The following is a 72,089-nucleotide window of genomic DNA, read 5'->3' as shown; positions in this document are numbered from 1 at the left end:
ATCGTAGGTCTATTGATGAAAAATATTTGGCTCCATAGAGACAATCAAGGGCATCGTCAATGCGCGGTAGAGGGTAAACGTCTTTCTTTGTTATCTTGTTTAGGTGTCGGTAATCAACTCAAAACCTCCAGGTGCCATCCTTCTTTTTACGAGTACGACGGGAGATGCCCACGGGCTGTACGAAGGCTCTACGATGTCTTTGTCGAGCACCTTGTCGACTTCCTGCTGTATCACGAGCCGTTCAGCCTGCGACACCCGGTACGGCCGCCTGCGGATTGTATTTGCATCACCAGTGTTTATCCGGTGCTTGACAGCAGAAGCCTGGCCCAACGGGCGGTCACCCAAGTCAAAAATGTCTTTATAGGATTCCAAAAGGCGGTAGAGCCCTTCAGCTTCGGCTGCTGGAAGTCCGGAGGCAACCATGTCCACGAGCGCATCTTCCTGCCTGGGCTCCGCAGGGGTCTCGTTGAAAGGGCTCGATGGTGCGTCCGCCGGTAGAGAGGAAACTTGATCACCGTCCGAAGGGCAAAGGGTTGCAAGCGAAATACCCTGGGGCAGCACTTGCGTTGACAGGCCAAAGTTCACAAAAGGGAGGCTGATCACATTATCAGTAATTGTTCCTACGGTGTGGGGAAGAGTGACGTCGCGCTCGAGTAGCACTGAGGGTATCGGCGAAACGACGCAGTGACCATTAGGCACGGGCGGCCGCGATGACAAGGGCACCAATGTCACGGTTTTTGCCGGTAGACGAACGCTTCTTTTGCAATAAAAGCGTGGCCCTGGTTCGTCGCCTGCTGTTGACAAAAGAGGCAGCTCTAAACGGGGGACACCGGAGGAGCAGTCAATGAGGGCAGGATGTTCTGACAAAAAGTCGAGACCAAGTATAACGTCGTGGGGGCACTTTTCAAGGACAGTGACCTGGACGGGGATTTGGTGGCCGGAAATTTCTACACGAGCAGTGCACAGCCCAGATACGACCGGCATGCGTCCGTCGGCAACACGTATGACACTGGTTGGGGCAGGTGTGAGGAGTTTTCGAAGTTGGCGGCGGAGATTAGAGTTCATTACAGAAATTTGGGCTCCAGTGTCAATAAGGCCACGTACAGGGACGCCATCTACATAAACGTCGAGTAAATTCTTCCCTGCAGGTAACGGCCGTAGAGGATTTTGAGGCCTGGTCGTCAATGCAGCGTCACCTCGAGGCGCTGCATCTCTTAGTTTTCCGGCGAAGTGGCGTAAGGGGTCGGAGAGGACGAGCGGCGAAACGGTGGGGAGCGCAATTCGCGACGCTGTGGGGACGGGGAGCGGTCGATGCGAGAGGGCGAAATTCGGATGGCATCGTGTGGCTGGCGTCGAGGCGAGAACGAACGGGGGGCATCGTTGGCGTACTGGAAATCCGTGTAGGGGCGGCGGATAGGCCGAAGAGAACGGCTTTGGCAGTATCTAGCAACATGGCCAGCCCTATGGCAGTTGAAGCAGATCGGCCTGTCGTCCCGCGTCCTCCATTCGGCTGGATTCCTGTAATTCGACGTGCGATAAGTATTTCGGCTTGCCGTTCGGAAAGGGGTCTCGTGGCGGCCGGGATGGTCCACAGCGCAGACGGAGCGTATGCCCAGGTTTTCGATCTCCTGACATACGACGGCTTGTATAAGCGGGATGGACGGGTGGCTGCTCTGAGATGCGTGCTGAAATAGGGAGGCTGGTGCCATTGCCTCGAGCTCACGTCGTATGACGCGCGTCAGACCCTCAGGAGCATCTCGGCCAACGTCAGACGGGGACTGTCGGCGAGAGGGTACGGTGTCCACGCACAAAGATGTCGGAGCGATGTTCGGCAGTCGGGTGAACGGCGCTGTGATGCGGTGGCTTTTGGCCTGCTCAAACTTCTGGCATTCTTTGATAATAGCGCTGACGGTGGTGCAGTCTTTGCAGAGCAGCAAGTGAAAAGCGTCATCCCCGATTCCTTTGAGCACATGGACTTCTTTGTCGGCCTCTGTCATCTGGGCATCAACCTTCATGCAGAGGGACAGCACGTCCTGGATATAAGACACGTAGGCCTCGGTGGTTATTTGTGCAAGCGTCGCCAGTTCCTTTTTCGCCGCGAGCTGACGTCCTTCTGGTTGCCCAAATAGTTCCTTCAATCGGGACTTGCAATCGTCCCAGCTCTTCAGGTCATGCTCGGTCGTTTCATGCCAGACTTGCGGTGTCCCCCTCAAGTAATATCCTATGTTGGTCAGCATGATTGTCGGATCCCACCTGTTATGGCCACTGACGCGCTCGTACATCTTGAGCCAATCTTCAACATCGACGCCATCGGTGAGGAACCCGGGCTCGCGAGGGTGGGAGATAATGACGAACGGTGGCGCGGATCCAGAGGCTCCAGAAGCCAACATCGTTCCTTCTGGGATGCGGCGGCCGCTCCGAAGCTCCGTTTTGGGTAGCACCTCTACCACAGATGTTGCAACGCAAGCAAAACGCTTATTCACAAGTAGTAAACGAATGTGTCTCTAATGGCAGATAATTAGGAAGGCAAATTCGGACAGGCAGATAGGTCTTTCAGCTCGTGCACACACTAGTCCACCAGAGCGTCTTCTTCTTCCTCGACGGATAGTCAGGCTGCCGCACAACCATGGTACATGCCCGATCGCGCCCTTTGCAAGTCGAGTGTCTCGTCAGCTCATTTCTCTAATAAGGTCCACGCGGCAATATATATATATATATACAGATATATATATATACATATATATATATATATATATATATATATATATATTTATATATATATATATATATATATATATATATATATATATATATATATATATCCATCTCTCTAAAGACGTACGTGGGGGTATCAATCAAGTCAGTGCAGTGAAGCATTTGAAGCAAGCTAGAAGATACTGTGTCATGCGAAGGAATCGTATGACAGAAAATGCCAACACCACAAGAAACGCCCAAAGCAGATGACAACAATGAAGACGCAAGGCACGCGGCGCGAAGGTCATCGACACCGGCTACGGCGCCGAAGGCTCGCGACCACGGCACGAGCTTGCGCCGGCGACCAGCCAATGAGACGCGGCCAGCGACATCAGCTGGCGGTAGAAGCAGCCGAAGAAGAAGACCGAGAATGAAGAGAGACCGGAACGCTGGCGGCCGGGTGCCCTGACCCGGGTCACGTCCAAGAGGTCCTTCACAACGAAGCGCCTGACGACCTCTCCCGCAAGCAAGTTGTCTCGTCGGACATCGGCAGCGACGATCCATGAGAGCTGCGTCGGCTCTTGAGCGACGGGAGCTCGAAGCGCGTTGCCCTACCTCCAGCCACGAGATGTCACACCCTGGCTGTGCTACCGGGAAGTGAGGTGCGGTGGACCATTTTCGGTGACAAACCACGTACTTTCTCTACTTTTGTTTGGACTGTAACGTTTTGCCAATAGTTAGCCACGCTCATCTTTTGTTATTCTCTCATCACTGTATCTGTTTCTGTTGTGTTCATTTTGGGTGGTTTGGAGCAATAGAACTTAGTCTCGTCGAAAGTTTTTCGTTCTCCTATTATTAGTGTCCCGAACCTGACATACTGCCAGCAAATTCACGTCCGCCAGAACTTAGCACAAGATTCAAGTACACTTGCTGCAATCGACATCCCAAGTCTTCTTAGCAACTTTGCCGACCACGTTCACATTCACCTTACTTGAATCCTTTCCCATTTGTTGCCTTCCGGTTCCCGTCGGTTCCTTCTTTGCGCCCGAAATATCTGAACCCTTGCTCATAACTCTATCCAGGCAGAGAAAGTATCTCTCCAAAGACTTCTGGATTGGCTGGCCCCTGCTACGTCGGTACTCTGGTAAAGTGTCTGGCTCCCATGACTGAGGGTGAGGATGCTCGTCATCTATAGTATCTTTCTATCGGGGCCCAAGATTGACGGCTATTTGCGACAGGGTGTGAAGCAAGGCAGTTTATGGCATAATAACGTGCACTTTGACCACTGGGTGCACAGCGCTTATGAAAACAAACTGCATACTTGCAGTCCTGCCCACCTCATTCACGCTCTTTCTTTTCGATCCGCATTCTTTCGTATACTTTATTATACTGAATGGCAGTCTGTGGAATGAAAAAAGAGACAAAGAAAGAGACTGCGAAAACACATAGTGAAACTTCGCTCAGCTGTACTCGTTACACAACAAGCAGTATATCTGAGGACCAAAATGAACTTGACACACGTAGATAAAATTAAGAACATTTGATCTGTCACTGACGCTATCTTATAGATTCTTCAAAATTGTCACCATGTTGATTACAGCAAAATTTCTCTGCACTTGTTGATATTATGAAACTCTATTCGCAAACCCGTCGCCTACACAGGCACTGCTGTACCTTATCGGTTACAAAGTCTGATGACATGCCAGTGTTTCCCCATGGTCCACGGCAAGTAACTCGTGGTCCTCTCGTTACAGAATTCCTTGTTTATCGTGCGAAGAGGAGCCTGCATGCTGTCCTGGCTGAATGTATGGCTACATGAGAATACCAGCATGTCAACCACTGGAAAGTCTACACTGCTTGAACTAAATACTAGGCCAAAGGCCAGGGGTGAGGATAACAATGGTCATCTGAAATCTAAATCTACAAGGAAAAAACTGTAGACTACTTGTTTCATACATTAAATGGCAAAAATTGCTGAGTGAGCTAACATCTCCTGTAAAAAAATTGTTCGCTTGCTATATGTTTCCATCCGATGACTACCATGGCAGCAAGGGAGTTCAGAATAGCTAGCGTATCTAAAATGCTTGTTTAAATGAAGTTTTACTGCCCTCATATTCCTGCGCATATACTGCCCTCATATTCCTGCACAGTGTTAGTCCACTGTGCGGTGTGGGTATTGTAGTTTTGTAGTTTTGTTGTGTAGGCTAGTTCTGCACTCACTTGTCAGGTACAAAATCTTCAAATGAACCCCAACGAGAAATATGTGTAGTGCGCCTAGAGCAAATAAATATATTTATTACAGTGGCTCCCGCTTTTCCCGATAGAAATGCGGCTGTCCCTTTGTAACTATCGTGGTACCGAAATGCTTCAGATGCTATTAACACACCACCTCTAAAACTAGGTGTTCCGACGTGTCTTCTGGTGGATGCAACATTGTTATTACTTTGCTCCCCAGTGTATATTTAAAAAGGCTTTTATCGTGCATATTGATGTTTCAATGCAAAAACGTTATGTGTGGTCCTTTAAAGGGGCCTGTGAAGAAAGCCTACATCTTAGAAGTTTCGGCAGTTCACATCTTCATACAATATTGATTGATTGACTATGAGGTTTAACGTGCCGGCGATACACAGTAATGAGGGTCGCCGTAGTGGAGGGCTCCGGATTTATTTTGACCACCCGGGGGTCTTTAGAGCTCACCGAAATCTCCAACACAGACGGGTTTTCGCTCCTCGCCTCTATCATAAAAGCGGCCGCCGCGGCCGGGAATCGAACTAGCGTCCTTGAGCTCAGCAGCCCAATGCCCTAGACACTGAGCCAAGCCACCACGGCGGGTCACGGTTGCATCTGTGGAAGGAAATAATAAGCATACACAATGTGACAGCCCTAATGGAATCCCTATCAAGAGTGTACATGCTGTGCCATAGGCAGTATTCATGCAGTACTTCATCTCGCAATACGCACCACGGATAGTACATCTTACGGAAGAAAGCTGAGTTGAAACATTACATTTATTCGTTCACCATATATGTACATTCACTCATTCAACAGGCTATTTATGTCCACTGCCAAAAAAAAACTCTCCCGATTCGCATCGCCAAACTCACAGTCGAAGCAGAAACTTTAAATGAAGTTTTACTGCCCTCATATTCCTGCGCATATACTGCCCTCATATTCCTGCACAGTGTTAGTCCACTGTGCGGTGTGGGTATTGTAGTTTTGTAGTTTTGTTGTGTAGGCTAGTTCTGCACTCACTTGTCAGGTACAAAATCTTCAAATGAACCCCAACGAGAAATATGTGTAGTGCCCCTAGAGCAAATAAATATATTTATTACAGTGGCTCCAGCTTTTCCCGATAGAAATGCGGCTGTCCCTTTGTAACTATCGTGGTACCGAAATGCTTCAGATGCTATGAACACACCACCTCTAAAACTAGGTGTTCCGATGTGTCTTCTGGTGGATGCAACATTGTTATTACTTTGCTCCCCAGTGTATATTTAAAAAGGCTTTTATCGTGCATATTGATGTTTCAATGCAAAAACGTTATGTGTGGTCCTTTAAAGGGGCCTGTGAAGAAAGCCTACATCTTAGAAGTTTCGGCAGTTCACATCTTCATACAATCTTGATTGATTGACTATGACGTTTAACGTGCCGGCGATACACAGGTAATGAGGGTCGCCGTAGTGGAGGGCTCCGGATTTATTTGGACCACCCGGGGGTCTTTAAAGTGCATCGAAATCTCCAACACAGACGGCTTTTCGCTCCTCGCCTCTATCATAAAAGCGGCCGCCGCGGCCGGGAATCGAACTAGCGTCCTTGAGCTCAGCAGCCCAATGCCCTAGACACTGAGCCAAGCCACTACGGCGGGTCACGGTTGCATCTGTGGAAGGAAATAATAAGCATACACAATGTGACAGCCCTAATGGAATCCCTATCAAGAGTGTACATGCTGTGCCATAGCAAGTATTCATGCAGTACTTCATCTCGCATTACGCACCACGGATAGTACATCTTACGGAAGAAAGCTGAGTTGAAACATTACATTTATTCGTTCACCATATATGTACATTCACTCATTCAACAGGCTATTTATGTCCACTGCCAAAAAAAAACTCTCCCGATTCGCATCGCCAAACTCACAGTCGAAGCAGAAACTTATGCTCGTAAATTAAGTCAACAAAACCGGCCGGAGTTTTGCAATAAACTTCAGAAACCTTGGGAACCCGTCGCATCTGGCATCTTCTCCACTCCCGCATGAGAACAAAATAATCTGAATTGACTACGGCGCATCAACCACGTAGACTGATACACAACCATCCAGGCACTGAGCAAGACCTCATACAAGTACTAGAGAAACCCCTCGAAGCAACATCGGCAAACCAAAAGCGAGTTATCCCACCATACGCCGGTACCGCCAATCCAGAGTTAGATGAACCTTTCTGAATAGCCGAAACGGAAGCCGCAGTGCGTAAACTCACAAGAAACACCACCCCAGGAAAAGACAAAATTCCGAACAAGCGACTTCGCAACCTCGACCCAATAGCACTTGAAAGCCTACTTCAGTACATCAACAATCAATGGACATCTGGCTCCCTACCACCACAATGGAAACACGCAGAAATAACTCTCATACCTAAACCGGGAAAACCTCTGAATACAAAAAATTTGCGACCCATCTCATTAACCTCATGTATTGGAAAACTCCTAGAACACATGGTCCACAACCGACTTTCACCCCACATAGAGGACAACGGTTACTTCCCGGATACGATGTATAGATTCCGCTCACATCGCTCACCCCAAGATGTTCTACTTCAACTGAAAGAAGATATCATTGACAAACTTACAAATCACCACAAATTCTCGATCCTGGCTCTAAAGGAGAATTTGACATCACTCATCAAGCGATCCTCCGAGGTCTCACCTCCACTGACTGTGGCCAACGTCTCTACTTCTACATTGCCTCATTCCTAACCAATCGCACTGCAACAGTGGTAATCGGGCACCTCCGTTCCGATGCTTTTCAAACTATGCCTAAAGGAACCCCCAAGGCTCAGTGATATCTCCACTACTGTTCAACATCGGCATGAAAGATCTACCTCCTCTGTTGACAACTATCCTCAACCTGCGACACGGCCTATACGCCGATTACCTCACACTCTGGACTTCCACGGGCTCCATAGGTGACCAACTGGACGCCCTCCAAAGTGCCATCTACGTAGCACAACAATACCTGCAAGTCCTGGGGTTCGAATGTGCCCCCGAAAAATCCGCCTTACTTACACTGTGTAAACGAACACCTAAACAGCGCGCCAACGCTATACCGGATCCTGAACTCAGCATCAATAATCAACACGTTCTTAACTTTACCCACCTCCGAATTCTGGGGTTCACTATTCCAAAAGACCGGTCGGGTGCCCAAACAATTCCGCCTCTCCAACGTAAACTCTCACAATTAATGCATCTTATCCATCGAGTTTCTCACCGAAGATTTGGCCTCCAAGAATCAGATACTCTGCGCATAATTCCAGCCATCCTTATCAGCCGGATTGCATACAGTGCTCCATACCTAGCCCTCATACCCTCCCAACAAAACAAACTGAACACCTCCATACGGCACGCCTGCAAAACCGCACTACGATTGCCCCCTAAAACGGCAACAAACAAGTTACTACAACTGGGCGTCCACAATACGTGGGACGAAATCGAAGAACCGCACCGAATTTCTCAATTCACACGCCTCTAACTCACTACCACGGGAAGAGCGACCCTCCGCTGGCTAGGGTATTCGACCCCACAACCGCAAGATCAGAAAACACACATTCCAGGACCCAATCGACAACACATCAGAGTGGCTCCAATCCCACGTAACATGCACCCGACCTATAACAAGGCGCGACGAGCAGCAAGGGCACGAGCAATCCATGTGCAGTATGACCACTTCCTCTTCACTCGTTATGCAGACGCCTCTCCATACCCCCACAAATCTGCCCACGCTGCCAGTGTGACCGACGCCAAAGGAAAAGTGTTAACCGCAGTCACGACCGTTACAAAATCTATAGAAACAGCCGAACAAGTTGCTATCGCCCTATCCGCTACCACAGGCGAAGACCACGCCGTTATACTGACAGACTCCCAAGCTTCATGCCGCAATTTCATGATCGGACGAATATCCCTACCAGCATTGGCTATACTAAAACAAATTAAACGACTTCCTGAACTTCAGATTGTCAGGTCACCTTGCCACGAAACCCTCAAAGGAAATGAGTCGGCACACGCCGCTGCCCGCGCGCATACACGCCGGGACGTTTCCCAAGAGGGTGATAAACTACAAGATGACGACATCCTCAAGCCTACACCCCTGAGAAAATACTCTGACATACTCGCCCACTACCAGCGCGGGCGCCAACAATACCCAGCACCCCACCCACACCTATCCAGAACTGAAGGTACAATACTCCGAACAAACCAACTCTTATCCCCACAATACCCTACTCCATGCAATGTACTACATCACCCTCTACCCCGCATCTTGCAAAATACTGCCCCCACCTTGGCACCCTATACCATCTGGTATGGGGGTGTCAACAAACCCCTTCCCTTACTTCTAATCCCCAACCTACATCCGAGCAGTGGGTGGCACAGATGACCAGCTCCGACCTCTCCTCCCAGCGTAGCCTGGTGGAGAGGGCCCGGGTGGCCAGCGCAGGACAGGCTATCCCGGTCTAGAGGAAACCCCCCACCAGGCGGGTGCCCAGACATCAGCACCTAAGGCTCGCATAAATAAAGTTTATTCCTCCTCCTCCTCCTCCCGACATGGGGAGGTTTCAGCCTGATTTCAACCCAAGGTGGCCATATCCTGTTCTGCAGAGGGTGTGCCATTTCTGTCGCATAAAGAATTCCAGTATGATTTCGCCTATCTAGTTTAACCTTGCTGTTAACCGATGCCGTTGTTTTTGTCAGACCAGGTAGCGCTGAAAGATCTGGGGATATAAATTGCCAAACACTGTTTTCCTTAAAACATCTCAAATAAATTTCAAACACAAGCGATCAGTGTTTCGTCACGGCATAATCCTACACCAGTGCTGTCAAATCCTCTTCTTGTGTACAATCCTAGTCACGGAATTGCTGGAATGCAACTATTTCAACTACCATTATTTTTAAAAAGGGTGGTGGCAAGAGATCAACAGCCTGCAACAAGCTTGTTGTCTCTACTTGTACAGTGCTGCAAAGTCCTTTAAACTTAATTACAAAGACGAAAGATTCTGAATACTTTGGGACTGCTGGAATACATACTCATACGCAATTCAAACCGTGAGCTTTAAGGCACCAAGCACTACCACTACTTTTTATACTGCTTGTGCGCATTGTTTCGCGCAGATGTATCCTTGTTTATTGAAGATCCCTTCATATGTCTAAAGCTGCGCACTACACAAGTGGTTGGCGTGAATACCCCGTTTACAATGTTTTAACGCTTCGCTGGCAACACTGCTTTTTAAATTGAAAATGGCGATGATGTGCTCTCGCAGATTGGTTCAGCAATCCGATTTCACTTAAGTCATGCAGCATCAATCTCTGGGGAATATAGGGAGTGTATCTTTAAAATCAGTCAAAGGAATTCCTCGTAACTCCTGGCTTGATTTAGAAATGCATTAAGTCAAAAGGAAAACTAAATTTTGTTCCAGGTGTGGTGCCTCACTGCAGCTAAGACCTCATGCTGTATTCAAAAGCACTGCATTACCCCCATCAATTTTTCACTCAAAACACTTTCGGTTCACATTTGCTTCTGTACTGCACTTGTTCCTTCAGACAGAAAAAATTAAAGTCGATAGTTTCAAGCAAGTATGAGCAGATACTGATGGGATTACACCAACTGCTTGACACTGGTTGAATTCACGCACAAAACCACAGCAATAAGTACGGATGGAACATATGAAATACCACACTCAAACGTTGAGATGTCTTCTTTGGTCAGTCTGAAATTGCTAAGTTTCTTTCAATACGTTTGTCACTTGGTTCGTCGTTAAATGAATGATCAGTCACAGGATTCCTATTGGTGAAACTCGTACATACTTGCAGCGTTCAGGGCCATATTACTTGCAGTGACAGCACTGCTGATATACAGGAGTGCTAATATACACTGATAGTGCAGGATGTTAATGTAAAGGCCCGAGGGCCTTATATTAAATACCTCCATAAAACTCTCTAAAGTAATTATCAAGGGGGCTTTGTGACATGTATGGACCAATTTTTACCTTTAACCAAGCATACATCTCATTCTACGTTATAAAATTCGAAGGAATTGGTCAGAACACAAGTGTCAGATGACAGGTGTATTCATATACAACATACACAGGCACAGGCACGCAGGCACGCCCCTGCTCAATTTGCTCCGCTCTAATGTGGCTAGTAGAATACACGTCGCTTTTGCCTCTCGAGGACAGGGACATCATTGGTCGAAAGGAACAACGGTGCATCATCCTCCCCTGCAATCTACCTTACCTCTTCTCAGGAGAGAGATTATGCACATATGCCCCTCGTTCGTTCGCCGTGTTACTAGTAAAGAGAAGGATGACCGCCACTGCAGGGATCTCGATACTGCTCAATGCTCCTGCACCTTCTGCTTATGATGACAAATCACGATAATGGCAGTAAAGATGTGTAGGAATGTACAACTCTGCTGAAAATTATTTGCTTTGGGCCAAGCGTACATCACATTGTAACATACAATCCCTCTCCGCAATAACATGTACAGTGGCCGCCCGGCTTGTGTGGCTAGCAAGCTAGTGTGTGGCTCCAGACCATTCTGGTGACATCGGTTGGTGGCTGCTGGGCTGGAGAAAGCTGGCCATTGCGCGTGCACGGATCTTGGACAGTTTCGGCTCGATCGTTGTTTCGCATGGGCCCCTCTAATTAGCAGACGTGAGCCCCCACAAGGGACGCTTCTTCTCCGCAGTGGCAGCCGCAAGCAGAGGTCGGCGAACTCACTCATGAGTCCACTCACTCAGACTCATTTGGACTCAAACTCACGCGTGAGTTTGAGATATCTTATATGTTATATGTTTTATGGAAAAAAGCTGGCGAACACATCCTTCTTTCTTACTGTCATAAAATAGCTCGGTTACACTTCACCTTAGGCTCTTGGTCTGAATTCGTAGTGGCCCAGACACTTTTGGCATAGACAAGAAGCTTCTGACAGACTATACGCGCATGCATCCAGGTTTTTTCGACACAGGGCTCACGTCACATACTGAAATAACAGACATTTGTGATTGGCGCTGAGCTCTCAAAACATACAGTCTCAAAACATACAAATTTTCATTAATAGTTGCTGAGCCTACGTAAAGGTGGAGCAGAGGTCAGCAGTTGCGCCATCTGCATTCTTGGACAACAAGTGAAAATGCAGGTGGCAAGGGAGTACAATGTGCGGATGATCTACCGCATTATGTCCAAGGAAACGCAGAAACGGTGTTTGTTTCTAGTCTCTCAAGGTGAGCGATTTGAGCGCTGCATTAGTAGATGGCCGTGTCCAGCAACTCTTTGACAACTGGGGATGGTGAATCCGGTTACAAGCTAGTGCTAATCATATTGCAAAGTGGTGCCAGGAGGCAACAGGAGTGACTTCTCCGTGATTGATTGATTGATTGATTAATTGATTGATTGACTGATTGATTGATTGATTGATTGATTGATTGATTGATTGATTGATTGATTGATTGATTGATTGATTGATTGATTGATTGATTGATTGTAGGGATTAAAGCGCTGAAGCAACGCAGGCGATGAGGGACGCCGTAGCGCAGGGCTTCGGATTCATTTTGACCACCTGGGCATCTTTAACTTGCACCGAAATCTCGTGCACACGGACGTTTTCTTTCGCGTCCATCCATGACGTCACCGCTCCGTGACGTCACCGCTGCTGGAATGTTAATTTCAGTGTGCACTAAGGTGCAATTTCACGATTATTAGATGCAACGCATCTCATGCTCGCCCCTCTGTCCTTCCTGCGTCTGTCCGGCGTTGTCCGCACAGCTGCGCCTCTCCTCCTCTCCTCTCTCCGATAGCGAACACTCTCTCCCAAACAGCTGCGGGTTGGCGGAGCGTGCTCTCACTCCGTTGCTAGGCGCCGGTGGGCGGCGCTGCGCTCGGCGCTGCGCGCGCTGCGCATGTGCAGTACTCTCTCTCTCCGCGCTCTCTGATTATGATGATAGTTGGGTTTTATTGGCGCAAGGCCGACTATGGGCAAAGAGCGCCAAAAAGAAGTTACTGAATTGTGATGAGACCATAAATACTAGAACATGTGACTAAAAGACAATAATGTGACGCAAAACAAAACAATGGAGATGGCTGGTGTATAGGGCCAGGATGATTACACGTGATATGACAAGAGCTGCAGAACGTTCACCTCAGCTAAAAACTTAAAAACACGCTGACTAGAAAACATCGGTACGTCAGCTAAAAAATATGATGGGTGCAAAGGAATGTGTCGTCTGTATAATTCAGGGAAATGTTTATGTCGTGTTGTGTCAAGTGCTCTGCATGTGATTAGTATGTGGACTACGGATAGGCCCTTTCCACACCTGCTACACGTGGGTCCCGAAGTTCGAGTAAGCAGGTGGGAGTGCGTCGCATGTGTGTGGCCTATCCGCAGCCTAGCCAGGGCGACTTCAGTGTATCTGTTGTGTGAGTCAGTTATGTAGCGTCCCAGTTGTGGTTTTATTACGTGTAGTTTGTTGTCTGTTTGTTGACTCCAGTGTAGTTGCCATGTGTTACGAAGCTGTCGTCTGATGTGTGTCTTTAGGTCGGTGTAAGGTACTGTTGTTATGTCAACTGTGGTCATGAGAGCAGCAGCACTAGCCATTTGATCAGCGGTCTCATTGCCAGGGATCCCACAGTGACCTGGTACCCAGCATATGGTTATTTCTAAATCTGAAGCATATGCAGTCATTATGACCTTTAAAAGAACATAGATTACATAGTTTTTTGACGACCTTCCTGATACCAATGCCTGCAAAACGCTTAGAGAATCTGTGTAGACGATGGACTTTGGAATCTTATGTTCGAGGATGTGATTTGACACGAGTAAAATGCCATACGCTCCTGCCGTGTAAATACTGCTGTGAAAATTCATTGTTTTGATAACTCTAAAATTTGGTCCGTGCGCTGCACAAGAGACCGTAGAATTTGTTTGGACGCATCGCTATAGAATTCTGCGCACCTGTACTTGTCCTGCAGGAACAGGAAGTGCTGCACAATTGCATTCCTGGGTACCCTATTTTTTTCTACACGAGTGTCGCATGTTACTGGGCGAAGATGCCATGGTGCGATGAAATTATGAATGGGTGTCTAGGGCGTGTCTGAAAGGGGGACATTGAGTGCAGAAGCCTCCTCCCTAACTCTGAGAGAGAACGGTAAGGGAATAGATGGCCTGTTTAAAAAGAGTTGTAAATTTGATGTATCGTTCATGACGGGATTAAAAGGATGGTTGGTCAGAGACACGATCTTGGATGCATACAACACGTCAACATACTCCCGCTGATACCCTAGGCACCATCTGTCGCACTCGACATAAAGACTTTAAGCAGGGCTTGTGCGGAATGCGCCACATGAGAGGCGAAGGCCAAGATGCAGCACTGGGTCGAGCATTTTCAGTGCTGTTTTTGTAGCCGACCCATACACGACACTGCCGTAGTCGAGCCGAGACCCCACCAACGCTGTGTACAGGCGCAGCAGGAGTTGTTTGTCGGCCCCATAAGAGTGATGTGAGAGGACCTTAAGAATATTCATTGTTTTTAAGCATTAGCATTTGAGCTGTCTGATATGTGGGATGAATGTAAGTTTTTCGTCGAATAAAATACCTAAAAACTTGTGCTCCCTGTTCACAGGAATTGGCATATTCGCAAGAGTGATGTCTGGGTCTGGGTGGACGTCACGCCTCCTGGAGAACAGAACACAAGAGCTCTTCGTGGGATTAAGATTAAAGCCATTCTTGTCAGCCCAGCCGGCAAATTTCTTGAAGCCGAGCTGGACTTGACGTTCACAGATGGACAGGTTACACGATATAAAGGATATCTGCACGTCATCTACATACATAGAATAAGACATTGTAGGTGGGCAGTGCCTTTCCAAGAGAGTTCATTTTTACTATCAAGAGGGTGCAGCTCAACACTCCACCTTGCGGCACGCCATTTTCTTGCACGTGAACATTTGACAGCGCACAACCAACTCTGACGCGAAAGGTTCTCTCCGACATATAACTACAAAGGATGTTCAACATGTTGCCCGCAACACCGATTGACTTTAGGTCACTGAGGATACTGTACCGCCAAGCGGTGTCATAGGCTTTCTCTATGTCGAAAAACACCGTAAGACAAAATTGTTTATGCACAAAGGCATCCTTTATATATGTTTCAAGAGCTACGAGTTGATCGTTCGTTGATCGCCCCGCCCTGAAGCCTGCCTGGCAGCTCTCGAGAAGACCGTTGTACTCAATGAAGTACACGAGCCTGCGATTTATCATTCTCTAGAGAAGCTTGCACAGGCAGCTGGTCAGGGCAATGGGTCGGTAGCTAGCAGGAGAGGAAGGGTCCTTCCCTTCTTTCAAGAATGCTACTACTATGGCCTCCCTCCAAGACTTTGGAATGTGCCCCGAAATAAATATCTTGTTGTAAAGGTGAAGGGGTGTTACAAGAGTGTCTGTGTGTAAGTGCTGTATCATTGTATATGTAATGTTGTCTGGGCCTGGAGCTGAGGGTTTACACGTGCTTAGAGCAGCCCTTAGCTCATGTAGTGAAAACAGGGAGTTGTAAGAAGTCTGTTATTGGTTGTTGTCACGTAGGAACTTCTTTTCACAAAAGGGTTTATGTTTCAGGAAAGTGTTTGTGTAGTGGGCAGAGCTTGACACGTGTTGAAAGTGTTGTGCAAGTGTGTTAGCCTGATCTTCTAGTGTGTCCCCAGTCGGGCTGACCAAGGGCAGGCTATGTGTATGTTGTCCTTTAAGTTTACGTATTCGTGTTCATACCTTGCGTGTGTCTGTGTATGAATTTACGGATGTTATGAAGGAGCGCCAACTATCCCGTTTTGCCTCACGGCGCACGCGCTTTCCCAAGGCCTTTGCTCTTTTAAAAGAAATTAAGTTAGCCGACGTGGGGTACCGGCGAAGGACACCCCACTCCTTGTTCTGGGCCACTCGCGCTCGCCTGCAGTCTTCGTTCCACCAGGGCCTCCTTGGGTTGCGTGATGCACCGGAGGCCTGGGGAATGGACTTTGCGGCGGCGTCGAGGATGTGCGCCGTGAACAGTTGGGTCGCCTCTTCTACGTGTAGGTGTTTTATGGATGTGTAGTGCAGTTTAGATGTTTCTGTGAATGTACTCCAGTTTGCTCGTCCCTCATTGAACAGGGGGAAGTGTTTGTGCCTATGCCTATGTATGTCGATTTGGTGGGGAAGTGGTCACTACTATGTAGACTTGTGTCCACATGCCACTCAAGAAATGGGAAAAGAACTGCAGAGCCAAGAGCCAAGTCACGATGTGAATAACTGTTTTGTCCTATGTTATAATATGTAGCTTGGTTTTTTTTAAAAAGGCATGCTCCCGATGATGTTAGAACTTTTTCAATTAGGCGACCTCGGGCATCTGTGCGGAAAGAGCCCCAGATTGAATTATGTGCATTGAGGTCGCCTAAGACTAAGTACGGTTCAGGTAGTAGATCTATCAGGGCCTCAAAATCAGTGTTCGATAGTTGGTAATCCGGAGGGATGTAGAGGGAGCATACCGTTATTAACCTATCAAAAATAATTGGTCGAATCGCGACAGCTTCAAGCATGGTGTTTAGGTGGATGGTGTGACACGCTAAGGATTTTTGGGCTACTATGGCCACACCACCTGAAGAATAAGTGCAAGTGTGCCTGTTTTTTCTAAAAACCAAGTAGCTATTCAAGAAGTTGGTATCTTTACTATTAGGTGTGTTTCCTGAAGACACATGAGACTTGGCTGATATGAATGAAGTATCTCGTACACATTCTCTAGATTGTTGATAAGGCCTCTACAGTTCCATTGAATGATGTTGTCTGTTCCCATTATTTACATTTAAGAATGACTGAAGTGTGTGTGTTCATGTGTCGTCTTTCGGGGCTGTTACTCTGGGATTGGGCTTTTTGGGCCTGTCTGTAGGCTTGGAAGTCGGTGGCCGCTCCTTGCGCTGCGTTGCAGGCAGGAACGGCCCGACATCCATCTCGTCGTCGGATGTCCGAGGGGTGCCCGACGGACCGGGCCCCCCAGACTTGGCCCCCCTCGGGCGCCCTTCGTTTGAGCCGCCACCGCCGAGGGCGTCCGGGGCGCCAGAGGTGGCACGGGCGCTGCGGTGGCGGTGGGAGCCGGTGCGGGGCCCGTGGTGTCCATCACCTCGGTACCCTCTAACGCACTGGAGAATGGAGAGACAGAGGCGGGAGCGGCACCGGTCCCGACGGAAGACGTTGCCACCACAACCGCTGCTGCCTCAGCAAGCGGCGTGGTGGCGGGTTGGGCTGCCAGAGGCAACCCAGGGGGGGGGGGGGGGGGAGGGACCAGGTCAGACTCGCTGAACTGGGTCCCTGTGGAATCCAGACGCCGCTCCGCCCCCCGGCGAGCTGCGTAGGCGTACCTCCCCAGAGGGAAAGAGGTGAACCTCTTCCGCGCCTCTGGGAAAGTGATGTTTTCTGTTACCTTGAGATTGATTATTTTCTTTTCTATTTGGAACTTTTCGCATTTCCTTGAGTAGGCCGCATGTGGGCCCCTGCAGTTTGCACAAGTGAGGATGTCAGAATTACAGTTGTCGGTGGGGTGGTCCTGCGCGGCGCATTTCGCACACGTTGTTTTGCCGCGGCAAGAGGTTGTACTGTGCCCGAACCGCTGGCACTTGAAGCAGAGGCGCGGGTTCGGAATGTAAGGATGAATGGAGCATCGAATGACGCCTGCGTTGATATGTTCAGGAAGTGAGGAACGGTTAAAGGTCAGGATAATATGTTTCGTGGGGATTATGTTATCCTCCCTGCGTATCGTGATGCGGCGCACAGCTGTGACGCCCTGATCCTTTAAACCTTCAAGCAAGTCGGCATCTGTTTCCGTAAGAAGATTTGCCTCAGAAATCACACCCTGGGAGCTGTTGAGGCTCCGGTGGGGTGTGACCCTGATGTCCAGATCATGGATGCGGGTTTGTTCAAGAAGAGTGCGGGCTTGTTGTTCGGCGTGGAGTTCTACAAGGATTTCTCCCGTCCTAAGCTTTTTAGCTTGATACTTTCCACCTATTGTGTTTTGCAGGAATTTCGAAACCAGGAATACAGAGAGGGAAGCGACAGGTCTTGCTGAGTCAGCTGACTCTATCACAAGGAAACGAGCATAGTTATTCACGGTTGTTGAAAAGACAGTTGTTGGAAGGGGTGGGAATGAAACTTCGGTGCGGCCCCTTTTCAGGGACCGATCACGTTTGGGGGGGGGGTTGAAAATGCCATATAGCATAGTATAAAAGCAGGGAGACGGGGTTACTTTCTTCTTTGACCTTGCCCTGGTAGTCAAAGAGGTCCCGGAGCTCCCTGCCTGGTGAACATACAGGGAGCCCATCCACCGGAGCTTGACCTGGGATCCGACGGCCACCGTTCGTGGTTTCTAACCCTCCACCTATAAAACATCGCCACGGTTGGATCCAGCTTATGTTTGGGGGCTCGGGGTCCGCGGTATCGCCAGTACCATCACCAAGATTGCTCAAGGTGCCCCGTGCGGGGCGCGCTCTCCTCTTCTTCGGGCACTATGAATATAAAGCGGCATGCCGCGCTCGGACAGTCTCAGTAGACGGTCGTCCGCATTACGTTTGCACTCTCTCGCAGTACTCGACGATTGCTTGATGCAATCGTCGAGCCCCAAACTGTGCACGTTACGGACCACAAGGCACTCATTCTCGTCTGCAATAAAGACCGTACCTGAGCATACGTGTACTGCATCTGCATTGCATGGTGAAAATGGAAAATTACGCCCACCTCCCCTTCCCGTGAGAGTTGCTATAACCATAATCAATACGATGGAAAACGCCAATGGAACCCCCCATGAGATGCATTGCATCACACAAGGGTTCCCGCGAGGGGAGGTGGGCGTCATTTTTTTGTAACTCAATACCTCTCACGCACTTGATGATGAGTATGATGGCCCTGTCGACATTTCCACCCCCATGTTTCAAGCAGAGACAATGTCAGGTACAGAAAATATGAAATCCTAAAAAGGTTGAAGTTGCGTGAGCCTGGGATCGTGAGGCAGGGATTGCATGCAAGGAAAAAGAAACAGCTGCACCAAAGAAGGGTAGGCTACCGCCGCATCTGCAATACGAGCCGCCTTGAACGATGAAGGTACTGACGGGCAATGACTGGCTCCTGAGGGGGCGAAACAAGCTTGCGATGTTTGCTTAAAACAGTGCAAGAGACAGGACACCATAAAATCTGAAAAGGACAGGCATTCCAGCAGTTCAAACTTTTCAAATGAATCACCGAGAACTGTCACTGTCGTAATCAGCGCGGTTCAAGTCACGATGAGTTGCATACACTATACGTGGTGTGGGGACCGACATGACAGAAACGAAAACAGCTTAATGATCGGAAATCTTGCAGTGACAAGGAAGTTAAACCTCTTTTCTAACAATGTTGGGCAAACAAACACTAAAGCGAGAGCTAAAGCCTCTCTTGTAAATTCTCTAACCACTTGGGTTAGATTAAGAAACAGAAAATTTCAGGAGCTCTGTCATTGTCTGTTAGATAAGGTGGATCACTTAAACACATGGTCGACCAAGGAATTCCAGGCGCTTTAAAGTCTCCCATAATGATCAGATTTCGGTTCCTGTAGTTATGTTCATTTATAAAATTTGTCAAGCTGATTAAAGACTCTGATGACGATCCCGTGTGGCGATAGAAAACGCATATTATAATAGTGACATGCTCAAGGTAAAATTTGCACCAGAATTATTCAATTCCGGTTGTTCCTTGAATTGCACGAAATTTCAAGTCAAACGAAAAAAGAATGCCCCTCCACCTCCTCCCCCACTGTTCCTGTCCGAACGAGCTACGATAAACCCAAGGGGAATGTTTTCACTTTCATGAATTTCCTCATGCAACCACGTCTCAGTGACACCCACAATGTGCGCTTCATGCGCAGAAATTATTGATAACAAATCGGGAAACTTGTTTTCTATACTTCTTGCATTTGTGTTGAAGAGGTGCCAGTTAGCTTGCTTCTGTTCAGATCGTCAATGAGGACGGGGAGCAAGGAGCGTAGTTGCGGTCTTTTTTGTGCGGTTATTGGAACGAGTGAGAAAGTTAGAGGCATTGTCCCAGTCGTGCCGAACATTGTCAATGAAGACAGGATTGTGGTACACAATGCGGACGTTGCTTTGTTGCTTTCCACAATTTTTTACTTCTTGAGCGTACCTGAGCTGTAAAATCCTCAGTAACGCGAACACTTGGGACCTTGATCTTCTTTGAACTTTTCGTAATCGTGATTTGATCATTGCAATCTAGGAATTTATTGCTAATAGGAGGAGGACGGCCTCCGCTACCTGTCTTCACACCATGGCATCTTTCAATTCGCAGGCACTCCATTTAAAGTTCCTCTGTAATAGACTGTGACACATTTGAAAACTGAGACGCATTGGTTTCCTCGGGATCATTCAGAATACCCTGAAATATTCCATTGTTTCTTCGGGATTGGTTTTCTAAGTCATAATTTTTGCGTTTAGCTGTTCCACTAAGGTTGTTAGTGAGCGTAGTTCTTGTCCTAGTAAACGGGACGCCTTAGAACCGGACGTTGTTGCGGAGGTTGATTCAAGAAAAGCCACTCGAGATTCGAGGGCATCGAATCTAGAATTTACAGAATGATGAAATTGCTTTATTGCAGCGATATGATCTGCCAGTTTTTTTCTGTTATGACAGTACCTCGCCCAACATGTTTTTAATACAAATCACGCTGTCTCTTTCCTCATAATGTTTGCTAATAACCATTGCCGAGAGGTTAGAGGCCGAACTGCTACCAGAAGCATCATTACTGCCTTCGATGGCCGAACTAGACTTTGACTGTTTCGGAGGACCTGGATTTATTTCTATATCCCCGCTTAGAAGCAGTGTACAAATACAATGAACTAGTCATGAAAACAAAGAAAAGCACTCCATAGCAAGATCATCAGAACAACCGCATGGGCAAGGAAACAACAGCAGAAAACAATTATCACAGCGGTAGCATTAAGCATTGTTGAGGTAATTTACCTGTGCAAAGAAAACACGGTGAATGAGCATCGCCAAAGCTTCCCTGTTTCATTGCCCAACGACGTGCAGATGCAGCGGTGATGCTTTTATATCCGTGGCTGATGACGTCACGGAATATTTAATTTAGGGGCGAAATTCTAGATTCTACCATGTATTGTTTTCTTTAGGGCGGAGAGAAGTTCCTATCATGTCTATTCTTCCTTTGTTTTTTGTATTTTCTGGTGCTCGACCATCTTTAAATGATAGCCTTCCCCAGTCAGTGGGAAGTCGTTCAGGAAAAAATATTAAAATTTCATCCGTGATAGTTCTTTGGTGACCTAGAAAACAGGAAGAACATTATACACGCGAACACAGGCAAAATAATGTAAATATACAATGCTAACATATTTCAGTAGCATTGCAAATTGGTTTACGCGTCCAGATGTCCGTCAGTGCTTCAGTAAATGAGGTACAATTCTACATGGTGTTTGAACACCTTGTCTTTATTCTCCTCATTTAGTTTACCGAGGTCATATTTCTGGTACTTATCTAATTATTCATAATCACTTGTAATATGCCTTTTGGCTCGGGCGTTGTGCTGCTGAGCCCAAGAATGCGGGTTCGGTTACTGGCCGCGACGGCCGCTTTTCTGATGAAGGCGAAAAACGAAAACGCCCGTGTGTTCTAGATTTCGGCGCACGTTAAAGATGCATGAGGTCAAAATTAATCCGGAGCCATCCACTACGGCGCGCCTCATCTCCTGTGTAGCGTCGGCGCGTTAAACCTAATTATCATCGTAATTTGCCCTTGCTGTCTCTTTAATTGAAAGGCGGCCTATTAAATTGGGATCATTGAGTGTAAAAACAAGGATCGCGTGTTGTATACATTTCTCGAGATTTGTTCCGCGAAATTGCTTTGTTTCAACTTAAGGAAAGAAACATTGATTGATTGTAGGGTTCCCATCCGAAAAAGGTTGAAATTTAAATAGGCGATCCCAAAAAGGTAGAAGTTGCGTGAGACTGGGATCGTGAGGCAGGGATCAAACCCGCCGGTAATCGAACCCGCGTCCACGTGCTCAGCACACAAAGCCTTAGCCACTGAGCCACCGCGGTGGCTCGAGAAAAGAAAGAGGGAGAAAAAATTGCTTTATTGAGGTAAGGAGATCAGAGGCCCTGGGGGGAGAGAGGTAAAAAGGTAGGGGAAAAAGCAGTTCCGCCGATGCTCACTGTTCCCACAGTTCTCTACATTTTCATGCAAAGGCTCGCTGTTCATACGGGTTCACCGTTCACTCTTTTTTTCTCTCTCTCTCTCTCTCTCTTCACACAAAGTTAAACCGGGAAAATAGAGCGTGTGTGGTGCACTGTAGGGGAGTGGGACCAGCTGCTACACTATTTTGAAAAGACCATTCTCAAGAGCGCATTCGGTAATCATTTCAAGGGTTGGTGGATCTTCCCGCACACAGCGTATGTGTTCGGATTCGGATGTAGGTACCCGGCCAATGGCTAAAAGGTGCGCACGGCCTCTGTCGAAGGCAGGACAGAGCCAGATTAGATTAGACAAATTTGGTGTGCCATCGCAACCACAGTGTAGGCAGTGGTGGAGCTCGGACCCTGCAGGGGCTGTCCATTTGTATATAACGTAAGCGGTGTAGGCAACACTAGCGTAGACCTTATTCGCGGATATTTCGCCCGAGCGTGAAAGAGGCTCGAGAAGGTCGAGAACTTCGTCCGGCGTCGCATCTTGCATACGTTGTCTGCTTACTTTCTTGAGATGCCGAAGCCGAAATTTCCAATCCAAATGGAGAGAGCTGGTTGGTGCGTTGGGAACCGCAGGAGGTGTTTTAAGTCGCTCGCTGGCAGCAGAGTGTGCCAGTAGGTTGCCATGTACACCGGTGGTGTGTCCCGATGTCCAGGCGGTGCGAATTGTGAAGCTTTCTTCTTGTAGGTCACGTACCGAAGTCAGAATGCGGGCTGCGGTGATACTAGGTGATAACCCGCGGTCCAGCTCCCGAAGTGCTACGTGGGAGGCCGTGATTGTTTGTAACTTCTTGATGGAGAGGGAGGAGGAATGTTCGCCCATGTGCCGGATTAGTCACAAAATTCCCATGAGTTCAACTTCTTCCACAAGCCCGTATGTATTAGAGACGTGACGGGTTTCATTTATTTGGGGGATATCTGTAGAGGTCTAGGGTATGGCTGCCGTTGTTCCGTCAACCGCAGCGTCCGTGATGTCTGCCTCATCTTGGGCCTTGTTGTTCACGAGGGTTCGAACATACTGCTCTCGGGCAGTTTGATGGCTTCTCCTAATTGGTCTGCGACGCGGGATGCCGATCTAAGGTCGCTTCCACGGAGGAATGGGCGGCGGAAAGTTCGTTTGGTTAAAATCACTTTTAGCTGATCCGATTTGGTAAGCACTCGTCCCTGAGGAGGGTTCTCCCCATTATGCTGAAATCGCAGCTTGGTTTTTTTTATAAGGGTATGAAGCGGCGGAAGAGGAACGAATCACTTGATGCAGAATATCGACTCACGTGAAGTTAGGAAGGTCACTATTTGCACGAAGATGGCGGTTCAGCTTGTGAAGGGCCTTAACATGGGGCGGATGTAGATAATACACCGGGAGGCCGTAGCTTAATCGTCCATGTGCCGCTGCATGAGCGAGCATGGTACAAACGTGATGGTGCGCCCCACCATATTTATTGGACAACCGGGTGACCAGGTGTAAAATAGGAACCCAGGTCTTCCAAAGGGGAGCTATCCATTGTTTCGGGCTGTTACAACTGCTAACTGGAAGACCCAGCAGACGAATAGTGCCATTATAAGATTCAATTAGAGTGTGTCTTACTTGAAGATAGATGATCTGGTCCTTATTCTGGTCATAGCTTTCTAGCTCTACAAGCCAATGGTTCTTTCGTGGCGTGCGGGACAACAGCTCCCAACGCGGCGGAGGCGGCGGAGGCGGCGGCGGAGAGAAGGATGGGCTGGACGGAGGGTTTCACTCATGGAGCACACTGTAGATAGCGCAGGCAATTTATCCAGTGTTTACCGGGCGGAAGTTTCTGCTCGCCGGCAGGAGCATCTGCGGCGCGGCTTTGTAGTCTGCTTTAGCGACGGTTATTTTGGGCCAGTTTTGGTGTAGCTTCGCGTCCATTGCGTGCTGCCTTCGCACGGCTTGATTAACTTGCTCGACAGAACCTCCATGGTAACCTGCACACGACGGAATAAAGTGCTCGCACAGCAAACGTACGTTAAGGATTGGTTTGCAGAGCGGGAAAACAAAACGTACAAACCACATACGGCCGCCAGAGAAACGCTACCTTTCGTGCACTGCTTGCCACAAATAGGACTCCGTTTTCTAAAGTAGTGACTACCAGTTCGGTTGTGTTTTAGAGGTATTATGAAAGGCGAAAGCAGCAACTGGTTCTGATAAATAGCGATTATAAAAGTTCCTTCAGCTTTCCCGCAATTCTCGAATGTACTAAACTAGTTTCAATCGGTATAAATGGGAATCACTAAGCTCACATGCCGAATTGTTTCGGTGCCTGCGCTTGTGTCGCGTGGTGGTGTAGACCTCAGCTAGCACATCAGGGTGGCTAGGTTCCGCTGTCACACCTGTCGAAAAACGCTCTTCTCCGTTTTCTTTCTCCCGACTCATGGCCGGGCCACAGCGGCGATGTCCGCCGCTCTAGCCCGGCCGTGGCGGACGCTGCTGTTGCGTTCGGGATGGTGCCCCCGTGAATTCTAGGTAATGGCTGGAAGAATCTGTGGTTTCACTCTTAGAGCCACGTGTGTGAATTCAAGTGACGTTGCATAGGCAATTGTTGTGGGTGTCGTTTAAAGCTTTGCATTCCAACCACCTTCACAGCGTCAATTGGAGCCAAACTTTTTTTTCTGGAGCGGGAGGGGAAGGGGGGGGGACGCGTCGTGAGACATCAGAAATTGTGAGCACGGCATAAACGTAGCCTCCTAGCAGCATATTGGCTATTTTAGTTTGACAGCCGATGATTTGGGCACTTGCACAAAACGTTCTAAGAGCTTGTGAGGACACAAATCGGAGTGCAGGAAACTCCACTGCGGCGAAGGTACCTTTTTGTGGTTCACCAAACAGTTATGGCCACCAAGCGTGTCTGGTATTGTTACGTTGCGGCAGGACGAATGACATGAATCATGGTTAAGAAGGATGAGTGATCTACTACAATATTGACAAGGTGGCCATGAGAGATCCGGGACAGGTTCTCTCATTAAATAAGAGGAAACGGCAGTTGGAGAGAAAAATACAATTAGAAGAAAGGACACCCATGGCACAAGAAACGGAGGAATACTTAAATCACCTAGATTATGGATTATTCTTTATGTAGAGCGCACTCAAAGGCTTTACTGATATCTAGAAATATGAAATCTACCTGGCCACTTTTTTCTAGAGAGCAAGCAAAAGAGTAAATTACGGTTGATAGTTTGGCAACTGTAGACATGCCTTTACAAAATCCATGTTGGAATGGGATCAATATTTTGTGTTGGTTCAGATATTCGGAGATACAAGTAGCAACAATACGTTCCAGAAGTCTAGAGGCCGACGAGAATATTGTAAGAGGGCAGTAGTTTGGAACGAAAAGAGGACCGCCATTTTTTATGAACGGCAATAATGCGTGCTGTCTTGAAATTGAGGGCAAGGTAGCTGATTTAAGGGAGGCCTGGAAGATAAGATCTAGGAGTGTGGCCAGGGTTTCCGCATAACGCCGAAGAAAACCTTTTTTTAGTGCAATCGGAGCCAGGGCTATATTGTGTGTTGTTATGTCCAGCTTGTTTTTTGTGTTGCTGCCTTTCTTTTTCTGTTAAGAAACCCTGTAACCCGCTGGTCCTTTTGTCTCCTCGAAAGTGCATAAATAAATAAAATAATAAATAAATAAATAAATAAATAAATACACCAACATGTATTCTGCTCGCCCTTGGCGTATACTACTCATCTCGTTGAGAGGAGCAAGAATCCGCGGGCACCCCGTGTATTTCGGATTGTGGTGGTTTTCACGAAGGTAAACAGTTGGGCTAGTTCACCCGAATTACCGGTGGGTGAAGTTTCCGCAACTGTGGCACCCTTGCCACGTTGCAGGGAATGAAGCCCGCTTGCGGTCTCTCCCGCATCGGGGAGGCGCTGCGCGTATGACGGAAAATGCGGCACCATCGATGCGACCTCGTATGCTAGCGGCACTTGCCTCTGTTGGAGCCAGCGCCAAACTGAAGGGGCATCGCTCTACGTGAGGCTATGCGGGCTCGCTGGCCCTCTGCGCTTCAGTGCCGGCGCTGCTGTGTTTACGGCGACTAGAGTTATTAGCGCGCACGCCTCGTGAGGCTATGGAAAAATGCCCGCCGCTGCTGCTTCTATTATACGGATCCTTCTGCGGAAGAAGCACGGCTTCACCCTATGCTGGACAGTTGCGATGTTGTCGATGGTGTTGTTCGCCCTACGCCGGCTCAACCGGAGCTTCGACCGTGGGCACACGCCGAACGCTGAACGGCGAGCGATTAATATCCCCTCATGGCCGTCGCGCACGTGTGCTTTCACGTTTTGGGTGGCTTGGTCTCGTGACACGAAATATAAAGAGTTTCAGCTCTGCTCTTTGGCCGGAGAGCGCGTCCGTTATTGCTGCTGACGTTCTCACTAGCGCCAGCCACGACGGTAAATTCCCTTTCACCTCGCTCTCGTAAGGTGAATATCCGGATACTATATCTCAAAGGTTCATGTAATGGCTTTTTTTATCCATTGAAATACTTTTTTGAATGTGGTGAATATACACGTTCAGTTCTTATATTAGCAGCCAACGAAATATATGAGCCAAGTGTTAGTGCTCCGGGCGTCGCTAAACTCAGAAACTCGCTGCGGAAGTTTTTGTTTCTTCCCTCCGCTCATCAAGCTCTTCCATCCTGCGTGGGGCTTATGATACGCCACAGGGACAGGATAACTGTCCTTGACCCGGTTACTTTCACTTGGAGCCACGAAACCACTCGATTGCTGCCTTAATAAAAAACGAACTATCACGACAACATCATGGTTTTATTCGAAAGCACTAGACTTTGATATCTCGGTGGACCCCACTCCGGCCCCAAATGACGTGGTTTTCACGCAATCCCCCGCTCCCCCCCCCCCCCCCCCAAAGAAAAAGGTAACAGATATTGAGAATTTTCCAACTTTCACCTGCACAACTTGAGCAGTGAAGTCATAGAGGCGGTATCAAAACATACCAATCAGTGGGTTAACTTCATGCTAGCGGTGGTATGAAGCGGAACCGGAGGCACGCCTGCAATCTCTAAATCACGGTGAGTGGTGGTAGCCTTATAGGTGGATCCGCCGCTGCTCAGGGGCTAAGACGCTGTGCTGCTGTACCCAAGGACGTGGATTCTATTCGGGGGGCTGCGGCGGCCGCTTTCTAGTGGAGGTGAAAAAAATTCACGCATCTCCATGAAGTGAATCATGACGAGTGGGCGAAGCACTGTGGATCGTTCTTACCGTAAATCACCCGTGACATTGCTCACTCGCGCATGTAAATGAGTGACAACGCGTGTGTACAGTACATACTCCGAGGCAACTTGTTGTCGGCGTTGCCGTTAAGCCGCTGCTTCCCGAGCACTCAACAACGGGTCCGCTTGGCGTTTTCACCGTTTTGCCGCCGGTTCCCGAGCTCTCGCCTCCGGGGTAGCTTGTGTACTGCGTAGACGATGAGGCGCCGCATAACGCGCCTTACGTTCGTTTTCATCCATGGCAAAAAAAGAATGTGTGTTCTGGAACGCGCTTATATACGCACTTCACCGCAGCGCTTATCTCTCTCCCTCCCTCCCTCCCTCCCTCCCTCCCTCTCTAACCTTTTGTGAACCTTTTATTTTGTTCTCGTTAACCTTTTGTTCACAGATGTTTCGATGTACACGGTGCTGTGCCCTGAGCACGGACGCCGGACGGACGCCGGATGGACAAGCCTCGGCCCTGAGGTGCTTCCTCCCTAAAATGAAAACGCCCGCGTGCTGACATTTCGGCGCACGTTAAACATCTCCACGTAATCTTAATAATTCCTTTGCCCTGAACTGCGACATGCATCTTAGTTCCGGTGCAGTTTCGGTGTTTTCACCCCCCCCCCTCCCGCACCTTTATTACTTTTAATCGGTGGCCGCCAACCACTTTTCAGACAATACAAGTCTGAAAAGTCGCCTGGGAGTAGCCTGTTTTTCAGCTGTCTTCATCATGTCTAGCACACCTTTTTGAAGTTTGCGTGAAAAATTGGCGTGGTTATTTACTGACTTGACAATGTTTCCAATGTAATACCGAGATTGTATTTTGTCTTCATGGCCCCTTAAAATAGCAGTACACCAAGATCAAAGCAAAGGCTGTGGTGTGCTGTCGATGGCTATAGTTTCTATATAGCCCAAAAGAAAAAGATAAAACATTAAAGCGAAAGTTTTACTGCAGAGCCATTTTCAGGAGCCATGAATGCCACTTATTTAGGTCAAGTTAAATATACTTTCTGACGTGCAGAAAGATATGGTAGAGAAAGGGAATATCAGCGATGGAGGATGTTCGCTGGAAACCGGACTCAATATGTTTATTTAGCGCTCGCGGTGTCACCGTTCGCGGTTCTGGAGAGCAGTTTTCTTCTTATTTGTGAAATCTAGTGCACGAATGAACTAACAACACACAAGGTTCCAATGCTTGTGCCCTTCGAAAAAGGTGGTGTTTGTTTGCTTTCAGAATAAAAGCGCCCGCTCTTGTGTGTCTTGCCCTGCACGGACATAAATATCAAGGATAAGGGGGTAAGAGGGGGGGGGGGGGTGTTACATAGGGGAGGACAACCCCGAACCAGGCTTCGTCGCCTCCGTCATGTAGTGGTAGCGGGGTGGTCGACCAGCGAGCAGAAGCAGCTGCCTTGATGATGACGACAAAAACCCGAAGGCAAAACGTAACTGGTTGACTGCATGGCAAAAGATGAACGGCGACGATACAGGAACGGTATCCTTCCGGGCGAGCTGACACCATGAATCATACGCAGCAACAGCATGATCCGATGCTGTCAATCGAATGTATGAGGCGCTCGGAGGAATCACGTATTTATAACCCGAAGTGCCAAGGGTCAAACAGCTTTACAGCTTTACTAGTGCTTTTCACACGGAGGAATACAGTACAGACACACACGAACACGATTTCCCGGGTTTGTGAGAGCCGCCGGGAGCGGTGCAAGTTGAGTCCGAGAGAGCGGGAGGGGAGATTCGGCGAGCGGCGCCCGCCCGCACATGCGTCTCTACATGCCTCCTACAGAAAAGCTTGTTTTGTGCTGTGCTATTGCAGCGGCTTGAGTAACCGCTAGCGAGGTGCCCGTGCGGCGGACACACTCCGGCCCGTCGCTGCACGTTGGCGGCTTTCTGGCAAAGCGCAGGAGAACTTCACCGCACTACACCAACTTGTAGCAGTCGCGCACAAGGTAGCGGCGCGCTGAACCGTAACAGCTTCTCCGCCGGGGGGGTGCGAGATCCCGATGGATAAGGGTTTTAATCGTTATCCGAAGGGATACTGTTGAACAGAAGTGCTCGACAGACGCTCGACTCCAAGCTTGTTCGAACGACGCCGTGCACGTCTCCTGGCTACACAGCAGAAGGTACTGTGCTAGAGCTTCACCGGGTCAGTCACTGGACGAAGAGTTGTGCCCCAAGAACGTCTTTGTGTTGGGTCAGGCAAGTGACAGAACACAACCTAAAACACAACCGCATCACCGGCAAGTGCCAAGATGAATCCACACTGTACCTTCACCAGCAACGACAAAAAACGCAATTAGGTGACTACACTATACTGTAACGGCGAAATTTGGTCTAATATAACTGCTGCTACGGTATCATGATGATCACAGTGAAGACCTCAAGACGTCAGAGATTTTAAGGTTAACTGGTTTACTTTACTGATGACATGGGTGACATTTAGACCATACGAACTAGAAAGAATACGCTTTTTACAAAAATGATTAAGACAGTCAAAAGATTAAGAGTACTTAACGGGACATGGCTGACTGGATCGCGGGCTCCCGGCGAAAACGCACGACGACGGGCGGCAGGGTTTTTAAAGTGAGTCCTGGTGCAGGCCGCCCGCCACTCTGTGCCCTCGGCCCTCTGCTGTTGCCCTCCTTCCGTGAACCCGGTGGAGAGGATTTATATTCGCTTCATGCGGACTCGTGGGAAAAAAGCGCATTCTGGCCCCACTTTCTGCAGCCAATCAGGGAGAAGCTTGTAAACCCCAATCAGCCATGTTACCGCCAAAGTGAAAAGGGCCAATGAAACACAGACGCAAGGTTTGAACACGAAAACGCGCGCTTGGATAATTATGGGTGTAAAGAAAGTAGTTCAAATAAAACACTAAAGTAAACAGTGCAAAAGACAGAAAGGTCGTATAAATTACGCCGAGGACCCGGAGCCCGAAAGCGATCAGTATACACGCCACGGGCGGTACGGAACACCGCGGCTGCGCCGAAACCCAAGCTGGGCTGATGGTCAGCGCGCACGACGCATGCTGTTCTTAGAAAAAACAGGGCTTGGCGACGGAAGAAAGATGCTACAAAATAGAAAAAGCAAACTGAACGGGGGGGCTTCGCGACACCTTCCCCTCCGGAAAAAAGAGTGTCCCCACTCTTGTACAGTTTCAAAACATAAGACAATATTATCACAAATTGACAGCGTTAATGAAATGACATGGCATGCAGACTCGAGAAGACAAACGCAGGCTCTAACACAGTAGTCGACGAAGTATCCAGGCTGGACCAGTGACCACACACACGTGCACCCAATAGAGTTCCGTTTTTCACTTCACGCGCGCACAGTCTCTTATCCAACACATGCAAAAACATCTCATTTGCATACAAAATCCAGTAATCAACAAAACATATCACGTCAATAACAACGGGACAGCTTGCATACTCTAAAAGGAATACCACAAATATCGGAAAACCAGCTCCGCTAGCCAGGTCATGTTCTTAGTTCTGAGGAGAAAGACGCATGAGAAATAATCTGTCTTTCGACAACAGATCGCATTAATCATAACACTGAAGCATCTTGCAAAGTAACTAAAAGTAATTAGCACATAAAAACTGAAGCGCAGTCTCGACAATCGCCACTGAAGTAAATACGTAGTGCCTTACAGAGAGGATTACGAACGGTTCATAAGAAGGCACTACAAGATAGAAATAAAATTATATACAAGGGCTCACGACATTGAAGTTATATCTCACGCACAATTAGAAATATACGTACAACAGCCATTGTTGGGCACTTCACTCTACACATTCCTATATTGAACTCTGCTCTTTCTAAAACAGCCCTATTCCACCTATATGACAAAACGCACCCAATATAGGCCCACACGGTAGTTGAAACACTCTAGACAACACGACAAAACTGTTAAGAAAACGAGTTACAAAAAGACTGCAAACCACCCAAACATAGAAGCTACGAAACACAGAAACTTGGCAGTCGCGCGTATAATACGAAAAAGTTGGTGCCTGGCGAAGCTCTTAATCACAGTTCAGACGCTCCTACTCGCTCAATACTCAGATACAAACAATAAAACCGAGCAAACATTCAGGCATACTTTTTCATGAACACGAGCGGTAGAAATGATAAAGGGAAACATGATCAATTATTAACACAGAATACTTTAAAACTACGTATTAGCTACGCTCCATGCTTACGGAAGTAGAACAGAGCCTTCCACATCTCAGAAGCGGTGAGAAACTGTCGCCAACCCGACGCACTCGCAGAACTTCACACCCGCCAGCGCTCCCCGTCCGCGAAATCCCGGGCACCCCTGCTGGTGTCTTTGTCTCTACTTCGAGCAGCGTCGTGCAGCGTAAACATGTCTTCTCAACTCCTCCTTTCCCTCAGACCCCCAACCCCGAAGTGGCCGCCGTATTTATTTCGAGACAAAACCTAACTTCGGTGGACAGGAGCCGAGGAAACGGATCTCAGCGATCTCTTATATAGCGAGATCTGCTCAAACATAAGCCTTTTCATAGGCACGTAAGGGTCTTCCTCTCCTTCATGGCCCTTTCGCTGGGAGAGCCGAACGCTTGTGCCGTTTAGATACTGAATACAAAGTCGTCCTTCAACTCTCGGGCAAAGAGCCCACTACCCCACCACAAACTTGTTGCACCCTCATAATTGTTGCTCCAGCATCAGCAGCGGCTGGGTACAGATAGCTAGCTGGTGCTGATGAAGCAAAGACAACAAAGACAACCACTGGGTGCCCCGGATACGCGGAGAAAAAAAGCTTACAGGCCCATGCGATGCGCCCAGAAGCAAAAATATCTCACCTTACTGCACGCGTTGAACATTTGCCGCGGCGACATTCGGTCCACGTCTGGGCCGGGGGTTCTTCGCAGGAGCCGGCGCCGAACATGACGGGCCCGGTTTGCCCCGGGCTGGTAATGCGGTGAAGGTCTTTTCTTCTGTTTCATATGTCGTGGCTTGCCTTTGTTGCTCCCTTTGAGCGTTGGAATTTCACGAAGGCCGATGAGATTGAGACTTACAAGGTACGGAGGAAGGAGAGCTCGACGATGAGCAGCATGAAGAACAGCCATGAAGAGGGGGAGCCCATGATGGCCGAGCGGGGTCTTCGCAACCCCGCACCTCCTCCACTTATGTAACAGCAAAATTTGGTCCAATATAACTGCCGCTACGGTATCATAATGATCGCAGTGAAGAACCCAAGACGTCAAAGAGGTTTTAAGGTTAACTGGTTTACTTTACTTATGGCATTGGTGACATTTAGAACATACGAACTTGAAATAATGCGCTATTTACACAAATGAGAAAGACAGTCAAAAGATTAAGAGTATTTAACGGGACATGGCTGAGTGGATCGCGGTCTCCCGGCGAAAAGGCACGACAACGGGCGGCAAGGTTTCGAAGTGAGTCCTCTGCCCTCTGCTGTTGCCCTCCTTCCGTGAAACCGGCCGAGAGGGTTTATATTCGCTTCATACGGACTCCTGGGAAACAAAACGCACTCTGGCCCCACTTTCTGCACCCAATCGGAGAGACGCTTGTAAACCACAATCAGCCATGTTCCCGCCAAAGTGAAAAGGACCAATGAAACACAGACACAAGGTTTGAACACGAAAACACGCGCTTGGAGAATTATAGGTGTAAAGAAAGTAGTTCAGACAAAACAGTAAAGTAAACAGTGCAAACGACAGAAAGGTCGTCTAAACTACGCCGAGGACCCGGAGCCCGAAAGCGACCAGTACGCACGCGACAGGGGGTACGGAACGGCGTGGCCGCGCCGAAACCCAAGCTGGGCCGATGGCCCCCCTTGACAGCCGCGTCTTGCGGTCGGTCAGCGCGCAAACCTCATGCCGTTCTTAGACAAAACAGGGCTTGGCGACAGAAGAAAGATTCTACAAAATAGAGGAAGCAAACTGAACGGGGGCTTCGCAACAATACTTTAGCCAAACAGTACTTCAGCCAAGCCCCCAAATCTGAAAGGGTAAAATTTCGTGTCAATTCAAATGTCGAACACAAAAAGAAATGCAATCGTAAAGGCGAAACCTACGTCAGGAAAAACAAAGCAATCGAGAAAGTCCGGCGTCTACAGGCCACTCCTCGCGCTTATAGCTGGGACTTGAGCTCTAGGCATTTCCCTGAGCTCTCCCCTTTTTCAATCGCCGTATAAGTACGCCCGTTCTCTGGAGACTGCTGAGACCATTTGAAAGGACTACGGTCGTTCCCTGAGACGCAACTCGAGCACGCGGAGAAAACTGTCCAGATTTCCGCCGCTCGAGCAAGGCGCTCGCATCCGTTCTCGGAGGCATCGAGTTCCGCGGAGGCTTGAAGAAATGTGAACACACGGCGTTGCCACTTGGCGAGCCCGCACGGGAACTTCTGCCGCAAGTATGTCTTCAAGTTTTGCCTTTCCTGCCGCCTACGAACACCCTCGGCAGGTCAACGTCGAAACGCGCTTTGTTTCTCTCTCCTGGGCGCCTGCTGCTCTTTTTCCGAATTCGGCCCAGTCACAGGCGACGCGTCAAACTCAACTATCTCTGCTGATAGCAGCTTGTCCTCGGGAGCGTCAGCTGGGAGTGAGACATGCACGACGTGATCTGCAGCAACATCGCCACTTACAACTGCCCCTAACTCATCGCCACGTGAACGGCTCTCGTTCGGGATGGTAGCCGTTTTCAAGGCTTCACGAAAATCGAAAGCCTCTACCGAGACTGCTGAAACCAAGGCGAAAACAGTACCGCGCACAGTAGGCGTATGAGTCCACTATTGCGTCAATTGCGCTATTCCGTCAACTTCGCTATCTCTCTGTCACCCCGTTCCTCTCCGAGGTGGCCACTCCGTCGCGCCTTTCGCAACGAGCCCACTGCTGTGCTTTCTCGGCAGTGTTTCGGAAATGAAACCTTCCTCGTGCAACAGCTGATCGGACCTGTTCGAGAATAGGTACCCGCATTCTGAAAGCATTGGCAAAACCGCCGCCGCCTGGGTGACCAGTTCACCAAACGGACCTCCAGTGCTGACTATAGCAATCGCCAGGTGCAGGTTCCGCGCAGATACGTCCTGTTTCACCCAAACAGTCTGTACCGTCAGCTGATCCGGCTCGACGTACGGAGGGGGCATCATATCTACCATCACCGTACAGTCGCGAAGAGCTCGGCAAGGTTTGCCGTTGACCACGAGCTCACGTGCGTAGGGCACCAGAAGTTGCCTGCTGACCTCATTTTGGTCTACTACAGGAAAGACAAGCTTGTCGTTTTTGCAACTCGTAGCGAAATGCCCTGCCTTACCACAGGTATAACACGCGGAGTGTATGCGCGTTTCGAAAGCTATCATTCGCCGCCGCCTCTCTGAGCTGCGCCCTTCTCGTTTTCCGGGTCATTTTCTCTATCCGAGTCACCGAGCTTGTTAGCTCCACCGTTTTGCTGCGCAGCCCCACCTTTCGGCCCTGACTTGTCTGCGGCCTGAGATCTGTTTGGCCGTCCTTCAGCCCATGTGCACCTGTTAGGCGACAAATTCGTCGGCCAGCTGAGCTGCCCGATCTACATTGCAGTAGAACCTCTTTATTTCGAACTCCCAGGCGTTAGAAAATCTGTTCGAATTAACCGGAGTTAGAACTAGCGGGGCTATCTTTGATTGGTGGTACCACGCACGCTACCGGTATTAGAAACGCATGCGCGATAAAGTTAAGACGGCATTGCACGTCCTTCAGAGTGCCCTTTCAATAATTACGTGCTTTAGCTAAAGTACGGCATACGCAATGGTCAGTTCGAGATGCGAAGCCGAAGAAGCAGGAGCGCACTTGCCGACTACGATCCATAAAGCGAAGGTAGCAACGCCTGCAATATGACGTCCACACCCCAAGAATAGCATGCATGCGCATGAAAGCACCCGCCCTATAACATCTTGGCGAATACACTTGGCCCGAATAGGCAGCGCCCGCCGGAGAAATGCAAGGACCGCGCCCCAGCAAGCGCGCGAGGCGAGGCCGCGTGGTTTATGTCAGCTGATTAATTCAGTGTACGCGGACAAAGCACGTGGTTACGGGGTTGGAAAGCTCGAGTGTAAGGACGCATCGAACTTTGGCCTTCCGCTGCGAATTTCACCAAAAGTAGTGTGGGCGGACGGGCAAGGATATTCGAATTAACCCTGGCACGTGTTTTAGGTTCAAATTCACGAGAATTTCCCCACGTTCAAATACATGTCGGTTTGCCGGGACCAATGGACCAGTTCGAATTATCCGTTGGTTCGAATTATTCGACTTCGAATTAACGAAGTCCCACTGTATTTACATCAGGCTGGTCCTGCACCCTGTGCCTCACGTTTTCCCGTAGACGGCGGTAAACTGTTCTAGACCGAACCACTCAAACACCTTGTCTTGCTCTCCGAAAGCCTTCGCTTCGTTGAGCCACTCTTGCATGTTAGCCTTAGTTTATAGGCGAACTCCGAGGATGACTAGCCCTTAGCTCTCTCAGCCGCATGGAACTTCTGGTACAACGCTCAGAAGACAGCCTATACTTATGAAGTAGGCCTGACTTCACTTTCTTGTAGACCTCCGCCTCCTCTTTTGGCAAGCGGGCCATCACATCGGTTGCCTCACCCGGCAAAAGCGTAAGCAGCTTTTGCAGCTATTTCTCTCGGCTAACCAGGGCCTTCAGGCAAAAAAGGCCGACTTCTTCTCATACCTTGTAAGGTCGCATCAGGTCACGCATTCGCAACGTGGGTCGCTCAGTCGCCGCAGACTGCACGCTGCTGCCCTCTGACGCCTAAGTCAAGACATTTCGAACTCCAGCCGCTTCACTTATATTGCAAGCTTTCTTCCTGCTGGAGTAGGTGTTTCTCTCGCTGGAGTTCGTGCCCTAGTTTCTCTCTCTCGAGTTCACGTTCCTGTTTTGCCTCGCTTCTCTCGCTTGCGTTCTGTCTCTGCAGCCTGACGTGTGGTGGTCTCACTGTTACTGACCAGCTCAATGCGCACCGACAGCTCGTCATCGTCAGCCCGAACAGTGAGTATAGCCTGAATCAGCTCTGAGTTTCTCAGCCTGGGCGAAACATCCAATCGCAACTCTTTTGTAAGCTCCAACAACTGCGGTTTTTTCAACGCTTTCGAGCTCATGGCTGGCCAAAGTACCACTTTTCTCCTGCACCAGAATAGTTTTGCGCGAATAACCCGCGCGATAAGTACACACGCCCTTCCAGGTATCTTCTGATGCCTTGTAAAACTCAGTGAAGAAAGGTACCGCACTCATCATTGACCGCCGTGAATTCTAGGAAGTCCTAAGCAGCCTGGACGTCCGGGATGTTGGATCCGCACTACTGGCACCAGTTGTTACATTGACAAAGGCATCCCCGAACGAGGCTCCGTCGCCTTTGTCGTGTAGTGGTAGGTCGACCGGCGAGCAGAAGCAGCTGCCTTGGTGATGACGAAAAAAAACCGAAGGCAAAACGTAACTCGTTGACTGCATGGCAAAAGATGAACGGCGACGATACAGGAACGGCATCCTTCCGGGCGAGCTGACACCATGAACCATACGCAGCAACAGCATGATCCGATGCTGTCAATCGAATGAATGAGGCGCTCGGAGGAATCACGTATTTATAACCCGAAGCGCCAAGGGTCAAACAGCTTTACAGCTTTAGTAGTGCTTTTTACACGGAGGAATACAGTACAGACACACACGAACACGATTTCCCGCGTTTGTGAGAGCTGCCGGGAGTGGTGCAAGTTGAGTCTGAGAGAGCGGGAGGGGAGATTCGGCGAGCGGCGCCCGCCCGCACATGCGTCTCTACATGCCTCCTAGAGAAAAGCTTGTTTTGTGCTGTGCTATTAGGCGCCCGTGCGGCGGACACACTCCGGCCCGTCGTAGCATGTTGGAGGAAGGCGGACTTTCCGGCAAAGCACAAGATAACTTCACTGCACTACACCAACATGTAGTCCGCGCGCACAGGGTAGCAGTGCGCTGAATCGTTACAATGGGTAATATGAGCATACCGGACGTTGTATGGTTCCAAAATTTACAGACACTATTTCAGTTTGTGCTTTAATGTCTCCAACTAACACCCAGCTGACCTTTGAAGCCAGCCGTAGTAGAGTGCTATAAACAATTTTAAACTACCTAGAGTTCTTAAATCTTAAGCCTGCCTTTATTGTATTTTTTCTCCACCACCAAGACATCTTCCAAGGTTGGGAAATCGAAACAGCGACGTTTTCCTCTGCCGTAGCAGGGGTCTCGAAAACTGGACCTTGTTTCTAGCACGCAGGCATGGCATTAAGAATATTAAGCATAAAATACAGTAATTAGGTTCCAGTTGCATCGCACTGTAAAAATCAATTTCTGCTATCTGCTGGTAATTAGCATATCACTTAGCCATTTGGTGGTCTTTCAGTTTCAGGTGCACTTTTTATTGAAATTCAATAAGGGGCAGCAGGAACTCTGACACACATTGCTCGCTCTTTTTTGCGGCTTGAACAGAGCAGTTCACAAACCCAAATATATGAGTCATTGTTTGCAGTGAAGACTACGTTGTGCTTTTTGTGAGAGCGTTGACAGAAGCCATTTAAGTGGAAACAATGGAGCAAACAATTCTGTAAACGACAAAAACAGACCCCGTAAGCGGAGAGGGAAAAACAAATGCAATAAATATTTAATCAGCTACATAAATATGCCGGGCGGCAGAAAGCCAGATAAGTGGGTGGAAATTCAAAAGCAACTTGAACGGGAAGGAATAGACGTGTACGCTTTAGCCGAGACTCACCTCCGGGACCTAGAAGCCCCACCTATCATAGACAATTATGTCTGGGAAGGTTGCAACAGGACCACAGGAATGAAGAAAGGGGGAGGTGTTGGAATGCTCATTAAACAAGGGACCGACTGGCAGAGAGTGCATGAAAGTTGTAAAGAGCATCTATGGGTTAGAGGCACCATAGAGGGGAAAAATACATGGTTAGGAGTGGTGTATCTGTGGACCGGAAGTAGTGCTAAGGAAGAAAATGAGGAAATGGTAAACTGTTTGAGAAGAGATATAAACGAGTTCAAAGATTCGGGCGAAATAATCATAGTTGGAGATATGAATGCCCATATGGAAGGTTTGGATGGATACACAGACCACAACGGTTCTCTAGTGATAGATCTATGCCAGGAAAACCGGCTTGTAATAGTAAACACGGAAAGCAAGTGTGACGGACAAATAACGTGGGAAAGCGGTAACAGGCAGTCCAGCATAGACTACGGTTTAGTATCCGAGACAGTATACGGAAGGCTGCGGGAAATGAGGATAGATGAAAATGGAACAGACAGCTTAGGAAGCGACCACAAGCGGTTTAGCTTGCACTTTGGAGGCCCAACCCGGACAAATGCAGAAATAGGTACAATAGGAGGAAATAATTTGAATAATGAGCAGTTAAAGATCATCGCTGATAGATTGGAAGATGAAATCAATAAATACCCAGGCAAAAACTGGGATTACGACGAAATAATTGCGTTCATAAAGGGTAAGATTAATGAAGAAAAGGAACGAAACCGATGGAAAGGGAAGAGAAAGCCGAGAAGCTGGTGGAATAAGGAAATAAAAGAGGCTATCGACCAGCGAAGAAAGGCGTCGAGAGAACATAGAGAAGCAAAAAGAACTGGTATGGAACCGGAGGTAGTGAAGGAAAAGTGGGATGTCTACCGTGGGAAAAAACTAGAAGTGCAGAAAATGGTGCAAGCGAAGATCAAGCAGAAAAGCGAACAATGGATGGCAGAAATACGGAAGAAGGACAAAAGCGCATCCAAGAAGTTTTGGAACCATGTAAAATCACTAAGCTCAAAAAACGATAACCATCAAAAATTACTGATTGATGAGGAGGGGGAACATTTAGAAATAGAGCACGCGTTGGCGCATATTCATCGAGTGATTAGTGAGAAGTTTAGGATAATAGTGGTAGGGAAACCTGCACCGATAACATCAGCGCCACAAAAGACTGCGGAAAGGGAAATAAGTTTGAGCAACCTTGATTGGAAAAAAGCAGAGCAAAAGGTTTCCCCCCAGACAGCAGTGGGCCCGGACGGAATACCAATGCAACTGATAAACCTACTTGGACCTAAAAGTAAGGAATCGTTTATGAGGGCAATAGATAAGGTAATAGAAACCAAACAAGTACCAGAGGACTGGTTAGAAAGTAGGATGAATTTAATATATAAAGGCAGAGGAGACAAAGCCAGTATTGATTCATACAGACCACTCACAGTAACGTCAGTGGTGTATAGATTCGTAATGCAGGCGATAAAATCAGAAATTCAAGCATGGATGGAAGAAAATGAAATACTTGGGGAACTGCAGAATGGATTAAGACAAGACAGGCGACTGGATGACAATCTGTTCGTGATAACGCAATGCATTGAAATTGCGAAAGCACAGTATAGACCACTATGGATTACGTTCTTGGACATTAAAGGGGCATATGACAACGTAAACAGAGAACGGCTGGGGAGAATGTTGAAACTCCAGGGATTAGATGACGAGTTAGTACAGTTCCTTATAGCAATCTATGAAGACAATAGAGTGCACCTTACTTGGGAAGGACAGAAATGCGCCCAGCAGGTCAACATCCATCGGGGACTGAAACAGGGATACCCTTTGAGCCCAATACTGTTCATGCTTTACATGACAGGGTTAGAAAAGAAACTGGAAGAAAGTCAACTAGGGTTTAGCCTAACCCATATGCTGCAAGGCGAAGTGGTACAACAGCATATTCCGGGAATGTTATACGCAGACGACATTGTTCTTTTAGCTGATAACCAAGCCGATATGCAGCGGCTAATAAATATTTGCGGCCAGGAAGCCACTGACCTCGGGTTAAATTTCGGTGCAGAAAAATCAGGAATAATGGTTTTCAATGACGCTACCACCGACGTAGTGTCTATCCAGCAAGGCGAATTACCTAGAGTCAAGGAATATAAATATTTGGGAGTGTGGATAAATGAAGGGGATAACTACTTAAGTACTCACGAGGAGCAACTTAAGGTTAAGGGAAAGCGAAACGCAGCTATAATGAAGCATAGAGCTCTGTGGGGGTATAACAAATATGAAGTAGTAAGAGGAATGTGGAAAGGAGTACTGGTTCCGGGTCTCACGTTTGCGAATGCTGTACTCTGCTTAAAATCAGACGTTCTATCAGGCCTTGAAGTGAACCAGAGAACGGTAGGACGTTTGGCCTTAGGCGCGCATGGAAAAACAACTAACGAAGCAGTTCAGGGAGATATGGGCTGGGCGTCGTTTGAAGTTAGAGAAGCTCAGAGTAAAATATGCTTTGAGATGAGGTTGAGGGCAATGGATCAACGAAGGTGGGCAGCTAAGGTATTTAGGTACCTATACTTGAAAAGCGTGGACACGCAGTGAGTAAGGAAGACTAGAAGGCTAACGATGAAATACGGAAAGAACAGTGGGGAATCCAAAACAGCCAAGGTAACCAAAAAAGAGGCAAGGCAGATTGAAACGAATAAATGGAGGGAAAAAATGGAAGCCAAAACGTCGTTAGAGATGTACAGGGCTGAGAAGATGAACATCAGAAAGGAAAATTTCTACGATAATTCCCAGGGCAGTGCTTTGCTTTTTGAGGCTAGAGCAGGTTGCCTGCGTACTAAGAGTTTTGTGGGGAAGTATTCACAAAATGATGGGGTATGCGTGGTCTGCGGAAAAGAAACAGAAACTATGCGGCACATCGTGCTAGAATGTGAGGGTATCCATCCAAATCTACATGAAGGGAATATTGGGCTTTCAGAAGCCCTAGGATTTAAGGGTATCACAGAGGAAGTTAACTTCAAGGCTGTCGAGGGGACGAAAAGAAGATTAGAATGCTGGTGGACGAAAAGCAGAGAGGAGAATATTGCCTAGGACAGTTACCACCTGTAACAGAAAAAAAAAGTATTTCGTGCCTAATAAGCTTTTTGTGCCTGCCCTAAGCAGCGCTAGTATTGGACCAAAAGTGTAAAACATATGTATATTAGTCTTTTTTGGTAAGATGACATGTCATCACCCCGATACAAAGGGGAAACCAATAGAAATCATCATCATCATCATGGCGCGTGGTCATTTTGTAAGAACGTGGACTGCGCTCGGGCTATTGTTGGGAGTTCGTTTTTAATCTGGAGTACACGCCCGTGATTCATAACGTATGTCCGCACCCTTATATCTGCACTCAAACTAAGTAATACGAAGATGAGTTTTAGTGATTTCTTGTGTATAGGAGAATGCCCTTTATGCTGCCCTCAGCCGAGAGCAGACGTCGTCTTTCGAGTGTATAGTAGTTATTAATGTGGCCACAGAAATAACACACAACATTGCTTCATCTAAAAAATAGCCGAGGCGGAAGACAAACATGAGACGTTTAACACAATATGAACATAATTACACTCAGGGACAACATTCTGTTGCAAAGGAGAGAAAGCTACAAGGGAAGGGGGGGGGGGGGGGGGGGCAAAAGGGCCCGTCGAACTACGCCGTTTCATCGCGCAGTAGGAAGTACAAAATAATTCTACAAAAATAATTTGCTGGGTGTAACCTATGCAATAGCAAAATATATACTTCTTTATCCTTGGATTGACAGTGCCGCGGTGGCTCTGTCTAAGCCACCTGCCGCGGTGGCTCAGTGGCTAAGGCGTTGCGCTGCTGAGCACGAGGTCGCGGGTTCGATTCCCGGCCGCGGCGGCCGCTTTTCTGATGGAGGCGAAAAGCAAAAACGCCCGTGTGTACGAGATTTCGGCGCACGATAAAGATCCCCAGGTGGTCAAAATTAATCCGGAGCCCTCCACTACGGCGCGCCTCATCGCCTGCGTTGCGTCGGGGCGTTAAACCCCACAATCAATCAATCAATTGACAGTGCCACTAAATTGTTAGCCAGAACATCTGAAACAGAGCGCATTCTATTTTGGATTTTTCGGTGTTTTTTTGGTTGCCGCATTCGCCACTGGCGTCGCATAGGTTCCCTTCAGAAAAAAACGTGGCGTTGTAAAAGACAGCTTCTTTTCCGTCTTGTAGCCTTCCACTTCATTCGCCGCATAAGATTTTTAAGAAGCTTCAGAACCAAAAGTTTTCGGAGCAAACCAAGCAAGTGATCTGCAACGTGCAGGGCCAATTGAGGCTGACCCTACCAGGACTCTAAATCGTCTGACGACTAGTTGAAGCCCGAGCTCCTTCAGGTGGTTAACGACAACAAACAAGTTTTTTGGATACCGGATTGAAGCCCTTGCCAAGGTTGCTGGACATGACATTGCTGGGCTTCCTCCTTACCACTGTGAATTCACTCCTATTGAAATGGTGTGGAGCCAGGTTAAGGGGTATATTGCTGCCAGCAACACTTCAGTCACTCTCGCACTCTCGCTGGAGTAGGAGATGTGTTCAATGAAGTCATCGCCCTCGCGAGTCCAGAGAACTGGGTCCAGAAATGTGGTTATGTGGAGCATCTTGAAAAACGCGCCTGGGAGCGGGGTGGTGCAATCGACACCAGACTCGTCATAATCCTTCTAGGTTCTGACTCCAGAAGCTGCAGTGACTGAAGTAACAGCGAAATGAGGGTAGTAGAGGAACTGTGAGCAACCCGGTGTGCGTTGCCTCATGTGGTGCTGGTTTTGTGCGGCGACTGACGATGTGCTTTGCTTACCTTTCTGATGCCAGCGGCTTGGAAGTATGTTCTGTCGGCTCATGCGGTGCTGCTCGTATGCGGCAACTGACAGGGCACTCTGTTACCTCTCTGATTCCCAGCTGCTTAGATTTATGCTCTGTAGGCTGATGTGGTGCTGGTTGTGTGTGACAACTGACAGGACCCTTTGTTTACCTTTCTGATGCCCAGTAGCTTGGGAGTTAGCTGGCTCATGTGGTGCTGGGTTTGTGCAGCACCAGCCAATCATTAGAAGTCCTTGTTGTCAGCATGCGAATTAGGCTTCAGACTGTCGGTTGTGGGTAGCAGCTTAAGATGCACTTTTTGTACCTTTCTCATGTACAAAATTGATTGTGAGATCTAAAGCTGAGAGCTAGCAGTGGTGAGTGGGACGTCACGTATCCTGTTTCAAGAAGAAGAAATGCAAAGAAAAAATTGCGTTACAACCGAAGAGACTGTGAACAGCCTTTGCAATTATATGTTACCTGCAGATGAAATGGCAAGACTGGAAGAATTATCTCTCAAGAACTCTGATATAGTAGTGATGACTTCCATAAATTCATTGTTGAGTTGTCTATCAATTGTAATTGTTGCAGTCATCTGGCAAAAAATATCAACCATCACTTGCAGGTTGTACATAACGTAATCAGTTGTACCCACTTGCTCATGTTTTGTAGATTGTACAGAGCGTAGATTGCAAACGTAAAGGGGTGTGTCCAGCTCAATTAATTTCTTTCAAATACATTTTTACAGGGGTAAATGGCAAAGGGGTAATGCGAATTATCAATATCTCACTTTTGAATGTCGAAACGCTGTACTTTTTCTGCTTCCAGCATTAGCTTCTGTAAAAATAATCGATTCAATATCTGCCCGAGGCCCACGGATGTTAAGTCGAACATCCTAAAGGCAAAGGAACTCTCTCATGCAATAGAATTTGCAGAAATGTTCACCGATACAGGGATGCATGGTGTCACTTTGTCATGTTTATGGTGCAACGTCTGGTACATATGTTGTTTTCAAATTTATCAGGAACATCTTACTGCACACCGTACTCAGTGACTGCAATAACTACTAACGGAGAAATATATGTTCGGAAATACGTGGCTGAGTGGCTTTGATTCTCAAGAGGGCTGGAAAGAAGGTTTACTCCTGTGACTGGGGTACGTATGGGTGGGTTTCTGGCTGTGTGACTGCATGAGTGACTTTCACATTGTTCCCAGCTGGTTATGTAGGAAATAATTAGCAAAACGCCTTGTTTTGTCTGCTTCAATTTTTCTATTAGCACACATTATTCCTTTATCAAGCACACATAGTTGTGTTCCTGGTTGTGTGTGCGAATCCCGACCATAGCCACAAAAATGCACATCATTGCGAAATTTCGGTGCACTTTAGCGATGCCGGAGTGTTGACGTCGAAGCCAAATAAAAATTGGGGAATCGGATGGCCATGACCATCACTGATCAATCTCCGTTTTGGGCTTGAAAACAAGTATGGACGTGGTGTGGCCAGTATCAAAGTTAACAGTAACGAATACCAGTTAGCTATTTGTTAAGGTAAAACCAGCCACGATCCTTGCACCTGCTGTAAGTGACAACGAAAAGGAGGCCGTCGCCTCCAGTAGGAAGTTTTATGAAGGGTTTGCGGCTACATGCAGCCAATAACACTTCTGTTGGCTGGTTTGTTAGCCAATTGAAATTTTGCTGACAGGTCTGGTTACGGCGATATAAGCACGGTGTTGTTGTTGTTTTTTTCAAGTGTGAGTGATCACGCATAAAAAATGGAAAGAGAATCGCTTTACCATCAGTCTGAGTAAGGCTCGGAATGTTGGCGTTTGGCAAAGCTAGCTAATGAAATATATTTTACGGTGTCAGGGACCACTGAATGCTGGCAAAATGGTTGGCGACCATTTATTGTTAAACTTTAGGACCAGCGCTAACTGTACAGGTATTTAAACAGCATTCCGTTTTTCACCCATCCAAGAGTATACACGCCTTTATGCTGCAAATAAGCAGCTTACCGAGTGCGGTACGCCTGCTATCCCCTGTAATGGAACCTGCGCCACGTAGTATAGTGTATCCGTCACGCTGAAACTGAAACCGAAACCAATTTATCGGGAACTACTGTGGCGCAGGAACAGAAAGCAGTTAGCTAACCCCTCTCACCCCCTTAGCTTTCTCTCCATTCTCACAGATATTTGTCCCCGAATATAGGCTATATAATTATGCAGCGACGAAGATGAAGACAGGGGCACGGCTCCTTGAGTAATTTCCCGCACTCCGTGATTTGATTTCGCCGGGCGACATCACGGAAGAGCCTGTACGGATTCGATTATGTTAAAATGAAACGCAAACTGAAACATCTCCGTGTGGCTTTTAAACTGAGAGATACAAATAATACAAATGTCGACAATTACCACCTGATATACCGCAGTAGGAACTTAAAAGCTATTTCATCCCAATCTCGAATACCGAGATGTAATGTTCTAACCCAAATCCTACAAAAATTGCATAATTGTAACAAATTTTGAGAAACGCAATAAAAAAATATCAGTTTTTTTATATAAAAAAAATTCCTTTTATATACGAAACATTGACTCCTGGTTTTTGACACGACCAACCTCTCTCCCTTCGTAGCGACTCTTATTTTAATCAATATCTCTCGCAGCACTTGTTGCTGAACCTCTTCTGTATCTCCTTAAAATTAAAACGAGTTTCCGTTTTTTTTTCCCCTTGAAGCCTGAAAAGTAGTAGGCAGTGTACCATTGACTTCGGAACGTGGCGCCTGTATGCGAATACCTCCTAGAACAATAAACCAGTGTTCCTAGAAACTCTGCTTCACCGTTTGCGACTCGAGGTGGCTTATACAAAGTCGTTTTTGTACCAAATTCACTGTGCAACCTCACCATCCTGCGTATGCGGAGCGCCTGAGGAAGATGTTTCCCACGTGATGCTAGACTGCCCATTATACTCACGGCAAAGACGTGAACTTTTACACAAACTCCCATTAGAGAACCGTCGTGTGGTGTGTTTAGAATCTTTACTAGGACCATGGCCTGATGCGGGGCTTCAAAATAAGGTTGTTCGTGCCCTGAATGTGTTTTTTACCTCAACAGGAATTGTGACAAAGTATTAGGTGACATATTAGATTTTTGTCGTGACTCAGTGACCACCAACCCAGGAGGACATTTTACAGACAACTTTTAGTACTCACGAAAGTGTGGTGCACAGTGGAATAGTATAGCCGAGTCTACGACCCTGTATTGGTGAAATGGAGAAGCCGGGAGCAGATCCGCTTCCAACCTCTCCACTCAATAAACCAGTTAAACCACCACTGTTCCTCTGTAGTGATAATTGGATTTTCATGGATGTTTTGTGGCTGGAAAATAAAGCTTTGTGCCGTTTATTCACTCCGTCTTACCTCTAGTGAATTCTTCCCACGATGTGGTGGCTATTGTAAAAAAACGTATCTTCAAGTGTACGCCACTACGCTTTCGTGCGTCCGGCGTGCGAGGCATGTGACTAAGACGGCCAGCTGACGGCGCCTGCGATACTGTCACTTTCGCTATGGCAACAAGCTGGTCTGATGAAGTGAAGAGGAAATGTGAGAAAGAGAGACATGCGAATGAGCTAGCTCCTAACCACGCGGCAAATGGCAATGGTCTCGATAAGCACAAAATAAGCAATAATGATTTGTGCGGACCTATGAAGGGGTGTATTCCTTAGTCGCACTGGAGGGGCGGCAGCATTAAAGATATATATATAGATTGTAATGAAGCGAAGTGAAAGGACTAACGGACCTCGATCGTCCAATCCCTGTTCGGGTATGTGCCGGAAGCATCAAGCTGGCATCATCTCTGTGCGTCCTTGTGGTCAGATCAGCGATCTCCTATCCGGTTCACCTGGAACAGACTGCGCTGCTTCCCGCCTCTCGCTTTTACTGCTTGTTAGCCATTAAACCGCCTTTCAAGTGGTGGAGGAGCTGGGTACGAGGTGAACCAACCTGGAGCTTCGCAACCGCACCGTACCAATGCCCGTCAACCCCGTCGACGTAGGCCAACAGCCACCATCACCGGTGCCACCGGTCATCTGTGCCGGCACCACCCGTCAGCGTGACCCGCCCTTTTTCACCGGCAAAGGTGATTATGATGCCGAGGATTGGTTGTCCACATTCGAGCGAGTGAGCGTCTACAACAAGTGGGATAACAAAGCTAAGCTGAGCAATGTCGAGTATTACCTTAGGGAAGTGGCTGAGGTCTGGTTTCGGAACAACGGCAGGACCATCAAAACGTGGGGCGAATTCAAAACCCTCTTCGCAGAGGCGTTCGACAGGCCAGCGGTGCGGAAACTGCACGCTGAACAGTGTCTTCGCATACGCGCGCAGCAGCCCGGGGAGAATTTCACGAGTTATATCGAAGACGTTGTGGATCTCTGCAGGCGTATCAACATGGATATGTCTGAGCAAGAAAAGATTCGGCACATACTGAAAGGAATTGAAGACGACGCGTTTCAGATGTTGATGTCCAAAGACCCAAAGACCGTGGCTGAGATAATTAAGCTCTGCCAAAGCTATGATGAGCTGCGGCGGCAGAGGAGTTTTGTTCGACAGTCGCTCGGGACGGGCGCAGAACTGTCAAGTTTATCGTTCAGTTCTGAACAAGCATCGCTTGAGATGAGGATTAAGGACTTCATCCGGGAAGAGGTCGCTCGGCAACTTTCGCTGGTACCCTTTGTAGAGCAGCCTGCACCAAGTTTGCCTCAAGCTGTTCAGCGCACCTTCAGGGAGCAGGTCGCCGAAGCCCTATCACCTGCACACCAGTCAACTACACCCGCTGCCCCGCTGACTGTTCCAACCATGGCTACCATAGCACCGCCAGTGACCGCTCCGTTGACGTACGCCGAATGCGCGGCAAGGGCTGCCCCGCCACTTGTCCACTCCTTTGTCCCCTCGTTTGGACCCTACATACCAGCGCCTGTGACGTTCACTCCTCAGCCAGTCTCCCAGTTCCGCCGTCCCGCGCCATTGGCTGTACAGCAGACGAATTCGTGGCGCACTCAGGACAACCGACCTATATGCTTTTCCTGTCGTCTCCCAGGACATGTAGCACGTTACTGTCGCCGTGCAATGCAGCAGGTTGAAGCATCTCATAGTCCAGTGTATGTTTCCCGCCAAGCTCCCCGTCGCGCACCTGCCGGACCGCCGACACCCTCCTTTCAATCCGACCATCAGACGTTCGCGAGTCACCGATCGCCTTCTCCTCGTCGCCGCTCCATCTCTCCTATGCGTCGTAAGTCAGCGCCTCATGACGCGGGAAACTAATTCTCGCAGTTCCGGAGGCACGAACTGCGTACGTAGCAAAATGTCAAAGTCCTCGTGTATCGCCGAAAAATGTCGTCGACGTAGTTGTTGAAGGAGTTCCTATTCTTGCTCTTGTCGATACTGGTGCCGCGATTTCTGTTATGAGTGTGAAACTATGCCGCTATCTGAAAAAGGTTATGACGCCACTGTCGGGACTTTCGCTTCGAACTGCAAGTGCTGAGCATGTGTCCCCACTGGCTGCATGCACTGCTCGAGTAGTGATCCAAGACACTGTCTACACCATCGAATTTGTTGTTTTGTCTTCATGTTCCCATGACGTTATTCTTGGATGGGACTTCTTGTCAAGCCATAACGTAGTAATTGACTGTGCCAAGGCTGAGATTGAACTTATTTCCCAGAGCGATGCGCCGCTGTCTGAGCATTTGTTTGGTAAATGGAAGATTATCGTGGACGAAGACGTCGATATCCCGCCGCTAAGTTCCGTAATGGTTGACCTTGCTAGTGCGCCCGTACCCGATGGACCTGTCCTATTCACACCATGCGACCTTTTTGTTCACCGGAAGGAGTTGCCACTCCCATTGGCCGTTCTTACAGTGCAAGGTGGGCGTGCGAGAATGTTTATCTCTAATCAAACCCACTGTTCTGTCAGCCTGCTCCATGGAGAGTCAATTGGCCATGTTGAAGCTATGCGCTCCATCAGCCGCTTCGACGTTTGCGATGATCCCGCTGCGCTTTCGCTCACTGCCCTGGACTCGGCCATTTCTACCGAAGCTTCACTGTCCGCCGACGTGTTCAAACAGTCCCTGGACGTCGATTTGGATCCAACACAGCGCACGCAGCTTCTCGCCCTTCTTAACAAGTTCCGTTCTTCCTTTGACTGTGCACAAGCTCCGTTGGGTAAAACGTCAACAGTCACCCATCACATCGGCACAGGCGATCATGCTCCCTTGCGACAACGACCCTACCGTGTGTCGGGGCCGGAACGTGGTGTTATTAGTGAGCGCGTGGATGACATGCTACAGCGCGGCGTCATTCGGCCGTCCCAAAGCCCATGGTCATCGCCCGTGGTTCTCGTAACAAAAAAAGATGGGTCTTTGCGCTTCTGTGTTGACTACCGCCGCCTAAACAAAATTACCCGCAAGGACGTTTATCCGCTCCCTCGCATCGACGACGCTCTCGATTGTTTACACGGTGCGGAATTCTTCTCGTCCCTTGATTTGCGCTCGGGCTAATGGCAAGTGCCGGTTGCGGAATCGGACCGCACCAAGACCGCCTTTGTTACCCCGGACAGTTTATATGAATTTAACGTCATGCCATTTGGCTTATGTAATGCACCTGCCACATTCGAGAGAATGATGGATAACATCTTGCGTGGTCTCAAGTGGCATATATGGCTTTGTTACTTAGATGACGTCGTCGTATTCTCTCCCGATTTTGACACACACCTAACTCGTCTCCACCAGATCCTGGCGTGTCTCACCGCTGCCGGCCTCCAACTAAACTTAAAGAAATGTCGTTTTGGTGCGCGCAAGTTGACTATTCTGGGCCACGTTGTTTCAAAAGACGGTTTGTCGCCTGATCCCGATAAGCTACCCAGGCAGCACAGAAAACGTGGCCAGCCTTTGGCTTATTTTTGGCCGATGCTTGGCCTGTTTGGCCATTGGCAAAGTTTGGACTGCCAGAGAATTTATGTTCTTTGGCATGTATTTGGTCACGGAATACTTGTTGTCTGTTCGGCCAGCCGAGGTCTTTACACCAAAGGCAAACATCTGGCCACAGAGAACATGTTTTTTCATTGGTCACCACACTTCCGACGACGAACAGCGCGCGTCCGGCCACAAATTACCTGTTTTCTTTTTGGCCAGCTGAGGTCGGAAGACGAACTGCAAGCGACTGGCCACGGGGGCCGCGTTGTCTGTTTGGCCAGTTTAGGTCCCCAGATGAACGGCAAGCATCTGCCCACGGAGTACACACTTTCTCCATGGCTACCATACGTCTGATGACGAACAAAGAGCGTCTGGCCCCGCATTAATCCTTTCCCATTTGGCCAGCGGAAGGCGGAACATAAACGGCAACAGTCCGGCCACGAATTACTTCTTTCCTGTTTGGCCAACAAAGGTCCGAAGACGAACGACAAGCATCTGGACGCGGAATACTCGTTTTCTCTGCGGCCACCCATGTAGAAAAGATCTCCGGACAGAGAATTGCGTGTATGTACGTGACGACCTCTGGAAGGAGGGGTCGCGGTGGACAGGAAATACAATGGTGCGGGAGAACGAGCCGCTTGTCCGCGGGGACTCTATGGCATGCAGTAGCATGGTATGTAGCTTCGCGAGGGCCTGGCGGTGGCAGTAACTTCTGCGGCGAATCTCCCTTTCTGTGAGTCAGCTAATGAAGGCCATTATAGGCAGAAAAATCTCTCTTTTAGTTTATAAGCTCTGATAAAGCAGGTAGGGCTGCTGACAGGAGACTTGCTTTAACTGAAATGTTAGTGTGTGGGATGCTAAATTCAACTTCAAACATTTTTTCGCGCTGAAGCTGGCTTAAACTAAAAGGTATACCTAAATGCTACATTTACATCACACGAGGGTATTAAGTTAGCGCCGCAAAGGCGATGTCAGGGCATTCTTTTAAAATAAACGAAAAAAAACGGCAGCTGTTGCAATTGATCTAACTATACATTCGTGTGGTGTTTGGAAGCACCGTGCCACTCTGGTTACTTAGGCGTGATACCCATGAATAAAAGCAAAAAGCTCTTTTTTAGTTACGCGGATATCCTCGCGAAATTCCCCAGGCCTCTCTTCATCCGCCTCGATGAGGTCTCGGAGCGTTGACATGAGGCGGTTTTGGGTAGCTCTACAACGCGCGGCCTCTCGCCTGCCTATGGTGGTTGCAACTTCTTTGATTTTAGTTTTGAAAGATTCCCACTCGCTAGACCCTATCGTGCGAGATCCCAAGCATTTTATTTCTTCCCGCACGCGTTCTACGAATTCTGGGTTTTGCATGATCGATGCGTTCATTATCCATCGGGGATTTGGTTTGCCATGCTTTTGGTTTACATCGTACCTAATTTCACATGTCACTAAGCCGTGGTCAGACAGTGGGACGGGAGTCACAGCGTAATCTTGTACTCGTGAGAGTAAGTCTCCTGAGACATAAAACCGGTCCAGCCGGGCCTGAGACGCACCACTCCATCTGGTGTATCGTGGGGTGGCCCACCTCCGTCCCGAGGCCGCGTCGGTCAGGTCACAGTCGCGAACTACTGACTTTAAAATTCGCGACGAGGCATCGGTGCTGCTGCACCCACCCGCTCTGTCACTTTTTTCCATCACACAATTAAAGTCACCGCCGAATATTACGGTGCATGGGACATTCAAAAGAGGGCGGGTGGCGGTGAAGAGCTCACTTCGTGATGGTGGGTCATTGGGAGCGTACATGCACAGGAAACGGGTGAGTTCCCTTCCCACAAATGCGTCCACTAGGCTGAATCGGCCATCTTTGCCCAATTCGCAGTCGACGATTTTGACCGAATCATTTTTCCTAACGAGAATGGCTGCGCCGCCTGCTCGGGTCTCGGTCAGGGTGTGAAAGCACGAGAACTGATTGCAGAACAGGCGTACAAAATTTTTTGCATCGTCTGGGTTTCCAATTTTTGTTTCCTGAAGAAAGGCTACATCAATTTTTTCCCGATTCAGAAGTTCTAATAGCCAAAGTCTCCGTTTTGCGGAGACAAGGCTGACTACGTTAAGCGTGGCTAGTTTTAAAAACTGTACAGAAGGAAAGAACCAAATAATGGTTCAAGCGGTCGTAGTGAAACAGCTACGCTGGTTGCTGCCGTTTCATCCTTCGGTCTCACTCGCGAAATTCAGCGGCCGCAAAGAGGCTCCGTAGCCCCATTCGCGAAACATCGTGAGTTACTGAAATGCTCTGCGTTTAGAACATCCCCCTCGCGAGGGGCATGATCAAATGCAGAGCATTTCCGCGGGGGGCGCGCCTGCAAGTCGTATGGATTACGTATTGGTTGTTGTTGTAATTGTTGTCTTCCAGCGTAGACATTGTCGATGAAGTCGCTGGTGAAACGTGAAACGTGCCGTGAACCCCCTGCCGCGGCTATGACTCAACGTGGAGCGGCTATGACGCAACGTGGCGCGGCTATGACGCAACACAATCTAACACAATCCACTTTAATCCAATCCAATCCAAATCCAATCCAAGCAAAGCCAAGCCAAGCCAAGCCAAGCCAATCCAATCGAATCCAATCCAATGCCCCTCGCGAGAGAGTGTTATAGCGCCAAAATCGCGCCACCACACGAACGCGTGATGTTGACGTCACGATCACGCCACAGATGTTAGCGACCGGAGCACGCGCGAACGACATATGTGGTTTAAGCGCGAACCGACCGCGGCGAGAGAGCGCGATGCGAGCGCCCCCACCTGTTCTTGCGCGCGAACCGACTGTTGATCAGCGCGAACCCAACGCGGCGAGAGAGGGTGTTGCGCACGTCCCCACCTGTTGTGCGCCCGAACCGAACGCGGCGAGAGAGGGCGTTGCGAGCGGAGAGAAGGCGAGGAGGACGCGGGGGAGAGGGCGCACCTGTGGCCGACGGTTGAATGGGTCAAGGATATAAGGCGTGTTCGTAACCTTCTATTATGTGTCGGGTTTGTGGTGCAGTGGTTAGAGTACCATGTACCTTGCGTTCCGCCGGCAGAGTCGTTGGTTCGAAACCTGGCGCCGGTAAGTATTTTTTTATATATATAGTGTAGGGGGAGCGATGCGGACTACGGACGCCAACGCGGGTGACATCGTGAGTTACTGAAATGCTCTGCATTTAAAACAGGCAATGAGCATGTAGACGACTCATTAATTTTCTTTTTTCCAGCCTACCAAGCACATGCATATGCTCCTAGCATACAGCTAAGTGCCCGTGATACACGTGGCGCTACTGATTCACATCAGCCTTTCATTTGAGACATGCTGTGTTAATAAATATTATTAAATTTGCGTCGTAATAACAACATACCCCTTAGCCCTGCTATGCATGACTACATACTTCCCTATGCCACAATGTCTTGTGACCCAGCTACTTGGCCGAAAACACGATGTTTCGTTATTGGTGAGTGGAACATCCTTGACGCTTCAGTTCAAATATATTTCCTATAGAGTTCAGTACCTGGACAAAAAAGAGAACACTTCGAGGATTCGAAATATGTATTTTACGATAGCTACAGACTATGCTGAGGTTTTACGCTCTAATGTATATTTATATGAAACGCGAATGCTCTGAAACGACGTGAGTTATTCATCAAAAGTTGTGGGAACCACGGAAGTTGCGAAGCCCTATATTTCTTGCACCCAGGGCATAAGAACTCTCCTGACATGCACAGAGGGTAATACAAGCGTTACGAGGTTGCACGCAGGTTGTTGAATCCAAGCTATGCATACGACGATTGTGAATACCTTAATAGTACGAAATTACGTGCTGGGCGCGTCCTGAATTTGGAAATAATGTATTCCGTGGGTGTGATGAAACGCGTATGCGTGTTATAACATGGAGGTTTAAAGGAACGTTACGCGCTGTTTCCCTACAGCGTCATATAGCATGCTTTCAGTTATCGCTTACTATCTTGTCCATGTCGTTACCACAAACACATTCTCACACAGGCAACGTATGTATCACAGCTTTTTTTTTAAGTAGCGAATCTAGCGCATTTGAACGCTTTCTTCACGATTTTGATTGCCGCCACTTTTACGCAGCCGAGGTGATCAATCTGTCTCCAAAATGAATTATTACGAGAACATTACGAAGAATTACTTCCGTACAATTTCCTTGTGAGGCTCTCAGTTGGCCAAGTACTTCAATAGTATATTCAATATCGTTAGCGACAAGCCATCTATAAAGTGAACAGCACACCAGTGGAGGTTGCGGGTGACACTGCTGAAGGAAGATCCGGCATGAGGTCGCGTCTTGCCTAAACACAAAAATGTTTGCCCCTACGCCTCCGTCACCCCGCCTCCGTCACCCCCATCAGGTTTCTCCCACATGCGCGCTACTTTTGCAGCGGTCGCTTCCTATTTTTTCACCAACATTTCCGGCCTAGCGGACCTTTGTGGTTACTAAAACGCTTTTGAGCTACTATAGATTTTTCCTTACTCGAAAGATAGAAAAAAGAAGCGCAAGTTCTGTGCGGGACTATATGGTTGTTTAAAAACTTAAGCTATAAGTGAAAGTCTACTGAGTGGCTAAGGCTCAGTGGCTAAGGCGTTGCGCTGCTGAGCACGAGGTCATGGGTTCGATTCCCGGCCACTGCGGCCGCTTTTCTGATGGGGCGAAAAGCAAAAATGCTCGTGTGTACGAGATTTCAGCGCGCGTTAAAGATCCCAAGGTGGTAAAATTTAATCCGGAGCCCTCCACTACGGCGCGCCTCACCCCCTGCGTTGCGTCGGCGCGTTAAACCCTACAATCAATCAATCGAAAGTCTACTGTCGGCTCAAACGTCAGGCTGAGTGTAACTGAGGAAAGAGGAGGGGTAGGAGAGGGAGGATAAGGGCCCTTAGCGAAAAGTAATACGTTTGAAATACCTATGAGTATGCTTGAAGTGCACTTAAAATATGCCTTGTATTTGTACATGTATTTCAAGTGCATTAAAAATTGCATTTTCTTAATTTTTAGTAAATATTGAAAATAAATTATTAAAAAAGCGGAAAAAATACAGTGCTTTTAAGTACCCTACAAATAGCTAAGGAATGTTTTGAACCTCATGAATGCGCGCTTAAGGCATTCAGAATATATTGAAAATGTATTCCTTCTCGCCTAACAATCTAGGTCCAAATGCACTGTAAATATTTAAAAAATACGCTTACCTAACTACAGTTAGAGCATCACTCTGAGTATACTTTAAAAGTGTGCTGAAGCATAGAAATATACTCTGAATATGTTCGAAATATATTTCAAATGCATTGTACGTTTGTTGAACGAACATGGTAGAGATACACTCTCAATGCAGGAAAAATATTTATTGAAAATACATTTTAAATGTATTAAAAAACCTTTGCCGAAATACATTTCGAGTACACTAGAGGCGCTGCTTCAGTTGCTGAATCGTAAGATTCACGTAAAGCATATCTTAAGTGCCGGATAAAATACATCTCAAATGAATAAACGTATTGAGAATTTCTCCTCGATGTTTACTTATAATAAAAGAAACTGAGGGAGATACTTTCACTTACTGCGCTGTCTAAGGCAGGCATACATATAAGCTCTTTGTATTAGAGAGAAACTCGGCGTACAAATATGCAAGCGGCGGTGTTCCAACGTAATCGGCAAAGCAAAAACATCTAATTCAACGAGTGTATATATGTATGAAAACACTTGCACTTTGCCAGCGTTGTTACGACGGTATCGCTGTAGAGGCTTTGAAAATTTTGTTTTTCTGAAAAATATCGGCTTTAGATGGACAACGCTGGCTATGCTTGCGAGGGCGAGCAGCTCGGCGCCTCCCACTGCCGCTCACTACCTCCTCCTTTGTTCCCGGTACCTGCGGGGAGCGGCGCACCCCTCCTTCACGTTTTGTCTGCCCTCGCTGCGTTTCTTTTGCCATGCCTGCCTTGTGGTGTTACAAGTTTTCGGACTCCTCAACGCGCGGTCGTCGTGCGGACGAAGCCTCTGCTTGGACGCCGCGTTGCAGCGGCGTTTTTATCAGGATTGCCGTCTAGCAAAGGTAAGAACGATTTACCAGCTATTTGCGCGTACGGTGTCGCACAACAATTAATCGATGTATATTTGCCTTGCAATCAAAGTGTGTAAACGCCTTTTTTGAAATCCGCACGTGGTTGTTAAGCTTACCTTTACCTGCGAGCGAGATTTCCTACCGTGACTACTCTGCGCAAGGGAATGTACTCACAAATCAACGACAGCAAGAAGACGTAAAAAAAGGATTTTAGTGCTACCCTTTCTGCGCCTAATTTTTAGCTCGGGTCATGCTGAGTGGCCGGTGGACTGTTGCTACGAGTTTTTCTGTAGATAGAGTTATTTCATTGTGAGCTTATTTAGGACTAACACTTGCAGTAAACACATAACAGCCAGGAACGTTTTAAACACAGCCTGTTCACAGAAAGTCCGCCATCCATGTTTGCGAAGTGTATTCATGCTGAGCACGAGGTCACGGGTTCGATTCCCGGCCGCGGCGGCCGCTTTTCTGATGGAGGCGAAAAGCAAAAACGCCCGTGTGTACGAGATTTCGACGCACGTTGAAGACCCCCAGGTGGTCGAAATTAATCCGGAGCCTTCCGTCGGCGCGTTAAACCCTACAAAGTGTGAAAGGGGAAGATGTTCCCTGCCTGCCCTACATAAGTATCCCACCCTACAAACAATTAAATCAGTGTATTGAGGGACACAGCTTTTTTTTTTCTGTTCGCAGCAGCCGCTCACAGATGCGCATGTTGACAGCAGCCGCCGTACGGGGAAGGAACCCAGTTTGTGGCATACATGCATCCGATTAATGCGCATGCCCGGGCCACACGGCGAGAAGCCGGGTAGCCTTCGCGATTTTTGTCCGCCGCATGTCGCCACCATTCTGTCAACTAAAGCCATGAAAGAGTTTGTGCCGTCTGTTTGGAAGTGATCAAAAGTGTTAAAAGCCACACACGTAATCTTCGGTGCAAGTGGCTGTAGCGACACTAAGTGCTCCATGCCCAGGGACTTAAAATGATTTGTCCATCTAAGACAAACTGTATGAGAGTCGCCGCTATGTTACAATCAGTTTCCGTTCCCAGAACCAAGAACCAGCCAAGAAAGGACGGAGAAGGAAGGGGGGATGCGAGGGGGGCAACCAGTTCCCCGCACGAGACCCCTCGGTTCCCAGAACGGGTCCCCCGGCCGGGTTCGTCTCTTTTTGTTCCTTTGATCGCTCCCCAAAAACTTCGTGAAACTTCAGGATGTTCCACCCTTCCTCTTTTGTGTTCCCTAGCAACTTTTCTCCTCCTTGCTGTATTCATTTTGTCGCGCATTCACGAGCACGTGTGCGCGTTTCGAGGGGCCCTTAGGCCGCTCGTGGTCGAGTGAGAATTTCAAAAATGTGCCAAAGGCACCACAAAACAGCAAGTCTAGAGCGGGTGCGCGTGGGCTGCTTGGCAGTTGTGTGCGTTTAGCAGCCGAAATTGCTCATTTGCGTCTAAAGGGTGTACTTAAACGAGTTCCTTTTAGGTGTCTCGAGTATTTATGAAGCCGCTACTTTTTACTTGATGGTCCCTGACGCTAACAGGTGTTTATCTGTTTTTTGTATGTAAACGACGCGAGCATTTACAATTATTTTTCGCGTCGCTCCCTAATAATTGATTACGTTGTCTGTGTACAGCAAAAAGTATAAAATTACCGGTTATGTGCGACGGAGAGCAAGAAAATTACATATGTGTGTAAGCAAAAATACACTTTTTCTTGCTTTGCTTGTTTTGATCGCTTTGGTTAGGTGCCTACCATATCAGAGCTTGTAATTTTAAGGACGGCTTGCAAGTTTTCTTTTTTTTTCGAAATAAACTTACTTTGCCGTTCCTTTGAAGGCATTGTTGAGTGCTTACGCCAATCTATTGACTTTTATGTACGCTTTCTACTACAATCCTGCCCATGCATTTTTAAACTGTTTCGCTGCGCACTATTTTTAGGGCGTAATCTCAGAAGAAGTTGACGCCGAAATACGGAACACATAACAATAATTATAGTTAATAAGATTACTATTATCTTATTTTATTAGCGTCCTGTGAGGTCACAGACCAGTTTTGTCCAAGTGAATTAAAAAAACTAGAATGGCCACCATTTCAAGTTAACTCAAGCGCCTAAGAAAGAGAAGCAGCGTAACACATTGTTAGCTGTCTTTTTTGTACTAATTTTTGGTCATTTTTATCCCTAGACAATGTCCATACATATGCCTCCCCCCAACTACTATCCTTTCTTTATAATTGTATTGAAGATCCAATGTCGCTGCCGCATGACGATATAAACTATGCTTAACATTACATAAATTGCCTTACGTCGTTCAAATGGGTTTGTTTTCATTACGGTTTTTTTTCTTTGAAGGAGAAACTAAAAAATCCTTGCTCACGAGGAACGTTGGTACGGCTAGAGAAAAGGCCTGATTGATTTGACATTTATTTGCCTCTAAAAAGAAGTGTTTCCCTAATATTCTCCCCTGTTTTCTTTTCTTTTCACTGCAGGTGCTGGTGAAATTTCCCGCGTGGAGAATCCGAAGTACGAGGACTCTGATGCACAACGCTGCATCTGCGCTGGCTGCAGAGGTGGCTGAAAGGCATTCATTCCTGCTGCTTACTAATGGCGAAATTGGCCACTTTGCTGAGGTGTACAATAAACAACTTTCAAACTGCCAATCTGTGCTCATACATGCTGTTCTTTTCAGTCATTTGCTGGCCCTCAATCAGAGCATGGCCGGTTTACATTTTCACAATGGAGCAAATCTTGATGCTAGAGCCTATTAAACTTTTCAAAACCACAACATGAAATTTTCTAGTTGTACGTTAACAATTCCCCCAAAGACACATTGCAAGGCATCTCTCAATCTATTCATGATTTTATTTTCTATACACTAGTAACGCATTTTGAGGACATTTGAAGCAGTATTTTCTGTGCATTTAAAATGCATTATTAATGCATTTTGGACGTATTTAAGATGATATTTTCTGAGCATTTTTAATGTAATTAAAATTTATTAAATATATCTTTTCGATGTTAATTCTAGGTTAACGGCCTGCTGTAGGGCATGCATGGCAGCAGCCTTTGGCGGGCTTCCTCTGGCCTGCAGAGAATAATCTGAATCAGGCCAATGATAGGCCATACATAATTGGCCAATGGTAGGCCATACATGCTCGGCCAATGGTAGGCCATATGGTCAGTCGGCCAATGGTATTAGCGGCCAAAGTAGATTGGCCAATGAAGGACGGCCAAGCTCCAGCCTTACATGGCCAAGGACCATTTTGGACTAAGGGCCGAACACTTTGGACGAAGATTGGCCGGGAGGAAAAGGGCTGGCCAATGTTCTCTGGGCAAAGATTGGCCGCACATGCTCGTGCTGCCTGGGTACGTGCTGTCGCCGACTTTCCGAAGCCGACTTCCTTGAAAACCCTCCGCAGCTTCATCGGGCTCTGTTCCTATTTCCGACGCTTCGTCAGAAATTTCGCTAGCATCGTTTCCCCCCTAACAAGACTGCTGAACGGCGATAACGCTCTTTCTGCGTGGTCCCCGGATTGTGATGAAGCATTTTCTTCCTTGCGACGTCTGTTAATCTCACCACCTATCCTCCGGCATTACGACCCAGCAGCTCCTACGGAGGTGCACACTGACGCCAGTGGCGTCGGTCTCGATGCAGTGCTCGCCCAACGGAAGCCCAACTACGACGAATACGTTGTAGCGTATGCAAGTCGAACTCTCACCAAGGCCGAGCGAAATTATTCCGTGACCGAAAAGGAATGCTTGGCCATAGTTTGGGCGCTCACCAAATTCCGCCCCTATATTTATGGCCGCCCCTTTGATGTTGTCACCGACCACCACGCATTGTGCTGGCTGTCGTCTCTCAAAGACCCCATGGGACGACTTGCTCGTTGGGCCCTCCGTCTCCAAGAATTCGACATTCGTGTTATGTATCGATCCGGCCGCAAGCATTCTGACGCCGACGCCCTCTCTCGCTCCCCGGTGTCCGCTGATACGGCACACCTCAGCACAACGGACTCTACCTTGTCGTCGCTTACTCTCTCAGACATGGCTTCCCAGCAGAAAGAGGATCCACGGATCGCTACTATCATCAACTTCCTGTCTTCACCGTCGACCCTTCCTCAGCCTAGAGCCCTGCGTCGCCAGGCTGCTCACTGCCATTCGCGACAACCTCCTCTACAGCCGCAACTACATGCCGGACGGCCGCAAGTGGCTCCTTGTGGTTCCACGGAGCCTCCGCGCGGAGGTGTGTGCCGCTTACCACGATGATCCGCAGAGTGCTAAGCGGGGCTCTTGAAGACCTATACCCGACTTCGTCAAAGATACTACTGGGAGGTATGTACAGCTTTGTGCGAAGATTTGTTCGTGCCTGTACTCATTGTCAACGACGTAAGTCGCCTGTCCCCAAGCCAACCGGCCCGCTGCAGCCCCTGCCGTGCCCCGTTCGTCCGTATGAGCGCGTTGGCATTGATCTATACGGCCCACTGCCATACTCTTCTTCTGGTAACCGGTGGAAAATTGTGGCAGTAGATTACCTAACCCGCTATGCCGAAACAGCAGCGCTTCCCGCTTCCACGGCACGTGAGGTTGGTGCATTCATTCTGCACTCCCTCGTCCTACGCCACGGTGCACCACGGGAACTCCTAAGCGATAGGGGGCGTGTATTCATCTCTCAGGCCATCGAAGCGCTCCTCGCACAATGCAAAATTGTGCACCGCACCACATCCGCCTACCATCCTCAAACCAATGGACTGGCAGAAAGATTCAACCGCACGCTTGGGGACATGATCGCAAAGTATGTCGCGCCCGACCATTCGAACTGGGATTCCGTGCTACCGTTCGTAACGTTCGCTTACAACACGGCCGTGCAGACCACTACAGGTTTTTCACCTTTCTTTTTGTTATACGGACAGGAGCCATCGTGTACAATGGATACCATCCTTCCCTACAGCCCTGATCCGTCCGAATGCCATCTCCTTTCCGACGCAACGCGCCATGCAGAAGAGTGCCGCCTGCTCGCACGTTCGTTTACGTCGAACGACCAAGCTCAACAGAAGCACCGTCATGACCTAGAGCACTCATCGAGACAAAGGCTGGTTCACGAATCAGGCTGGTCTGGCTCACGAATCATCGCCAGACCAGCCTGATTCGTGATTCGTGGCTGATTCATCGCCAGCCTCCACAAATTGAAAGGGGGTTTATTGGTAGCGAAGCGCAGTCACCAAAACGAGTAGAACAGGCTATGTCGGACAGACCGTGTTCTGCTTCTTCGGTCTCGCGGCCGCTGCTGGCGATGATTCGTGAGCCAGACCAGCCTGATTCGTGAACCAGCCATACGTGCAGGTTGGCCAGTGCTTGCACCAATTTCTCATTACAATATATATATATATATTGGTCGGGTATCTTGTTCAATGGGCCAGTACAGCGTACAGCATAGTGAGGGAGACGATAGCGTTTGTCCAGTTTCTTAGATTATTTAATATCCAACAGTTTCGAAAGGAGGAAGAAGAAATGTACAACCCTCGAAGAAGAAAGGTCCTCCTTTCGAAACTGTTGGTTATTAAAAAATCTAAGAAACTGGACAAACGCTATCGTCTCCCTCACTATGCTATATATGTATATATATAACGCAGGACACATGGCGTCCGTCGAACCAACACCTTTATTAACAACTTCTTCCTCGTCCACCACTATCACACCGCACCTTCTCTGGGTGGCTAATCTTCCATTCCGGCCAACTGCCCTGTACCATCCATCTGCGGGACGTCACACACATATATATGTGTGTATATATATATATATATATATATATATATATATTGTTACGAGGCAGATGCGAATAAGCTATCTATTTACAGATAATTACAGCTGAAGGCCAAGAGACCAAAGCCAAGGAATCCAATGCAGCTCGTGCCAGTCCGTTTCTGGGCGATCTCTACTTCGTCTCTCGGCTTGCTGTACGCGCCCACTGATGAGGCCCATACCCATAGGTGAAGTGTACCATGGATTGACCACCAGGTGGTCCAGTCCAATGCTATGGGAAATGTTCTGGGTGTTACGTATCATGACCCCCCTCCGGCAGGGTAAGCACCGTCTCGGTGCACATTTGAAATTAGGCTGAGGGAGCAGGTGGTACCGTTGAGAAATAGGGCTTGAGTCGGTCGACGTGGACTAGATGAGCTGCAGGGTCCAGTGACGGTGAGGATGAAGCAACGGAAACGATTTCGTAGGTGACCGGTGTGACCATGCGCTTAATGCGATAGGGGCCTTTGAAGCCAGGCAGCAGTTTTTCGGAAAGTCCAATTCGGCGGCATGGCGTACTTACCAGGACCAAGCAGCCGGGCGTAAAATGGGCGGTGCGATGTTGATGGTCATAGCGGTGCTTCTGAGCGGCCTGGGAAGCCGAGAGCTTGGCACGGGCAACCTGGCGGGCCACATAAATGTGAGCGACAGCATCACAAGCATATTCTGTAGCCAGAGGTGTCGCATCAGGAAGGAGGGTATCCAATGGAAGAGTTGGTTCACGGCCGTAGAGAAGAAAGAATGGAGAATAGCCGGCGGTGTCATGGCGTGATGAGTTATACGCGAACGTAACATATGGCAAAGTGACGTCCCAATCCAGATGATCCGCGTAAACATATATTGCGAGCATGTCGGTGATGGCCTTGTTCAATCTTTCCGTCAATCCATTAGTCTGAGGATGGTAGGCGGTGGTTAGCTTGTGCTTTGTGCGACAAGCATGGAGGAGGTCATCAACAACCCGAGACAGGAAGTACCGGCCACGGTAGGTGAGGAGCTGAAGAGGAGCACCGTGGTGTAGCCTCGTCGTGAAGCAGGAAATCAGCAATGTCTGTGGCACAACTCGTGGGAAGGGCACGCGTAATAGCGTAGCGGGTCGCATAACCGGTCGTGACAGCAATCCAGCGATTTCCTGAACGGGACAGAGGAAAAGGACCGAGTAGGTCCAAACCCACACGAGAGAAAGGTTCGGAAGGAATCTCTACGGGTTGGAGCGGTCCGGCTGGGCACAAGGAAGGGTGTTTCTGGCGCTGGCACAGGTCACACGCCGTGACGTAGCGGCGGACTGAGCGGTAGAGTGCAGGCCAATAAAAGCGCTTACGCACACGGTCATAAGTTCGAGCGATGCCAAGGTGGCCAGCCGTCGGTTCGTCGTGCAGCTGGCGAAGGATGTCAGGCTGGAGGTGCTCAGAAACAAGGAGAAGCTCAGCAGTGCCATCTGCGCGAAAGTTCCGGCGGAATAGCACGCCGTCACGGAGCAAAAATGCGTTTAATTCAGGGTCTGACGGCATGTCAGTGAAACGGTCAATTATGACCGCAATGGTTTTTCGCGGCGCTGGTGGTCGGCGATGTTGATAAAGTCATATAGTGCAAGGACGCAGGAATCAATGTCGTGGTCAGCTGTGTCCGGTTGGTCGTGTGTTTGATGTGACAGGCAGTCGGCGTCACTGTGGAGCCTGCCAGACTTGTAGGCCACGGAGTAGTCATACTCCTGAAGGCGCAAAGTCCAGCGACCAAGACGGCCTGCAGGATATTTTAAGGAAGCCAGCCAGCATAGGGCATGGTGGTCAGTGACCGCGGGAAAAGGACGTCCGTATAAATATGGGCGGAATTTGTTCACGGCCCATACAATAGCCAGGCATTCCCGTTCGGTAATTGAATAGTTTCGCTGGGAAGGTGACAAAAAGCGACTGGCGTACGCTATTACTCGTTCAAGGCCAGCGTGCTTCTGAACCAGTACGGCACCTATGCCGTGACCACTCGCGTCTGTATGGACTTCGGTCGGAGCGGAAACATCAAAGTGCGCCAGAATAGGTAGATTTGTGAGACGGTCAGTGAGGGTTGAAAAAGCGGAAGCTTGCTCAGGGCCCCAAGAAAACAGGGTATCGTGCTTAAGCAAATCCGTGAGTGGCCTGGCAATTGCAGCGAAGTTCTTGACGAAGCGGCGAAAATAGTAGCAGACCCTACAAAGCTGAGAACGTCTTTCACAGATCGAGAAACAGGGAATTCTTTTACTGCGCGGATTTTGTCTGGATCAGGTTAACTCCGGTAGCGTCGACGAGGTGCCCAAGGATCTTGATTTGACGGCAGCCGAACTGGCATTTTGACGAATTGAGCTGAAGTCCAGCTCTGCGAAAAACTGCCAGGACGTCAGAGAGGCGATGTAGGTGGGTCTCAAACGTGGGAGAAAAGACGATAACGTCGTCCAGATACCATAGGCATGTCGTCCATTTAAATCCTTGGAGAATCGAGTTCATCATTCTTTCGAATGTGCCTGGCGCATTGCACAACCACCCGGTGTGACCTTAAATTGGTACAGTCCGTCTGGTGTCACAAAAGCAGTCTTTTCTCGGTCGATGGCGTCAACTGCGATTTGCCAGTATCCGGATCTAAGGTCAATGAACGAGAAATACGACGCGCCATGCAGGCAATCGAGGGCGTCGTCAATGCGAGGGAGTGGGTAAACGTCCTTTTTGGTATTTTATTCAAATGTCTGTAATCGACACAAAATCGCCATGAGCCGTCTTCATTTTTAACCAACACGACTGATGACGCCCAAGGACTCGATGATTGCTCAATAACATCTTTTTTCAACATCTTCTCTACTTCCTGCTGAATGACGGTATTTTCGGCGTGGGACACACGAAATGGACGTCGGCGAATAGGGGTCGCGTCACCAGTGTTAATGCGATGTGTCACACTAGACGTCTGGCCCAAATTGTCCAAGTCGAAAATGTCCCGATAGGACGCTAAAAGACATCGGAGCTCATGGGCTTGCGGATGTGGAAGGTCCGACGCTATCATCTTCATAAAATCACTCTAGTCGGTGAAATGTCCCTTTGGCCGTCCCGTTGACCTTCAGAGGCGTCAGTGGTCACAGCGGAAAGCTCGCATTCGGCCAGGGGGATGAGTGTAGCCAGCGACGTTCCCCGGGGAAGAACTTGGGTAGAGAAACCGAAGTTCAAAAATGGGAGGCTTATTTCGTTCGTCTCGACCGCCACAACTGTGTATCGAAGGGTCACATTACGTTCGAGGAGTACATCGGTGGCGGGAGAGACAAGGTATTCACCATCTGGGACTGGCGGGCGCGACGATAAAGGTACGTAGGTCATGGTCTTCGGTGTTACTCGAGCATGCTCGGTGCAGCAAAGCCGGTATACAGGCTTAAGGGGCATGGTGGGCAGCTCAAGACTTAAAACCCCCGCGGCGCAAAAAATGAGGGCGGCGTGGTCAGTCAGAAAGTCTAGACCGATTATAATGTCGTAAGGGCATGTGTCCAAGACGGTGAACAAGACAGGGATGTCTTTTCCGGCAATTACGACGCGGGCGGTTCACATTCCGGCTACGGTCGTCGTTCCTCCGTCGGCGACTCGTACGGTGCGGCATACAGCAGGCGTCATAACTTTCCGAAGAGTGCGGTGAAGGTTCGAACTGATTACCGAAATATTGGCGCCTGTGTCGACTAACGTGCTAACACGAACACCGTCAACGTGAACGTCTATCAAATTGGGTTCCGTAATCCTAGTCAACACAGGATTTTCAGGCCGGGTCATTAATTTAGCATCACCTCCGGGAGCTGCACTGGCTAGTTTTTCGAGATAGAGGTTGAGAAAGTAGGCTGCGGGGTTTGGCGGTGGGGCTGCGGCGAACGCGACTGGCGACGCTGAGGTGATGGCGAGCGGTCAGTGCGGTTGCGCCTTGTGTTGTCGGCTGCGAAGGGCTGCTGAGGACCGAGAGGAAATAGTCGAGGGTGTTAGTCGGAGTAGCGGTTGTCGAAGAACCGTGGACGTGGAGATGACGACCAGCTGCTACGGCAGTAACGGGCGACATGGCCAACGCGATGGCAGTTGCAACAGATGGACGGTAATCGGCTGTTCTCCATTCGCCAGGGCTGCGCCGTCGGAATCGCGGTGGAACATCGTAGCGCGGCGGGACATCACTACGAGTAGAGGATGCGCGGACCCCGACGCAGGGATCGTAGCGTCCCAAGGCACAAACCGATTGAAAACCCAGGGCAGCGATCTCGTCTATAACGATGGCTTGAATGAGGGAAATCGTGGGGGCGGTCTGGTCATGCGTGTAAGGAAAAGCAGCGACTGGGGTCATAGCCTCGATCTCCCGGCGCACTATTTTGGTCAGGCTCTCAGTCTGAGCCTCCGTGTTTGGCGTCAGCGGTGTGCGCGGTGGCAGCGTCACATTTTGACAAGACGAGGTTGCCGCCGTGTGAGGCAGTCGAGCAAACTGGTAGGCAATGCGACGGCATTTTGCCTCCTCAAGCCGTCGGCATTCCTTAAGGATGGCATCAACGGTAGTGCAATTCTTACAGATCAGCAGATGTAAGGCGTCATCTGCAATGCCTTTGAGTACGTGGCCCACCTTATCGGCTTCGCACATTTGCGAATCTACCTTTGAACAGAGGCCCAAACATCTTGTATGTACGTGATGTAGGATTCGGTTGTCGACTGGGCACGGGATGCGAGCTGTTGCTTTGCGGCGAGCTGGAGTTCGACGGGTCGGCCAAATATTTCGCGCAACTTCTCTTTGCACGCACCCCAGCAGGTCAATGTGTGCTGATCTGTCTCAAACCAGGTGTTGGCCGTTTTTTTCAGAAGGCAGATTAGCCAGCATGATTATGTCATCCCACCTGTTATGGGCGCTGGCACGTTGAAACACGCGGATCCATTCTTCCACGTCGGCACCATCCTCACCGGGAAAAAAGCCTGGGTCACGGGGTTGGGAAACGATGACGAGTGGAGCAGTGGGTGAGGTCTCGGGGTGAGGAGGCATCGTTCGTCGACGAATGTGTCGCCCACTCCGAAGCTCCGTGGTAGGGTGTAGCAGCCCTGGTGACAGGCACAGGGAGGGGAGTCCGCCACCTCCACCAAAAATTGTTACGAGTCGGATGCGTATAAGCTATCTATTTACAGATAATTGCAGCTGAAGGCCAAGAGACCAAAGCCAAGGAATCCAATGCGGCTCGTGCCAGTTCGTTTCTGGGCGATCTCTTCTTCGTCTCTCGGCATGCTGTACGCGCCCACTGATGAGGCACATACCCATAGGTGAAGTGTACGATGGATTGATGATGGATAGAAACAGATAGATGGAAACAGATGGATAGATAGAAGTGTACGATGGATAGAAACAGGTGAAGAATTTTTTGAGTCAGAAAGAAAGGGGTGAAAAAAATGCCTGCCGGGTGAGATCCGAACCCGCGACCTCCAGAATACCGGTCTCGTGCGATGACCACTACGCTACCGGCGGGGCTGTTTCCCACCACTTTCACTGGTATTTATGTTAAGGTATTTTTTGTTTCCTGCACTTGGGGGTGGTAGCCAGCGCCACTCGAACTACTCAGGGTGAAGGGGACCTTCTTTTTAAGCCCCGGGCCGTGACTCGAGTCTCTACGATATGTAGAGAGTGTTCGACCAGCGTTCAACCCTCTTAAGCTACCTTTGGCACCAAGACTGCGCAGAACAGAGGCCGTGGCTACCGTGCCCAAGTGCAGAAAACAAAAAATACCTAAACATAAATGCCATCATTCTGACTGCTCATGGTGAAAGTTGGCGCACTTTTCATCGATTATTGGGGCGTTGCATGTACTACAAGGTGTAGCAATAGCCGGCCTTCACATTATCTTGAGGTTTAATGATCAGCCGCAGCTAGCGAGAGCGTCGCAAAATTCGTATAGCAATCCTAAAGTTAGTTTTCAAAACGCTTTTAGCTTGCCTAGTTCCGGTTCATACTTGGTAGTCTACCTTGCTTCAGTAAGCCATTTCAAATGAAATTTACTGCGTAAAAAGTCATATCCATGTTGTGTTTGGCAGTAAAAACAGAATGTTTATCCGCTTTCCCTGAGCCGCCCGCGCAGTCCGGTCAACATCGCTTCTCAACAAGGGCTTCACCCTTCCCCTTGTTGCTTCATATTCTCCTCTGCCATCTTTATCCGGTAATATAAACGCACCAAGATTTATATCATTCTCACTCGCTGCCTATACACTGGGTTCGTAAACATCTTCCGCTAAACCATTACCAATTCTATGAAAACGCATGGGTATGGACAGTTTATATCCCCTTTCAGCTAAGCATGGCCAGTGCCACCTTCATAATTGGATCGCGCAAAGCAAGAAAAAGACGCATGTAAGACGACATCTCTGAAGGTGACAGCCCGCCGCTGCAGCTCTTTTTCGGTTTTGTCAACGGGGAACAGGCGACATCATCAGAGCTCCCTGATGATGGAATACCCGATTTCAAAGGAGTGTGGGTGATGGAATACCCGGTTTCAAAGGGCTGTGATGATTGGGGAATACAGGTTTCAAAGGACAACCTGGATGCAAGTGGAGTGGAATCTCCAGCCTTTCGTTCGATAACCCTTCGTTTTAATAAGCATGAAAATAAACTTTAACGCAGAATTGGGCCCCAGATGACATAGAGAAATGGCACGATAAGGTCATAAATTCGGAGGCCCCTATTGACCAATTTCGTTCACCGAAATGTTCATCTGCTTTGGCCTCACTTTTAGTGTCCTGAAAAGTTATTGTAACGGATCACCGACTTACATAAAAAAATTGCACCATCTTCCCGTGGGGAACCCTGATGAGGATGCGAAGCATCATGTGGGTTCCGTGTGGTTCCATTGTGTTGCCGTTATGTGGAGTGATCTGGTGTTTAGTAGGGCAGAGGGAATTACGCGTCCGGTTAGACACCGTTGCAAAGGCACGCAGGTTCTGTTGTGTGACGGTGAGTAGGCGGTGGTTCTCGAGGCGCCGAAACTCGTCAATCATGTTCTTGTCGATGTTGTCGTCTCTGTGGTAGCATCGGTAGTCTCCGTCAGCGTTGGTGAGGTAAAGGTTGTTGACGTTGGTGCACCGGCTGAGAGTTCCTCTCCTTCTTCTTCTTCACCGGTTCCCCTACGGGAAGATGACGACGGTGGTTGAACGCAAAGCTATCTCGTGATGTATTCTTTGGTTGGCCAATCCCTAGGGGCATCCTGCCACAATCATCATCAGAGGCGCTGTGGACGGGGCACGGAAAAGTGACATGCCCCCGAGCAAGAGATGCTTCGCATCTAAGCGTTGGTGAGGTAAAGGTTGTTGACGTTGGTGCACCGGCTGAGAGCAACGTACACGCCCCCCTCTTCGTAGCTTTGCCTTCTTCTTTTTCTTCTTCAGCGGTTCCCCTACGGGAAGGTGACGACGGTGGTTGAACGCGAAGCTATCTCGTGATGGATTCTTTGGTTGGGCAATCCCTAGGGGAATCTTGCCGCAATCATCATCAGAGGCGCTGCGGACGGGGCGAGAGCAACGTACACACCCTCCTCTTCGCAGCTTTGTCTTCTCCTTTTTCTTCAGCGGTTCCCCTACGGGAAGATGACGACGGTGGTTGAACGCGAAGCTATCTCGTGATGGATTCTTTGGTTGACCAATCCCTAGGGGCATCCTGCCACAATCATCATCAGGGGTGCTGCGGATGGGGTACGGAAGCGGGACATCCCCCCGAGCAAGAGATGCATCGCATCTAAAAAAAATAAAGTACCACCCCTTTTCAAAAGGGCGGCTTTTACATTTTTGCATTTATCGAATTTACCTCTCTATGCTCGCTTTGCAATTCTTGACCTATTGTACAGCAAAGCTGTATACGTCTACCCCCCAATGGTTTCATCGGCTCCTTCTGCTTCCTAGTTGCTGCTGCTGCTGCTGCTGCTGCTGAAGTGCTGTCACACACATTATCTTTGATTCGCATTCGGAACGACATCGGTCAGTCAGTTGATTCGCCGCAGAGCAGAAAGGAGAAGCTAAGCCTACTAGAGTTGACCTACTAGGACGCGTAAACAACACAATGGCGCCGTCCATGAACCGTCGGAGTGTAAGCAAATGCCCCTTAATTCGGACTGACCAATTATCATGGCGGCGGCACGGAACAATAGGAGAAAAGAGTGATTCTGTACCCCTATCTAGTGGCACTAGCCGAGCGCAACCAATAAGCACGCCAAGACTACGAGAAACATTTCATACCCTCCTCCATCGCCATTTTAGTGATTTACAACAGCTAATGGACATCCACTTTCGCAGGGCGGGATGGCGACCAATTTTTTCGTACATTATAGTTTCTAAGAATTTCAGGCAGAACGCACGCATTTTAGAAAGCTCTTTCTGTCAACGATTATTCATGTTAACTGGGATATAGAAGTTGGAAATTATGCGCGTACTTTACCATCTCGCACAGGTGTCGTTCTGTCAGATTCCCTGAAATAACTAGCTGTAGTACCCGTTGATGCCCAGGTGCACCAATAGAAGTGGCGGATCAATTATTGAGTAATTCATCAAAACTGATAATTTGGATCCACATCCAGATAAGCCCCATTAGGTATTGTTTATAAAAATGTTAAATCGCAAATTACAAACACTCTTTATTTGCTTCTTCCCTCCTTTGGGCTGCAGCCAAGTTAATCGTGTTTTGTGTCGTGCCGTCGTTTGGCTTCGCGGTCCAACCGTGTTTAGACAGTGGATTGGGGGCATGTTTTTCATGCGAGACTTTATTTGGCTGTCTGTGTCCCCGTCGGTCTTGGTGTTGGCGCCGTACGCGAAAAGCCTCCTCACCCGCAGCAGGCGGCCGGAAACTCCTCCTCGCCAGCAGCTGGCGAGAAGGGTTTCCCACAAGTGGCGCGCACGCCATACTCCCAGCGAATCACCGGCGCTCCATCCTTCCGAAGACGGGAGAACAAGGTGGCCATCCGCACGCGCCGTTTTCCGCCAGACCAAGGCCAATTACACCTTAGGTAGGCCGAGCTTGGTACGCTCCACCGAACAGCAGGCACAAACGCGGGGCATTTGCACTCGGGTCGAGGTCATCGTAAAGACAATTGGGTTAGGGTTGGTCAAGTATTGGGTTAGCATTGGTTGAGGGTTTGGTGATGTTTGGTAAAGGGTTTGACATTTCGTTTGACAGTGATTGCACAACGAATTGATTTACGGCTTCACAGGGTTGACAAGGCTTCGAGTTCTCCCCTGTTCCCGGTATGAGGGCAGTTGTTCTTTTTCCCTCTACCAGGGCTTCAAAAAATTGAACCTAATTGAGCTTCTACGCCATAAAAGGCACGACTAATGAAATTACAAGTTCATCGGTTCAACAATTACGCTGGGGGTTGATGCCACATCATGTATATTTTAGCTCCGTTGGGGCTGTAATTTGAAAATACCGCTTGTCCTTTTTACTGCTTTGTTGGGTGAAATACTGAAATTGTTTTTGGACATTCATATGTGTGACGTTTTTAGGCAAAAACCAGTTGAGTAGATCAACCCGCTGAACACACATTGATAAATACGTAAAAACACACAGCTTGCACAAAATTTAATTAGTTCTATTATTTCCCTTCCCTCCACTTCTGCAGACCTCACAAGACTTCAACAGGCCGGATCTGCTCCCAGCTCCTACCCTTCTCTCATGGACGCCCTGGTGCTCTGCTATGCATGCCGTGGCACACCCAAACCTGACCTTCCGCACCTCGTCTGGTCTTGCCCGGGCCTTGCCGTACTTCGCGCCCAACACTGCCCGGCGTGGGTTCACTCATACGAAGAGTGGATTCGACCCTCTTAGCGCGTCAAGGATACATTTACAGCACTATGGAACTTTGTCTGTGCAGCCTCCATGGCTGGGCACTGCTAGCATCTTCCCTGCCCTTCCCTTTCCCGTGCAGCTTCAGGCCATCCTCTCTTAATAAAGTTTAATTCCCTCCTTCCTTCTGTTATGTTTTGGTCCGAGGGAAACCTGAGAACAGTATCTAGACATTCATGCGGGTTTTTTACAGCAAAAACCACCTCAGTGCCTGAACGGGCTCCACCCACCGAGGAGGCTGAGTGGCTAAGGCGTTATTATGCAGGACGCGGGTCGAGGGATGCGGGTTCGATCCCGCCAATCGAAATTGAGTTTAGCTATGATGATTTATAAAGAGAGTG

General features: G+C 48.6%; 1 protein-coding gene across 1 annotated transcript; it reads left to right on the top strand.

Moving 5' to 3' along the window:
* Positions 1–47,113: 47,113 nt before the first annotated feature.
* Positions 47,114–60,415, top strand: LOC144156097 (uncharacterized). Its single transcript, XM_077687896.1, has 2 exons — positions 47,114–48,315; positions 60,244–60,415. The coding sequence occupies exons 1-2, from the start codon at positions 47,114–47,116 to the stop codon at positions 60,413–60,415; spliced, it is 1,374 nt and encodes a 457-aa protein (XP_077544022.1).
* Positions 60,416–72,089: the final 11,674 nt, after the last annotated feature.

Source organism: Haemaphysalis longicornis, unplaced genomic scaffold, assembly GCF_048455015.1.
Source record: "Haemaphysalis longicornis isolate Haplotype H1 unplaced genomic scaffold, Haemaphysalis longicornis Haplotype H1 scaffold_1, whole genome shotgun sequence".
Classification (NCBI taxonomy): domain Eukaryota; kingdom Metazoa; phylum Arthropoda; class Arachnida; order Ixodida; family Ixodidae; genus Haemaphysalis; species Haemaphysalis longicornis.
The sequence above is the reverse complement of the archived record's forward strand: the minus strand, read 5'-3'. Positions and strand labels throughout refer to the sequence as shown.

Bases quoted from the DNA above. Each gene is read 5' to 3' on its own strand.
- LOC144156097 (XM_077687896.1), top strand. From the start codon at position 47,114: ATGCCCGTCAACCCCGTCGACGTAGGCCAACAGCCACCATCACCGGTG. The intron at 48,316-60,243 runs GTTCGCGAGTCA...ACCCTTCCTCAG, and splicing joins TTTCAATCCGACCATCAGAC to CCTAGAGCCCTGCGTCGCCA.